Here is a 72,089-nt window from a genome sequence, read left to right as displayed (position 1 = left end):
AATTCCCTAGTCGCAAGCTCGTCATATATCCAATGTGTGAGAAAAGAGGGTTTCATACCATAATAGAACGAGGAGCAAAATAGTACAAACAGAATCCTCTGTCTTTTCCCTCTCTGTCTGCATTTCTCTCTCGCTCCCTCTGTCCCTCTGTCTCCTCCCACCACTCTACCCCTCTCTCCTTCGCTCTTTCGCTATCGCTTTCACACTTCTCACTCCCCCTTCACTCTATCCTCTCTCCCTCTTCTCTATCCGTCTCTCCCTCGCCTAATTCTTTCCCTTTTCCCTCTTCCCATTCTCTCCATTCCCGCCCATCGCCCCCATCTCCCACCCTCTTTCCCTCTCCATCCACTCATTCCACCCTTTCTCTCCTGCTCGATTTCCCCGTGTTTCTCCTCTGACTTCACTCTCTCGCTGACCTCCTCTCCCTGCCTCTCAGCCCTGTCTGTCACCCTCACTTAACACTCTCTCGTTACTCTCTTTTCCTCTCACTCTGTTCAAACTTTTTGTTCGCACTCACCGCATTCTCTGACGATCTCTCCTCCTCCATTTTTCTCTCTCTCTCTCTCTCGTTCTCTCGTAGACTGTCTGAACGCCACCTATTCAGTGGTGATACTTCCGAAAGAGGAACCTCTCATCGATGAGAATGAAGATCCTCCCATTGCCTCGGGATCCGCCGAAATAACAGAGTCTGCACAAGCAGGTCAGAGTTCACAATATTGACGTCATTCTGAATATGTCACGTGCCCGATGCCCACGTATTCAAGTCCTAAAGCATCTGCATCGATCACTTCCTCTGGCAGCTCGTTCCAGCTTGTGTTAAAAAAAAAAGTCGTCACTCGGTTACCCTGTTGAAATCTTTCTGCTATCATCTTAGACCTGTGCGCTTTGGTTCTCGATTCTCCAAGCTTAGAAAAAATTACTCTGCACATTCATCTGTTCTGTTCTCCACGTGGTTTTATACACCACTGTAAGTTCACCCCTGCGCTGTAAGGTATATTGTCCCGACCTGCCCAGCCTCTCTCTGCAACTCAGTCGCTCGGACCCCGGGAAACCGCACTCCAAGTGCAGCCTCACCGACGGCTTGTGCAATTGTATTGTGACCTCTTGCCTCCCCTTCTCAGTAGCCAATCACGAGAGCCGACGCGTTAGACACGTTTTTCGCCACCCTGTCTACGTGTGACTTAACTTTCAGGAAATTGTGTACCGTACCCCTAGACCCCTATGTTGTATAACATTTCACGACGTTGCACCCGTTCTCTGTGAAAATCCGACGCTTTTTTTTTCTCTTCTTGAACTACAACAGCTTGCCCTTGTCCGAATTAAATAGCATTTGCCACTGCTCAGCCCACTTCCCCAGCTGACCGATATCCCCCTGAAATGTCTACACTTTTAACAACGCCACCAACGTTAGAGTCGTCTGCAAGCTCACCAGCAGCATCTTGTATAATTTGCTACAAATGGTCGATATAGTTGACGAAGGTCCCACCCTCGGAACTGCTGGTGAACGCCGCTAGTGACGGGCATCCAGCCTGAGAAGTCTTCTGAAACCCTAAAGCTTTGCCCCACAGCAAAGGCAATTGTATATCCAGATACCCAGCCCTCGCTGCGTCGCACGCCATCTTCTAGAGCGGTTTAAAATCTCAGATCTAGTTAATAAATGGAATTACATAGAATGGTACAGCACATTACAGGCACTTCGGCCCACAATGTTGTCCCGACCCTCAACCCTGCCTCCCATATAACCCCCCACCTTAAATTCCTCCATATGCCTGTCTAGAAGTCTCTTAAACTTCTCTACTGTATCTGCCTCCACCACTGACTCAAGCAGTTCATTCTGCGCACAAACCACTCTCTGAGTGAAGAACCTTCTTCTAATATCCCCCTTGAACTTCCCTCCCCTTGACTTAAAGCCATGTTATCTTGTACTGAGCAGTTGTGCCCTGGGGAAGAGGCGCTGGCTGTCCACCCTATCTATTCGTCTCAATATCTTGTATACCTCTATCATGTCTCCTCTCATCCTCCTCCTCTCCAAAGAGTAAAGCCCTAGCTCCCTTAATCTCTGATCATAATCCATACTCTGTAAACCAAGCTGTTTACCGGTAAATCTCCTCTGTACCCTTTCCAGTGCTTCCACATCCTTCCTATAGTGAGACGACCAGAAATGGACACACAGTACTCCAAGTGTGGCCTAACCAGTGTTTTGTAGAGCTGCATCATTAGTTCGCGTCTCTTAAAGTCTATCCGTCGACCTATGAAAGCTAACACCCCATACGCTTTCTTAACCAGCCTATCTACCTGCGAGGCAACTTTCAGGGATCTGTGGACATGTACCCCCGGTTCTCTCAGCTCCTCCACTCTACTAAGTATCCTGCCATTTACTTTGTACTCTGTCTTGGAGTTAGTCCTTCTAAAGTGTACCACCTCACACTCCTCCGGGTTGAACTCCATCTGGCACTTCTCAACCCACTACTGCATCCTATTAATGTCTCTCTGCCATCTTCTACAATCTTCCACGATATCCACAACACCACCAACCATTGAGACGTCTGCAAACTTGCCAATCATCCAATCTCCCTATCGTCCTCCTCCCTCCTGTTCTATCTGCTCCATTATTTCTCCGTCGCTCTCTATCTCCCTGTCTTCCATCGTTCAGAGCGATCTGCAATCTGGGACCTTGTGAACCGACTTATTAAATTCAACGTTCATTACCAATCCGCACAAATCAGTCTGACAAATCTCCCTGTGATCCACACCATTCTGCAGAGCAGCCTATAAAGTGGAAGCATTAACCTGCCTTACTGAGTTCCCGGCAGATCACGTCTGTCACCCTGCTAACATGAACCTCCCTGCTTCCTCAATCAAAATACAGAAACTACTCTACCCGCGACCGCAAGAAACTGCAGAGCGTTGTGGACACAGCTTAGCACATCTCTGAAACCAGCCTTCCCTCCATGGGTCCTGTCTACACCTCATGCTGACCCGATAAAGTTGTTAACAAAGTGATTGGCTTAGAGCGTGGATGAGTACATGGAGATATGACGTGGTGATCATTACAGAGGCTTGTATGGCTCAGGGACAGGAACGGTTCCTTTAAGTGCCGGGTTTTAGATGTTTCAGGAAGGACAGGGAGGCAAAAGAGGTGGGTGTGGCAGAGTTGATCGAAGATAGCTTCACAGCTGCAGAGAAGGTGGACGCCATGGACGGATTGTCTACGGAATCTCAGTGGTTGGAGGTTAGGAACAGGAAGGGGTCAATAACTTTACTTGGTGTTATTTTTTAATAGTCCGCTCAAGAGTAACAGAAATATCAAGGATCAGATACGGAAACAGATCCTGGAAAAGTGTAATAATAACAGAGTTGTCGTGATGGGAGATTATAATTTCCCAAATATAGATAAGCATCTTCCTAGAGCAAGGGGTTTTGATGTGGTCGAGTTTGTTAGGTGTGTTCAGGAAGGTTTATTGACACAATATTTAGATAAGTCTGAAAGAGGAGAGTCGGTACTTGATTTGGCATTGGGAAATTAGCCAGTTCAGGCGTTAGATCTCTCAGACGAAGCGCATTTTGGAAAAAAATGAGCATATTTCTATCTCCTTTACATTAGCATTGGAGAGAGAGAGGAACGGATGGAAAAGCTTTTAATTGGAGTCAGGAGAATTATGAGGCAAGCAGACAGGAAATTGGAAGCTTAGTTGGAAACAGATGTTCTCAGGGAAAAGTACCCGAGAAATGTGGGAAATATTGAGGGGATATTTGTGTAGTGTTCCGTATAGGTACGTTCCAATGAGACAGTGAAGTTACGGTAGGGTGCAGGAACCGTGGTGTTGAAAAGTTGTAATAAATCTAGTGAAGAAGAAAAAAAAACTTACAGAAGTTTCGGAGAGCTAGGTAATGTTAGAGATCTAGAAGATTGTAAGGCTAATAGGAAGGATCTGCAAAAATAACTCTCTTCTCCTAAACTCTATCCCATGATGCATAAAGGCCAATACACCGTACGCCTTCTTAACCACAGAGTCAACCTGCGCAGCTGCTTTGGGCGTCGTTAGGCCTCGATCCCCAAGATCTCACTGATCCTCCAAACTGCCAGGAGTCTTGCCATAAATACTATATTCTACCATCATATTTGACCTACCAAAATGAACAACTTCTCACTTATCTGGGTTGAACTCCATCTGCCACTTCTCAGCCCAGTTATGCATCACACCAATGCCCCGCTGTAACCTCTGACAGCCCTCAACACTATCCACAACACCTCCAAACTTTGTGTCATTAGAAAAATTACCAAGCCATTCCTCCACTTCCTCATCCAGGTCATTTATATAAAAAAATAAATCACGAAGAGTAAGGGACCTAGGAGAGATCTCTGAGGCTCTCCACTGGTGGCCAACTGCCATTCAGAATATGACACGTCTACAACCACTCTTTGCCTTCTGTGGGAAAGCCAGTTCTGGATCCACAAAGGAATGTCACTTTGCATCACTTGCCTCCTTACTTTCTCAATAAGCCTTACATAGGTTACCTTATCAAATGCCTTGCTGAAATTCATATACAGTACATCTACTGCTCTTCCTTCCTCAATGTGATTAGTCACATCCTCAAAAAATTCAATCAGGCTCGTAAGGCAGGACCTGACCTTGTCAAAGCCATGCTGTCTACTACCAGCCACATTATACTTCTCCAAATTCAATCAGGCTCGTAAGGCAGGACCTGACCTTGTCAAAGCCATGCTGACAGCTACTAGCCACATTATACCTCTCCAAATTCAATCAGGCTCGTAAGGCAGGACCTGACCTTGTCAAAGCCATGCTGACTACTACCAGCCACATTATACTTCTCCAAATTCAATCAGGCTCGTAAGGCAGGACCTGACCTTGTCAAAGCCATGCTGACAGCTACTAGCCACATTATACCTCTCCAAATTCAATCAGGCTCGTAAGGCAGGACCTGACCTTGTCAAAGCCATGCTGACTACTACCAGCCACATTATACTTCTCCAAATTCAATCAGGTTCCTAGGGCAGCACCTGTCCTTGTCAAAGCCATGCTTACTACTACTAGCCACGTTATACCTCTCCAAATGTTCATAAGTCCAGTCTCTCAGGATCTCTCCATCAACTTGCCAACCACTGAGGTAAGACTCACTGGTCTATAATTTCTTGGCCTATCTCTACTCCCTTTCTTAAATAAAAGAGCAACATCCGCAAACCTCCAGTCCTCGGCATCATCGCCTGTGGGTCAGAAACCTCCTCCCTATCCTCCCACAGTAGAATGGGGTACATCTCATCCGATTCCGGCGACGTATCCAAGTTGATGCTTTCCAAAACTCCAGCACATCATTTTTTCTTAATATGTTCAAGCTTTTCAGTCCGCTGCAAGTCATCACTACAATCACTAAGATCATTTTTTCCATAGTGAGTACTGAAGTAAAGTATTGATTAAGTACCTCTGCTATTTCCTTCGGTTCCATGCACCCTTTCGCACAATCACATTTGATAGTCCTACTCTTTCAGGTCTTATCCTCACGCACTTCACATACTTGTAGAATGTTTCCCTTAGTCCTGCCCGGAAAGGCCTTGTTATGGCCCATTCTGGCGCCACTAATTTCCATCTTAAACTCCTTCCCATTAGCCTTATAAGTTTCCAGTTCTCCAACATTTTCCTCGCTCTCTGAAGCTTTTGTAAGCTTTTCCTTTCTTCTTGACTAGATTAATTACAGGCTTTGTACACCACGGTTCCTGTCCCCTACCCTACCCTACAGGAACTTCAGCTCGACGCAGTAGGCGCGGATGTGGCCGTCCGGGAGGCTGGGTATCTCCCGGACTTCCCACATCTAACACGCAGTATAGAATACTGGCCTTACAGACATACGTCCTGTTCTATTCCTACAGGTAGCTTACCTCGTCTCGATCCGTTATCGCTGGAGCCCGAATGACCAAATCCCTGCCACTCTGTCTCAGATCACTCCTTTCACAACCGCTCCTTTGGTGACCGCTCCGTTAGGCAGTGTCTCCCTTTTGTGGCTGAACATTCCCTGCTATCCGACTCACGATTGGTGTTCCGGTTACAGCCACTGACAGGCCACATACAATGGACTAAAATTCTCGAAGCCCCCTTTATAAATAACCATTGCAGACCTACGAGAATTCCCATTTCATAAAGCTCTGTTGACGCCGCCGACAGGCAAAGTACATTCTCTGCCAGTCTCTCCTCCTTCTATTTCTCTCTCTCTCTCTCTCTCTCTCTCTCTCTCTCTCTCTCTCTCATTCTCTCTCAGACGGTCTGAACTCCACCTACTCAGAGCTGAACCTTCCGACAGACGAATATCTCGTGGAAGAGTATGAAGATCCTCCCATTGCCTCGGGACACGCCGCTATGTCAGTGACTGCACAGGCAGGTCAGTGTTCACAGTAATGACGTCACGCTGAAGGGGTCACGTGCTTTACGCATACGTGTTCAAGTTCTAATGCATCTGCTTCGAGCACTACCTCTGGCAGCTCTTTCCACAGACGGACCACCGTCTGGGTAAAAACAAAGTTGTCACTCTTGCCCTCACTTACTGCTGTCACCGTATCCCAGAGTGCTTTGGTCCACGATTGTCCAAGCCTAAAGAAAAATTACGCTGTGCGTTCACCTTGTCTGAGCCCATGTGGTTTTACACAACTCCCTCAGGTCACCTCTGCACTCCAAAGTATAAAGTCTCCATAACTCAGTCACTCGAGTCCCTGCAATGTCGTGGTAAATCTCCTCTGTACTGTCTCCAGCTCAGTGGCAGCTTATCCGGAGGAGGACGAGGGAAACGGAACACTCTACTCCAAGCGTGGCTTCACTGACGGCTGTACATTTCCAACGTGACCTCCCTACTCCTGTACTCATTGCCCTGACTGACGAAGGACGGCTCGACTGACGCTTTCTTCACCGCCCTGCCTACCCGTGACTCCACGTTCCAGGGACCGTGTACCTGTACCCCTGGGTCCCTCTGTTCTCCAACATTCCCCTGGGTCCCTGTTTACCAGTGACTCCTCTTTCAGGGAACCGTGTCCCCGTACCCCTGGGTCCCTCTGTTCTACAACACTCCCCAGGGTTCCTGACTATCTGTGACTCCACTTTCAGCAACCTTGTATCTCTAGCCCCGTTCCATAATGTTTCCCATGGTCCCTCCCGTTGACCGTGCAAGTTAGAACACAGAACATAGAAAACCTACAGCACAATACAGGCCCTTCGGCCCACAAAGTTGTGCCGAAAATGTCCCTACCTTCCTACCTTAGAAATTACTAGGCTTACATATAGCCCTCTAAGCTCCATTTACTTATCAAAAAGCCCCTTAAAAAAACCCTATCGTATACGCCTCCACCAACCGTTGCCGGCAGCCATTTCCACGCACTCACCACTCTCTGAGTAAAAAAAAAACTTACCCGTGACGTCTCCTATGTACCTACTGGCCAGCACGATAAACCTGTCTCCTCTTGTGGCAACCATTTCAGACCTGGGGAAAAGGCCTCTGACTATTCACACGATCAATGCCTCTAATCATCTTGTACACATCTCCAAGGAGAAAATGCTGAGTTCACTCAACCTATTCTCTTAAGGCCTGCTTCCCAATCCAGGCATATCCTTGTATCCTTGTATATCCCCTCTGCACCATTTCTATGGCTTCCACGTCTTTCCTGTAGTGAGTCGACCAGAACAGAGAACAGTACTCCAAGTGGGGTCTGACTAGGGTCCTATATAGCTGCAACATTACTTCTCGGCTCCTAAATTGAATTCCACGATCGATGAAGGCCAACACACAGTGTCCCTTAACCACAGGTTCAACCTGCGCAGCTGCTTTGAGCGTCTATGGACTCGGACCCCAAGATCCCTCTGATCCTTCGCACTGTCAAGAGTCTAACAATTAGTACTATATTCTACCATCATATTTGACCTACCAAAATGAACTACTTGAAACATATCTGGGTTGATCTCTAACATTACCTAGCTCTCTGAACCTTTTGTAAGCTTTTCTTTTTCTTGACTAGATTTATTACAGCCTTTGTACGCCACGGTTCCTGTACCCTACCATAACTTGCCTAACATAATTTACCTCATTGGAACATACCTCTACTGAATTCCACACAAATATCCCCTGAACATTTGTCACATTTCTTCCGTACTTTTCCCTGAGAACATCTGTTTCCAATTTAAGCTTCCAATTTTCTGCCTGATAGTCTTATCATTCCATTACTCCATTTAAAAGCTTTTCCAACTTCTCCGTTCCTATCTATCTCCAAAGATATTGTAAAGGAGATAGTGTTATGGTAACTATCTCCAAAATTTTCTCCCACTGAGACATCTGACACCTGACCAGCTTCATTTCCCAATACCAGATCAAGTACAGACTATCCTCTTGTGGGCTTATGTACAGACTGTGTCAAGAAATCTTCTTTGACACAAGTTCTACGCTGTTGTTTACCTTCCTGAAATACGATAGCTCAAACTAAATTGCATGTGCTGCTGTTCGGCCCACTTACTCAGCGAATCGAGATCCCTCTGTCAGAGATAACTGTCTTCACTGCTTAAAACGCCAGAAGCGTTAATACCATATGCTAGCCTACATACCGTGTATTGTATAATCCGCTATAAATAGTCGATATAGTTGAGAAAGATCACTGGTCCCACCACAGACCACCCGTGAACAACGCTAGGGACAGACTTCCAGTCTGAGAGATGGACTGCAACCCTAAACCTTGTCATCCTTTCCCAAGCCAATCGGATACCTAATCACCCATTCCTCCCTGCGTCGCGCACCATCTCCCAGAGCGGTAGACCATTTGGGGCCTTGTTAAAATCTAGAACATTACATCCAGCACATCAACTTAATCAGTCCTTCACAATCAAACTGGTCAGACAGATCTCCTTGGGTTCCACATAATCTCCAGACCAGTCTACCATCTGAGACCTTGTTAATAGCCTTGTTCAATCCTCTGTATGGTACATCTACTACCAATTCCTGGTCTGTCCTCCCCAGTCAAATCCGCCCGACAAATCGACAGGGGTCTCACGCCACCTGTCATCTCCTTTCCCCTTTCTATTCTACTTTCCCTATCTTACCCTCACACGCCCAGTTTCACTGCTCCATTCTTTCTCGGTCTCTCTCTACATTTCTGTCTACCATCTTCCAGAGTGATCTACCATCTGGATTATTGACACTGGACTTGTCAAACGTCCATTATAGCTATCAACCCGGACAGTCAAATTCGCCTGGGTCCCCACACCTTTACACAGAGTCGTCGACCAAGTGAAAAGAAAAAGATTTCTTTCTTCCCTGTTCACCATATCTATTACCCTATTCTCATGAAACGTCCTGGTTCCTCACTAAAAATATTAACACTGCTCCGCCCATGACTGCAAGAAGCTGCAGAGCGTTGTGGAAAGAGCTGAGCCCAGCTCCGAAACCAGCCTCTCCTCCATGAACTCTTTCTACACATACTGCTGCTCCGATAAAGCATCCAGCGTCATCAAAGTTCCCCGGACATTCTGTCTTCTGCACCCTCCCATCGGAGGGAAAATGCGGAAGCATGTATCAGGAGGCTCAAGGACAGCTTCTACACTACAGTAATCAGACTATTGAACGGACCCCTATTACGATAAGATCTACTCTTGACCTCAAATCCTCTTCGTCGCTCTTGAACCTTATAGTCTGCCTGCACTGCAATCTTTCTGTAATTTGGATGCTTTCTTCTGCATTCACGATTGAGAACCTTGTTCTAGTCCAATGAAGTGACCTGTATCTGTGGATGTTGGTGGGATCTCTCCTGTCTGTGATGTATATAAACGATCTGCATGAGAATGTGGATGGGTGGTTTAGTATGTTTGTAGCTGATACTTTGATAGAGGCCCTGAAAATAATTCCGCAGGACACGCATCAGTTTCTGATATGGGATGGAGGAATGGCAGATGGTGTTTAACCCGGACAAACGGAAAATGTTGCACCTTTGCTGGTCGGATGTTCAGAGATAGCCCAGTACTAAAGCCAAAACCCTGAAGTGTGTTGTTTAGCAGAGCGATCTTGCAGTCGAAAACCATTGTTCATGGCCATGCTTTCTGATATGATGGTTAAGAAGGCTTACATCATGATTGACATTATTAGTTGGGGCACTGGGTTTAAAATTTCGGTAGTTATAATGCAACGTTATAATAATGTCTAGTTATGCTGTGTCAGGCGTATTGAATCTCATTCCCAAATGTGAAACATCTAACACCAGAGGGAATGCATCCTGACCAACACTACCGGCCGAAGAGCCTGTTCCTCTGCTGTACTGACTGGTCTCCGATGCAGGATCTTCGAAACACACAAAGCCTTGTTAAATGTCCAGGTTCTCACAAGTTTTGGCCACAGACAGCAGAGTTCCCAGTGCGGAATCGTGGGTGACACCACCAGTCACGGACGTCCGCCGCCCTCTGTGTTCTGTGGACAAGCCAGAACCGAAACCGAATTGCCAATTCACTGTGAATCCCATTCATCGCAATCTTGTAAATGGCTCTCGTATGAGAGAGACTTTGTCAAAGGCCCGTCTACAGTCAATCCTTTAACTCTTACAGAATGTTCGGGTCATATTTGACCCGTTTTGACATTTGAAAACAGTAAGAACACTCCAAATGCCATTTGTTTGGCCGAATTTTGATGACGTTTCCTAAAGTGGCAAAAAATGCGCAACAATTAAACTATTTAATTATTTTGTATATTGAAGCATGCTCCTTGCCAGCAGCCACAAAACAAAGAAACGCAATGGAGTCCACTAAAATCCCCACATCATGTTCATCCCCACAAGACCGTCATTTATCTCATGCGTGGAAATGGAACAAAGCGGGCGAACAATAATACAGATAGGAAAAATAATAAACCCGTGACACTCTCCCTTTCCACTCTTTCGCACCCCCTCTCTCCCCCTTTACCTCTTCCCCTCTCTCTCCCACTTTTTCCTACCCTCACTCCCCCTCTCTTCCCCACTCTTCCGCCGTCTCTCTCACACACATCAACCTCCCCATTAAAACTGAACATAGCTTCCACTTCTCACGCCGCCTTTTTCTCTTTCCTTTCTCTTCCCGTTTCCTCTCCCCCATTCTCTCACATTTTCCCGCCCATCGCTCCCCTCCCATCATCCCTTTTCTTCTCCCTCTGTTTATCTGAATGGTCTCTCCACAGGTCCGCGTAAACAGGAGCCGACCGAGAACATCGGAAATAGACCGCACCGTAAGATCCGCCTATTCTACCTAGTTATGTCCGTCCTCGTCGCGATAGTGATCGGGCTCTCGATCCACGGTGAGTCGAACGGACTCCGGTTGGAGTCAAACCGTAAATTAACAGAGTGGAATAAAACCTGAATGTAAGGCCTTACAGCGACACGTACACGCCACTCAACGTGTACCTCACCACGTATCTCACCATGACACTGACACCTTCCGCTCCGTGACACCGACACGTACCTCACCATGACACTGTCACGCCCCTGACGGTGAAACTGACACTACACCCTCCTTGACAGGGACACAACTCCCACAGTGGCACCGTTACGTCCACAGCGTGACATCGACTTCTACCCAACCGTGACGCCGAAAAATACTAAACTCTGAATCCAGACGGTCACTTCCCCGTGGATCCCATGTATCAAAATCCTCTGGCAGAGCCTCTCCTCAGGGACCCATCAAACACCCCCAGCTCCAACTTAATCGATCACATTCGGGAGACGTGACAAAATCTCTGGAATCAGAGAGACGCTTGTCAGCAAATTAAGGGATTTGTCTTTCAGCGATGAGGCTCAATGTAACTGAGATTGAGAGAGGGAGGGGTGATCGTGGTGGAAGGAGAGACCGCGGCTGGTGGGTGGAAGGGAGTCCCAGTGGGGGAGACGGCTAATTTCACGCGCACACTGACAGAGAACATGAGAAATCGATCGAACCATAGGATCTGCCTTCTCCGCTTCCTTACGTCCGCTATTATCGGGATTGTAGCCGGGATCACGAGCCATGGTGAGCCGAACGGGCTCCAAATGGAGGCAGATTGAAAATAAATTGTTATTGCAAAACATCACAGGGACACCGGCACGCCCTTCACCGTGACACTAAGACAGAACTCATTGTGATACCAACACGCCCCGTGACCGACATGACCCGTCCAGCTCTGCATCGTGACAAAGACTCACACGTCACACGTAGACGACGATAACATAGATGACAATACCACACACATCACAGTGAGACCGACACGCTCTTCAGCGTGACATTGAAGTACCGTACACCGTGACACCCCTACGCTCCTCAACGTGATCCGCTCTACACCGCATCGTGACAAAGACTCACACGTCACTGTGACACCCCTTACCGAGACAGTATCGCCCCTCAACATAACGCAGATATACTGCTCACTGAGGCAATTACCCACACCTCACCCTGACACAGGCAAACCCTCACCGTGATACCAACACCGAAATTCACAGTGAAACCTACATAGTACACACCGTGACATTGACGCAAACCAAAGCTGACACTGACACACCTACCGTAGCCATGACATGCCTCTCACCGTGACACAGACACACTCCTCTCTGTGAGACTACCACACCCCACACCACGACACAGATACTCTTCCCACCGTGACACCAGCACGCCCCTCACTCTGAAATTTCCCTCGCCGTGACATCGAGATACACTTCATTGTGACCCGGCACAACTTTCACCGGGTCACAGAAACACCTAACACAGTGACACCGACATGTCCCTCACAGCAACTCGGACATGACCGACAGGATACTGACGTGGACCCCCATTGTAACATCAACAAAACCTTCGCCGGGACAATGATATATTCCTCAGCGTGACACAGACACGCCCCTCAAGGTGGCGCCGACGTCTCTCACTGTGCCACCATCACACCCTTCTCTGTGACACCCTTCACCGTGACACTGACACAACACTCTCTGTGACCCGTTCGGTAGCGTGACGCTGACTCACTGTAAACGCTAATCATTCTTCACCATCTCTCTCAGTAACACAGCTTCGTCAGTCTCAGATCACTATCGACCGAAACTACCACGAGTTTAACTCAACCCTTCAATCCAAGATAGCTGAGATTTCTGCGCTCAACTCTAATCTGACCGATCTTAAACGAAGGCACAGCGATCTCCGTCAGCAGTTAACTGAGATGGAAACGAAGTACAGATCTGTCAACGAAACCAAGGCTCAAATCTGTGAATTGTTGACCAGCAGAAGAGGTGAGGCATCATCCCCCTCTTTCACCCGCTCCTCATCATTGGGCAGGCATGGAGAGAGGAAGCGTCACTCTGTGCCTGATATCGGGAGTGTGTGAAGAGATGGTATGGAGGGTGATTCATTCTGTGTTTGACCCGGTGAGTGTGTAATGGGGCCGCGTGGAGGCAGCTTCCCTCTGTGTCTGACACTTTGCTCTGTGGTGTGTTGTGAGGCCTTAGAGGGACAATCATTCTCATTTTGAGACAGTGGGAGAGCTAAGAACGCGAGCAGATTGAGAGGGGGAAGGACATTTCTTTGGCAGTTTGAACGGGATGTTCAAGCGCGTGAAGGTCGTCCTCGGTGGGAGCAGGAGAGTTTAAAAAAGATTAACGGAGCGGGCGACGGAGTAGTGGGAGACAGAGTAGGAAGGGTTTGGCTTGAGAGGCTTCGGCGAGCAGAAACTGGGAACGAGCTTACTCCCAGTGAGGTAAGGCCGGGTCAGCTCCTTTAATTAATCTAATTACTTTAGAATTAGGTAATAGAGGCAGCAGTTAGGGCAGTCGAGTGCTCCGTTTGCGGGATATTGGAAGTCAGGGCGAGCAAAGTTGTCCCTGATGATTACACCTGCAAAAGGTGCATCAGCTGCAGCGCCTGACTACACCGTGTTAGGAAACTGGAGCTGGAGCTGGATGAACTTCGGATCATTCGGGAGGCAGAGGCAGAAATAGGCAGGAGTTTCAGGGAGATAGACGCTCCTAGGAGTCTGAAGACAGGTAGTTGGGTGACTGTCGGGAGAGGGAAGGGGAATAGACAGGAAGAGCAGAGCACCCCTGTGGCCGTTCCCATCGACAATTAGTATACCGTTTTGGATACTGTTGGTGGGTATGTCCTACCAGGGACAAGTTGCAGTGGTCAAGTCTCTGACTGGACCCTCAGCTCCGAAGCGAAGGAGCGAAAGGAGGAGAACAGTAGTGATAGTTACGGTGGCAGATAAGAGGTTCTGTGGGAGAGATCGAGAATCTCGAGAGCAAACATGAGGAAATCTGCAGATGCTGGAAATTCAAACAACAACACACACAAAATGCTGGTGGAACGCAGCAGGCCAGGCAGCATCTACATTGAGAAGCGCTGTCGACGTTTCGGGCCGAGACCCTTCGTCACGACTAACCGAAAGGAAAGATAGTAAGAGATTTGAAAGTAGTGGAGGGAGGGGGAAATGCGAAATGATAGGAGAAGACCAGAGTGGGTGGGATGTAGCTAAGAGCTGGAAAGGTGATTGGCAAAAGTGATACAGAGCTGGAGAAGGGAAAGGATCATGGGACGGGAGGCCTCAGGAGAAAGAAATTGAGGGGGGGGGGGGTGGTGAGCACCAGAGGGAGAACAGGCAAACAACTAAATATGTCAGGGATGTGGTAAGAAGGGGACGATGGGCATTAACGGAAGTTAGAGAAGTCAATGTTCATGCCATCAGGTTGGAGGCTACCCAGCCGGTATATAACGTGTTGTTCCTGCAACCTGAGTTTGGATTCATTTTGACAATATAGGAGGCCATGGATAGACATATCAGAATGGGAATGGGACGTGGAATTAAAATGTGTGGTCACCTGGCGATCCTGCTTTCTCTGGCGGACCAAGCGTAGGTGTTCAGCGAAACGGTCTCCCAGTCTGCGTCGGGTCTCACCAATATATAAAAGGCCACACCGGGAGCACCGGACGCAGTATACCACACCAGCCAACTCACAGGTGAAGTGTCGCCTCACCTGGAAGGACTGGCTGGGGCCCTGAATGGTGGTGAGGGAGGAAGTGTAAGGGCAGGTGTAGCACTTGTTCCGCTTAAAAGGATAAGTGCCAGGAGGGAGATCGGTGGGAAGGGATGTGGGGGGGGGGGGGGGGGGGGACGAGTGGACAAGGGAGTCGCGTAGGGAGCGATCCCTGAGAAAAGCAGAAAGGGGGGTAGGGGAGGGAAAATGTGTTTGGTAGTGGGATCCCGTTGGAGGTGGGTAAAGGAAACCCCTAAGGCATTCTTCAAAGTCTTAACGGCATTGAACAAAGGGATAATGGGAGTGAAGGCAGGACCGATTAGAGATAAATTTGCGAAGATGTGCATGGAGACTATGGAATTGAGGGAAGTCCTCATGAGTATTTCCCTTCGGTATTCAGAAATGAGGGGGAACTTGATGACGGTGAGAACAATATGAGTGAGGTTTAAGATCTACAGCATTGTTGATATTAAGTGAGAGGAGGTGTTAGATTTATTAAAATACATTAGGACGGATAAGTCCCGAGTGCCTAAAATAATATTCCCCAGGCTGCTCCACCGAAGGGATTGCTGACTCTCTGGCTAGGATCTTTATACCCTCGTTGTCCCTGGGAATGGCGCCAGTGAACTGGAGAGAGGCGAATATTTTCCCCTTCTTCAAATAAGTTAGTAGGGATAGTCCGGGTAATTATTGACCAGTGAGCCTTACGTCTGTGGTGGGAAAGCTGTTGAAAATATTCTAACAGATAGAATTTGTTACTATTTAGAGAATCATGACCTGTTCAGGGACAGTCAGCATGGCTTTGTGAAGGTCAGACTGTGTCTAATAAGCCTGATAGAGTTCCTTGAGGAGGACAAGGCATATAGATGAGGTTTGTGCAGTAGACGTGATATACATGGATTTTAGTAAGGCATTTGACAAGGTACCACACGGTATGCTTATTCAGAAAGTCAGAAGGCATGGAATCCAGGGATACCTGACCAGGTGAATTCAGAATGGACTTGCCTGCAGAAGCAGAGGGTTGTGGTGAAGGGAGGAGATTGGATTGGAGGGTTCTGACCAGTGGTGTCCCACAAGGATCGGTTCTAGGACACCTAATTTTCGTGGTCTTTACTAATAACCTAGATGTTGGGTAGAATTGTGGATTAGCAAGTTTGCAGACGACACAAAGGTCGGTGATGTTGTAGATAGTGTAGAAGATTGTCGAAGATTGTAGAGAGACATTGATAGGATGCAGAAGTGGGCTGAGAAGTGGCAGATGGAGTTCAACCCGGAGACGTAAGAGGTGGTACACTTTGGAAAGGCAAACTCCAAGGCAGAGTTCAAAGTAAATGACAGGACACTTAGTACTGTGGAGGAGCAGAGAGATATGGGGGTACTTGTCCATAGATCCGAAAATGTTGCCCCACAGGTATATAGGGTAGTTAAGAAAGCTTATGGTGTGTTAGATTTCATAAGTCGAGGGATAGAGTTTCAGAGTCACGAGGTAATGATGCAGCTCTATAAAACTCTTGTTAGGCCACACTTGGAGTACTGTGTCCAGTTCTGTTCGCCTCACTATTGGAATGATGTGGAAGCATTGGAAAGGGTACACAGGAGATTTAGAGAGTATGGATTATGATCCGAGAATAAGGGTGCTAGGGCTTTACTCTTTGGAGAGGAGAAGTATGAGAGGAGACATGATAGAGGTATGGAAGACATTAAGAGGAATAGATAGAGTGGGCAGCCGGCGTCTCATCCCAAGGGCACCACTGCTCAATACACGAGGACATGGCTTTAAGGTAAGTGGTATGAAGTTCAAGGGGGATATTAGAGGTAGGTATTCCTAACTCAAGAGGTGGCTGGTGCGTGTAATTCACTGTCTGAATCAGTGGTGGAGTCAGAAACACAAGTGAAATTTAAGCGACTACTAGGTTTATGTTGGAATTTAAGGTGGGGTGATATATGGGAGACAGGGTTCAAGGGTCGGTATAACATAGTGTGCTGAAAGACCTGTACTATCGTGCACTATTCTAAATTCTGTGTCTATGTCTGTTTCTCGTCTGTACTGAGGAAGTTTCTTTCCGTGGAGTGTGTGATGGGGACGTGGAGAGAGAGATTCACACTGTGTCTGACCAAGACTGTTTATTATCGGAAGCTGTGCCTGCAGCTTGAATCTGTGTCTCACCCCGTGTGCGTATGATGGGACTCTGTCTTTGACACATTGTGCGCGTGATGAGAATGAATGGCGGGAAGTGGGGTGGGTGAATGCGTTTGGAGGGAGGTGTCTGACACAGGGAACAGTGACTGGATGGTGTTTCGCTCTCTTTCTGATAGCAGGGTCGTGTGATAGGTCGTTGCGGATTCTCTGTGTGTCTGAACCCGGGAGACTGTGACTTGCCGGTGTGGAGGGAGATTCACTCTGTGTCCGACCCCGGGAGTGTGTGATGGGACGGTGTGGAGGGAGATTCACTCTGTCTGACCCCGGGAGTGTGTGATGGGACGGTGTGGAGGGAGATTCACACTGTGTCTGTCCCCGGGAGTGTGTGATGGGACGGTGTGGAGGGAGTTTCACTCTGTGTCTGACCCCGGGAGTGTGTGATGGGACAGTGTGGGGGGAGATTCACTTTGTGCCTGACCCCGGAAGAGTGTGATGGGACGGTCAGTAAGGAGATTCACTCTGTGTCTGACCCCGGGAGTGTGTGATGGGACGGTGTGGACGGCAATTGTCTCTGTGTCTGACCCCGGGAGTGTGTGATGGGACGGTGTGGACGGAGATTCAATCTGTGTCTGACCCCGGGAGTGTGTGATGGGACGGTGTGGAGGGAGATTCACACTGTGTCTGGCCCCGAGTGTGTGTGATGGGACGGTGTGGAGGGAGTTTCACTCTGTGTCTGTCCCCGGGAGTGTGGGATGGGACGGTGTGGAGGGAGATTCACTCTGTGTCTGACCCGGGGTGTGTGATGGAGCGGTGTGGAGGGAGATTCACTCTGTGTCTGAACCCGGGAGTGTGTGATGGGGCGGTGTGGAGGTGGATTCACTCTGTGTCTGACCCGGGGTGTGTGTGATGGGACAGCGTGGAGGGAGATTCATTCTGTGTTTGAACGCGGTAGTGTGTGAAGGGACGGTGTGGAGGTCTCCCTATTCTATGCCTAACTCCCGGCCGTACGGATGGAGATTCGCTGTTACTTTTTCGGAATTTCCAGAGCAAACTTGTTCCCAGAAGCTGGGGTTAATTTGGGAACCGACGCGGGCTGTTGTTAGATAGTGTGTAGTTGAATTAACACAGAGGCTTAGGGAGGAGTTTGAGCATTGCAAATACTTTGGGGACCGTCACGGGACTCTGTGGAGAGAGTAAGGCTCTGAGTTTACCTTGGGAACGTACACTGACCTGTGGGGAGAGAGTGGGACGTGTGAGTACGTTGGCGTATAGAGGGGAGGTTGGAAGAAGTGGAGAGCGGTACTGATGGGGGAATCGATAGATACAGGTAGAGACAGGATGATCTGTAGTCGTGACAGAGGCTCCAGGATGGTTTGTTGCCTCCCGGGTGCCAGGGTCAGGGATGTCTGTTCGCGGGCACAGTATTTTCAAGTGGAAGGATGAGCAGCCAGATGTCATGGTACACATCGGTACCAATGTCGTAGGAAGAAAGAGTGAGGACGTCCTGAGGAATGAGACTTGAGAGATTGTAGGAAGTTAAAGTGCAGGACCTTAAGGGCAGTAATCTCAGGATTGCTACCTGTGCGACGTGCTTGTAAGGGTAAGCGTAGGATTCTCTAGAGGATGACACGTGGTCGAGGAACTGGTGTAGGGGCAGGGTTTTCGATTTTTGGATCATAGCGACCTCTTCTGGTGCAGGTTAGGTCTGTACAGGGGAGAGGTGTTACACCTGAACTACAGGGGATTCAATATATTTGCAGGGCCGTTTGCTCGCTATTGGGGAGGGTTTAAACTAGATTTGCAGGGGGATGGGAACCACAGTGCTACAGCGGATAGTGGAAATAAATGATGTTAAAAGTTCATGCTGTTTGAAATAAAAGGGTTGTGTGTGGTGGTAATAAGCTTCTGACGAGCGTCTATTTGAATGCGAGGAGTGTTGTGGAGAAGCCTGGGGAGCTGAGGGCGTGGTTTGACACGTGGAATTATGGCATTGTAGCAATTAGTGAACCTTGGCTACAGGAGGGGCAGGACTGGCAGCTTAATGTTCCAGGGTTCTGATGCTTCAGACGCGATAGAGACAAAGTGAAGACGGATGGAGGAGTGGGATGGCATTGCTAGTCAGGGAAAATGTTACAGCAGTGCTCAGGCAGGACAGATTAGAGGGCTTGTCTACGGAGGCAAAGTGCGTAGAGCTGAGAATCAGGAAATGTATGACCACATTCATGGGGTTGTATGACCACCCAATAGTCAGCGAGAATTGGAGGAGCAAATCTGCAGAGAGGTAGCAGACAACTGCAGGAAACATAAAGCTGTGATAGTAGGGGATTAATTTTTCCACATATTGATTGTGATTCCCATACTGTTAAACGTAAAGACGGGTTAGTGTTTGTAAAATATGTTCAGGAGAGGTTTCAAAATCAATATGTAAAGATACCAGCTAGAGAGGAAACAATATTAGGTATCCCATTAGGAAACGAGTTAGGACAAGTGACGAAAGTGTGTGTAGGGGAACACTTTGGGTCCAGTGATCATAACGACATTAGTTTCAACTTGCTCATGGATAAAGATAGATCTGGTCCTCGATTTGAGGCACTAAACTGGAAAAAGGCCAAATGTGAAGAAATTAGAAAGGCTCTAAAAAGCTTGGATTGGGACAGGTTGTTCTCTGGCAAGGGTTTAATTGGTAAATGATAGGCCTTCAAACGAGAAGTTTTGAGAGCGCAAAGTTTGAATGTTCCTGTCAGGATTAAAGGCAAAGTGAATAAGAATAAGGAACGATAGTTTTTGAGGGATAAAAAAGAGGAGAGAGATATATATGACAGGTATGGGGAACGGAGCAAATAAGGTGTATGAGCAGTATAAAAAGTGCAGGAAACTACATAATAAAATACATAATAAATACATAATAAAGAAAAGAAGCCAGTGACGAGTAGTGTGCCTCAGGATCTGTACTGGATCCAATGCTGTTTGCCATATACATTAATGATCTGGATGATGGGGTGGTAAATTGGATTAGTAAGTATTCAGATGATACTAAGATAGATGGCGGTGTGGATAATGATGTAGGTTTTCAAAGCTTGCAGAGAGATTTAGGTCAGTTAGAAGAGTGGGTTGAGTGATGGCTGATGGAGTTTAATGCTGATAAGTGTGAGGTGCTAAATTTTGGTAGCAATAATCGAAATAGGACATACATGGTAAATGGTAGGGCATTGAGGAATGCAGTAGAACAGAGTGATCTAGGAATAATGGTTCATACTTCTCTGAAGCTGGAATCTCATTTGGACAGGGTGGTGAAGAAAACTTTTGAATGTTGCCCTTTATAAATCAGAGCATTGAGGTTAGGAGTTGGGATGTAATGTTAAAATTGTACAATATATTTGTAAGGCCGAATTTGGAGTATTGTTTACAGTTGTGTTCACTGAATTATAGGATGGATGTCAACAAAATAGTAAGAGTGCAGGGAAGATTTGCCAGAATGTTACCTGGGTTTCAGCACCAAAGTTACAGAGAAAGGTTGAACAAGTTAGGTCTTTATTCCTTGGAGCGTAGAAGGTTGAAGGGGGACTTGATAGAGGTATTTAAAATAATGAGGGGGATAGCTAACATTGACGTGGATAGGCTTTTTATGAGTGTAGGTGCGATTCAAACAAGAGGACATGAGTTGAGAGTTAGGGGGCAAAAGTTTAAGGGCAACACGAGGGGAAATTTCATTACTCAGAGAGTGGTAGCTGTGTGGAACGAGCTTCCAGTAGAAGTGGTAGAGGCAGGTTCGGTATTGTTATTTAAAGTAAAATTGGATGAGTATATGGACAGGAAAGGAATGGGTTGTGTGCGGCGCATCGGGACTAGGTGAGAGTAAGCGTTCGACAGGGACTTGAAGGGCTGGGATGGCCTGTTTCCGTAATGTAATTGTTATCTGGTTATATGCTACACCTCCCCTTCTTGCTTCTCCGATTGTATCACACCTGAAACAACGAAATCCAGGAATATTTAGTTTCCAATCACACTCCTCCTGCAACCATGTTTCACTAATAGCTACAACATCATATTTCCAGGTATCAATCCACGCTCTAAGCCCAGCCACCATTCTTACAATACTCCTAGCATTAAAGTAATTGCATTTAAGTAGTTCTCCACCTCTGAATCTCTTTTTATCCCTAACGGTGCAAACAACATTAATATCTTTATTATTCTTTCTTCTCCACTGCATCTTCCGTCTGAGCGCACCCCTTTTCTATCACCTGTCTATCCTCCCTCACACACCGTCTACAAGCTTTCTCTATTTAACAAACCTCCTCTCGCCTAGTCTCTTCAAATTGATTCCCACTACTAACCAGTCTATTTTAAAGTCTCTCTAGTAGCAAATCTCCCCGCCTGGATATTGTTCCCCCGAGGATTAAAGTGCATCCCGTCCCTTTTGTACAGGTCACACCTGCCCCAAAAGAGGTCCCAATGATGTAGAAACTTGAATCCCTGCCCCTTGCTCCAATCCCTCAGCAACGCATTTATCCTCTACATCATTCTATTCCTAGTCTCACTGTCGCGTGGCACAGGCAGTAATCCCAAGATTAATACCTTTGTGGTCCTTCTTCTCAACTTCTTTCCTGACACCCTATATTCTTCTTTCAGGACCTCTTCCCTGTTCCTATCTATGTGATTGGTACCTATATGTACCACGGCCTCTGGCTTCTCATACTCCCACTTCAGGATATCTTGGACGCGATCAGAAACATCCCGGACCCTAGCACCAGGGAGGCAATCTACCATCCGTGTCTCCTGACTGCGTCCACAGAGTTGCCAATCTGAACCTCTAACTATCGAGTCCTCTACTACTACTGCCTTTCTCTTCCTTTCCCTACCCTTCTGAGCTACAGGGCCGGACACTGTGCCGGAGGACCGGCCACTGTTGCTTCCTCCACGTAGGCTGCCCCCCCCACCCCCAACCGTACTCAAATAGGAGTACTTATTGTCAAGGGATACAGCCACTGAGGTACTCTCTTGTACCTAAACTCTTCCTCTTCCCTCTTCTAACCGTGACTCACTTGTCTGCCTCCCGTGGCCCCGGTGTGACCACCTGCTGTAACTCCTCTCTATCAACTCTTCACTCTCCCTCACTAGACGGAGGTCATCGAGCTGCAGCTCCATTTCCCTGGCACGGTCGCTTAGGAGTTGCAGCTCGGCGCACCTGGCTTCCTTCTCCAAATCTTCTCCGAATGAAGGAAGTCTAATCCAGGATTAGTGTTGACCAGGAATGCCAGATTTGGGGACTCTGGGAGACTCCCAGCCTCCTCAAGGATTGCAGCTACAGCTGGTGCATTGAGATGAGGCTCCTTAAGGACCGTATTAGATATCAGGAGCTGCAAATTGATGACCATCTAATTAGGGTAAGTGAGGAGGTGATTGATAATAACTATATGAGATAGTGGGCAGCACCGCTGTGACAGGTCCCTTCCCCAACCCCCAGAAATCGATATATCGTTTTAGATACCTTTGGAGAGGTTAAACTGAATAAAGAAGACCACGGCGAACGGTCCTCTGTCACTCTGCCTATTGCTGTGATCAAGACAGCAGGGAGAAGTAGAAGCAAAAGAATTACGAAAGAAAGTTGGCAATTCACATAAAAAGGATGCTAAGAGTTTCTTCTTTTAACATATGAAGAGTAAAAGAGCGAGACGGGTAGATATAGGACTGATTGAAAATCCTGCTGGAGAAATTGTAACAAACAGAAGGTAGAGGAAATAAATGGGTATTTTGCATCAGTCTTCACAGTGGAAGACATTAGCAACATACCTGATAGCCAGCGGTAGCAGAGACTGGAATTACGTACAGACAAGATTACTGGAGAGAAAGTGCTTGGGAAGCTAAATGGACTAAGGATAGATAAGTCTCTTGGACTGGATAAGGTTCACCCACGGGTTCTAACGGAGGTGGCTTTGGAGATTGTGCAGGCATTGGAAATGATCTTCTGGGGATTAATAGACTCTGGTATGGTTCCTGGGGACTGGAAGGTCGCAAACGTACTGCCGCTATTTATGAAAGCAGGGAGGCAGCAAAAAGTAAACTACAGACCTATTAGTCTGACATCGGTAGTTGGAAAGTTATTGGAGTCGATGCTCAAGGATGAGGTTATGAAATCCCTCCAGGTACATGACAAGATAGGCCCAAGCCAGCATGGTTTCATGAAGGAAAGATCCTGCTTCACTATCCATTACAATTTGTTGAGGTAATCTGAAATAAGATTGACAAGGGAGAGGCTGTGAATGTTGAGTATTTGGATTTTCAAAAGGCCTATGAATAAGGTGCCGCATAAGAGGTTGCTTAATAAGATGAGGGTCCATGGAATTACAGGAAAGATATCGGAATGGGTGGAGCATTGGCTGACAGGCAGAAAGCAAATGGTGGGAATAAAGGGATCCTATTCTGCTTGGCTGCCTTTCACTAGTGGCGGTCCGCAGGGGTCGGTGATGGGGGCGGTACTTTTTACACTGTTTTTCTATGTTTTAGATTACGGATTAAATGGTTTTGTGGCTAGGTTTGCGGATGACACCAAGATAGGTGGAGGAGCAGGGAGTGTTGAAGATACGGAAAGGTTGCAGAGAGACTTGGTCAGTTTAGGAGAGAGGGCAAAGAAATGGCAGATGAGATGCAATATTGAGAAATGTACGGTTGTAGATTTTGGATGAAGAAAAGATCGGACTGATTATTATTTAGATGGGGAGAAAATTCAAAAATCCGAAGTGCAAAGGGACTTGAGGGTCCTCGTGCAGGATACCCTAAAGGTTAACCAGCAGGTTGGATCGGAAGTAAGGAAAGCGAATGCTATGTTGGCATTCATTTCAAGAGCAACAATGTATAGGATTAAGCAGGTGTTCATGAGGCTCTATAGGGCACTGGTGAGTACTCATCTGGAACACAGTGTGCAGTTTCGGGCCCCTAAGAAGGGATGTACTGATGTTGGAGAAGATTTACGAGGATGATTCCTGGAATGCAGGAGCTAACATATGAAGAACGTTTATCGGCCCTTGAACTGCAATCCTTAGAGTATAGAGGAATGAGAGGGTATCTCATTGAAAAGGTTGGACGGAGTAGATGTGGAAAACCTGTTCCTCTTGGTGGGGTGTGTCCAGGACAACTGGCCACAGTCTTAGAATTAGACGGTACCATTTAATACAGAGATGAAGAGAATTTTTTTACAGCGAGAGGATAGTGGATTTATTAATCACAAGGCAAAGAGGGAGAGGAGACGGTCGTCTGTTGTTGATCTCGGAACTGTGCGACGAGACGTACGGCAAGAACGACACCCACTGTCTGGCGGACAGTGCGTCAAGGGACAGTGTGGCGGAGAGACACCTAGTGTCTGAACCCGGGAGTGCGATATAGCGGCGCCACAGGGGGAGCGTTCTGTAGCACGAACGGGGAAGCACTGATCCCGAATATGATTGACGTAACAGGGTGGAGGGGGATTCACTCTGGGTCTGACACCGGGAGTGTGTGATGCAAGGGTGTGGAGGGGGATTCACTCTGTTTCTGACACCCTGGAGTGTGTGATGGGACGGTGTGGAGGAAGATTCACTCGGTGTCTGACCCCGGGAGTGTTTGATGGGACGGTGTGGAGGGAGATTCACTCTGTTTCTGACAGCGGGAGTGTGTGATGGGAGGGTGAGGAGGGAGATTCACTCTGTAACTGACCCCGGGAGAGTGTGATGGGACGGTGTGGATGGAGATTCACTCTGTGTCTGACACCGTGAGTGTGGGATGGTACGGTGTGGAGGGAGATTCACTCTGTGTCTGACACCGGGAGTGTGTGATGGGAGGGTGTGGAGGGAGATTCACTGTATCTTGTTCCTGATTTCCAGAGCAAGCGTGTTCCCAGGACTGGATCAGAAATGCAGACCTGTGTTATTTCATATCCACGTTTACAATACCTTACGGTGAAGCGAAAGAACTTTGTTCTCACTTGCATTCAAAGCTTCTTGAAATAAATTCAACTGAGGAAGAGGTATGTGTGAGATCGACAGAATATATATCCACAACAGAATTCAAGTTCCCTACGCACCGTCCCATCACACACTCCCGGAGTCAGAAACAGAGTGAATCTCCCTCCACATTGTCCCATCACACACTCCCGGGGTCAGACACAGAGTGAATCTCCCTCCATACCGTCCCTTCACAAACTCCCGGGTCAGACACAGAGTGAAGCTCCATCAACACCATCCCATCACAAACTCGCGGAGTCAGACCCAGAATGTAGCTCCCTCCACACCGTCCCATCTCACACTCCCTATGTCAGATCCAGAGTAAAGCTCACTGCACACTATCACATCACACACACCAGCTGTCAGACACAGAATGAAGCTCCCTCCACACCTTCCCATTACACAATCCCGGGATCTGACTCAGAGTGAATTACCCGCCGAACCATCCCATCACACACTCCCGATGTCTGAGACAGAGTGAAGCTCCCTCCACACCGTCCCATCACACACTCCCGGGGTCAGACAGAGATAGAAGCGCCCTCTACACTGCCTGTTCACACAATCCCGAGTTCTGGCACAGATTGAAACTCCCTCCACGACGTCTCAGTGCACTCTCCCGGTGTCAGACAGTGAATGTCGCTCCTTAGATTGTGCTCGATTTCAATCATTAACGATAGCAATTTAATTTCACAGAAATTTGTTAGCAAAGCTGTCGAAGACCAAGACAGTGCATTCTGGGTTGGAAAATGCAAAGTCGGGTGAGATTTCTTGGCATATAAGTCTTTCAAGAGAGAACGGGCCATGCGTTCTATTCGGGGAGAAGGGAGCGGACGGTGGGATTATTTTAGGTAAAGGTACAGGGCTGTTGGGTGAGCGTGAGGGGGTGGGGATACAAGTATCTTGGGACAGACGCAGCCCTAAGGTAGAAATTGGATCGGTGGGAGCACATAGTGAATCAAACCTGCCTGTGGGGAAATTAGTACAGTGGGATTTGTTTGGAGACTGACAGGGTTCCATGGAGAAACAGCCGGTGTGTGGGAGTAACCTGGGGACGACCGCGGGGCCGTGGGGAGAGGCCGGGGCTTTGGAAATAATTTGTGGAGATACATGGGCCTGTGGGAAGAAAGAGGGATCGTGCGGCTATTTCAGAGACTGTCACAACTCCGTGAAGAGAGAGTTGAGCAGGGTATTAATCTGGGGCTGACAAGGCTGCAGAGTGTGCGTCAGTGAAAGTGTTTTGCAAACTGGTACAGCTAGGTGGGGAGAGAGAGGGGCTGTGTGAGTATTTTGAGAACCGACACCGACCGGTGAGGAGAGATTGAGTCAGTGGGAGTATTTTGGGGACGGACACCGGTCGGTGAGGAGACATTGAGTCTGTGGGAGTATTTTGAGAACCGACACTGGTCGGTGAGGAGGGATTGAGTCAGTGGGAGTATTTTGGGGGCAGACACCGGTCGGTCAAGAGAGACTGAGTCAGGGGGTGTATTTTGAGGACTGACACCGGTCGGTGTGGAGAGATTGAGACAATGGGAGTATTTTGGGGACTGACACCGGACTGTCTGCTGGAGTTGTGCTGTCCCTTTTGAAATTGTTTATCCTTCGTTGACAGGGAAGCGGCCTCTAACGTCGTGTACAAGGTGAACGCTGGAAAGTTCGAATGCAGTGAATGTAAATCCGGTTTGCATGGCAGTTGCAAAAATGATCAGCACCGTTTCATTTGTGAGAAGCCCGCTCCTTTGTGCCCGGATATTCCTGAAAAGATCCGGGATCTCTGTCAAAAACCCGTGGAGCCGACTTAAATCAAGTGGCATTATTCTCTTACCTCTATTCCAGCTCTCTCCCAGACTCTGACAAACCTATCCGCTCTGACACTCGCCCCTACACTAATCTCCTCTCTCTACCTATGGCACTCTTACTCTGCATCTCGCTCTCTCTTTACCCTCGTTCCTTCAAACTCTTTCTCTCTCAGAACTCATCCACTGCCGTCTCCCCCTATTTCATCCCCATTTTCCTATCCCTTACTTTCAGGCCTCCCGCTACCTGTATTAAAGGACTGTACCTCATGTTTACCACCTTATCATTATCTGTGACTTATCCACCATGAGCGTTGTATCTTTGCAGGATCAGTGCGTCGCAAGAATGCAAAATTTATGTAAGTTTTAAGACGTTAATAAATACTGCAAAAATGTGGTCGTGTTGCTCTTGTGTCTTTTCCCGATGGTAGCAATGAGCAGGGAGCTTCTCCCCGGGGTGAGGGGCCTCAGTGATGGATGCCGCCTTTTCGAGGGTTCGCATCCTCGATGTTGGGGAGGGTTGTACCCGTGATGGAGCTGGTTGAGTCAACACCACTCTGCCGCCTTTGGCTACCTTGTGTATTGCAGCCTCCGTACCAGGCGGCGATGCAATAATTCCCAGCGATCATTTGTTGGTCTTCAATGAAAGACCAAACCTTCTCAAACGGCTAACGTTGTAATTCCTTCTGTAACGAGAGACCTATGGTGGTGATGGGAAATGTAGAGTATGTTCTGGAATACACTGAAACTCAGACTCGAAATAAACAAGACGACAGCAAATGCATCTGAAGTTTATATCGCAAAGAATAGTTCTCGAAGTGGATCTCCTACGGTTGAGCACTGAGTGCTCAGCACGGGGACGTCAACGACAGACTTTCCATGAAGCAATGTTGACAGGCAATAATTGTCAGTCTGAGTCTTAAAAGGGAAGTGACATCTCATCACACTCCGGGGAATGGACGTGCCGACACTTGGTTGACTGGCGCTGTTCAGTCGGGAGCATGACACCTTCTCCGTGTTTGCATGAATGTGTTGGTCCCAGGACAGATCCACTGAGATGCTGACACCCGGCAACACAGGAACCTAAAATCAGACCATGAGATATCGGAGCAGAATTAGGCCATCGAGTCTGCTGCGCCATTTCATCATGTCTGATCCAGGTCCCCCACACCCCCAATCTCCTGCCTTTTCACCTTATTCCTTCATGCCCTGAATAATCAAGAATCTGTCAACCTCTGACTTCAATACCCCCAATGTCGGATTCCACAGCCGCCTGTGTAACCTGTTATACATATTTACCAAACTCTGGCTGAATACATTTCTCCCAGTCTCCGTTCTAAACGGACGAATCTCCATTGCGATGTGGGTCCACCGGTCTCGCCACGGGGAACCTTCTCTCCACACCTACTTTGCCGAAGCCTTTGAACATTCGATCGATTTCAACAACAACCCTCTCCTCACCGCCCCCTTCATTCTTCTGAGTTCCAGCCATCAAACGCTCCTGATCTGATCAGCGTTTCAATCCCGGAATCATTCCCGTGATCTTCCTCTCAACTCTTCCCAATGCAAGCTCATCTGGCCCGAATAGATAAGGGACCCAGAACCGCTCACAGTATTTCCAAGTGAGGCCTCACCAGTGCTTTATAAAGTCTCAACGAAACATCCTTGTTTTCATATTCTAATCCTCTCGACAAGAATGCGAACATTGTATTTGGCTTCCTCGCCAGGGACTCCACCTGGAAATGATCCTTTAGGGAATCCTGCACGATGTCTACCAAGTCCCTTTGCAACTCATGTGTTTGAATTCTCTCACCATTTATTAAACAGTCTATCCCTTTATATCTTCTACCAAAGTGCATGGCCATACACATCCCGACACTGTGATCCACCCGCCGCTTCTTTCCCCATTCGCCCAATCTCTCTGAACCCTTCTGTAGCCTCTCTGCTTCCTCGACCCCGCCTGTAGATCGGTGACATCACTGCCGATCTGAACTGACTGAGGTTTCCCGATGAGGATGTCCATCATCCAGTTACAGAGGGAGGTTCACTGGCCCAGGATCTGAAGGGACGATTATGCTGGGCGCCGAGCTGTTGTCAGTCAACAGCAGCCTGACGGTGGTGTTGAATAGTCCAGGTGGTCCATGGTCCAGGGGAGAGCAAATTAGATTGTATCCGCGGTAAACCTATAGTGGAGTTCGTCACATTATAGTGGCCATGTCCTTGCTGGAGAAGGGGTTGACTTTGGGTATGACCAGCCTCTCTAAACACTCAATCACTGTATCTGTGAGAGTCACTGGGCGATTGTTGTTAAGGAAGCTCTCCCTACTCTTCTCGGGCACTGGTGTGATTGTCCCCGTTTGAAGCAGGCGGGAAATTCCGACTGAAGCTGAGGGAGATTGAGGATTGTCTCGGACTCTCCGCCATACTCTACAGTCCTCCGTCACCTTATCCCTTAAATTCACCCCTCCTTGTCTCCGCCAGCCCCTGTATCACCTATCACCCTGTATTTCTCTGTCACCCACTCCCTCCAAGATCCTCATTCCCCGAAACGCGCCTCTTCTCCTACTGCACCACGGCTCCGTCAGGCCGGTTCAAACGCCTCTCTGTCTGTTTTCACAGAGAAATACGGGTGTAATAGTGGAGTGTTAACGTCTGGTGCTATCACGCTCTCCTTCCACTGGGTATCGATCTCTCGGTTTTGAGCCTCTCTACCTCTCATCACCCCCGACCAGTGACTGAAAACTGACAGGGGAGGTGTTGGATCACAACCAACAGTGCTGGAAATGGATTTCCTACGGTTGAGCACTGAGTGCTCAGCACTCGCGCTTGAATTACACACTTTCCAGGAAGGAATGCGACAGACAATAATTGGCAGTCCGAGTTTTAACTTGAAAGCGACAGCTACGCACCCACCAAATGAGGCCACATCAGAACCTTAAAATTAAATCCTTGCCTGGGAAATGAATGCGAACTTTTTATTAGCCTTCCTCACCACCGAGTCCTTGAATAATCCAGCCTCTTGGTGGCAAAGGTTTTCAGTGCCCTACAAGGTACGCATTCGGAACCCGATGCCCTACGAGGGTTCACCCACCTGAGGGAAGATTCTAACATCGGCCTTCGAGACAGAGGTCACTGAAGAGAAGTGGGGAGCAGAGCCGAACATGGTGCCCCTCTCGAACGCCTTTTTCAACAGCAAGGCGACTTCTCAACTCGAATACTTAACGACAAACTTCTTCGTCTCCGTCATCCCCTCCCTCTCCGACATCCGCACAGTTTTATGTTACCCCATCCATCCACTAAAACCTTCCGCGACTCCGTGACTCCCCCTTACTGTGCACCACTACCCATTTCAGTTGTTCCTACTTCTCCTACTATTCCTCTTCTCCGTCTCGGTCAATCTCTCCCTCTCTCCCACTCTCGGTTGGTCCAAGGACAGATCCACTGAGATGCTGACACCCAGCAACACAGGAACCTAAAATCAGACCATGAGATATAGGAGCAGAATTAGGCCATCGAGTCTGCTGAGCCATTTCATCATGTCTGATCCAGCTCCCCCTCAGCCCCAATCTCCTGCCTTTTCACCGTATTCCTTCATGCCCTGAATAATCAAGAATATGTCAACCTCTGACTTCAATACCCCCAATGACGGATTCCACAGCCGCCTGTGTAACCTGTTATACATATTTACCAAACTCTGGCTGAATACATTCCTCCCAGTCTCCGTTCTAAAAGGACGGATCTCCATTGCGATGTGGGTCCACCGGTCTCGGCACGGGGAACCTTCTCTCCACACCTTCTTTGTCGAAGCCTTTGAACATTCGATCGATTTCAACAACAACACTCTCCACGCCGCCCCCTCATTCTTCTGAGTTCCAGCCATCAAACGCTCCTGATCTGATCAGCGTTCCAATCCCGGAATCATTCCCGTGATCTTCCTCTCAACCCTTCTCAATGCAAGCTCATCTGGCCGGTATAGATAAGGGACACAGAACCGCTCACAGTATTTCCAAGTGAGGCCTCACCAGTGTTTTATAAAGTCTCAACGCTACATCCTTGTCTTCATTTTCTAATCCTCTCGACAAGAATGCGAACATTGTATTTGGCTTCCTCGCCAGGGACTCCACCTGGAAATGATCCTTTAGGGAATCCTGCACGATGTCTACCAAGTCCCTTTGCAACTCATGTGTTTGAATTCTTTCACCATTTATTAAACAGTCTATCCCTTTATATCTTCTACCAAAGTGCATGGCCATACACATCCCGACACTGTGATCCACCCGCCGCTTCTTTCCCCATTCGCCCAATCTCTCTGAACCCTTCTGTAGCCTCTCTGCTTCCTCGACCCCGCCTGTAGATCGGTGACGTCACTGCCGATCTGAACTGACTGAGGTTTCCCGATGAGGATGTCCATCATCCAGTTACAGAGGGAGGTTCACTGGCCCAGGATCTGAAGGGACGATTATGCTGGGCGCCGAGCTGTTGTCAGTCAACAGCAGCCTGACGGTGGTGTTGAATTGGCCAGGTGGTCCATGGTCCAGGGGAGAGCAAATTAGATTGTATCCGCGGTAGACCTATAGTGGAGTTCGTCACATTATAGTGGCCATGTCCGTGCTGGAGAAGGGGTTGACTTTGGGTATGACCAGCCTCTCTAAACACTCAATCACTGTATCTGTGAGAGTCACTGGGCGATTGTTGATAAGGCAGCTCTCCCTACTCTTCCCGGGCACTGGTGTGATTGTCCCCGTTTGAAGCAGGGGGGAAATTCCGACTGAAGCTGAGGGACATTGAGGATTGTCTCGGACTCTCCGCCCTACTCTACAGTCCTCCGTCACCTTATCCCTTATATTCACCCCTCCCTGTCTCCGCCAGCCCCTGTATCACCTATCACCCTGTATTTCTCTGTCACCCACTCCCTCCGAGATCCTCATTCCCCGAAACGCGCCTCTTCCCCTACTGCACCACGGCTCCGTCAGGCCGGTTCAAACGCCTCTCTGTCTGTTTTCACAGAGAAATACGGGTGTAATGGCGGAGTGTTAACGTCTGGTGCTATCACGCTCTCCTTCCACTGGGTATCGATCTCTTGGTTTTGAGCCTCTCTACCTCTCATCACGCCAGACCAGTGACTGAAAACTCAACATCCCTTCACTGCCCTCCCCTCTCCTCCGCTACCAACCCCATCCTCCTGCTCTACAGTTGGCGACACACACATATTATCTCTGAGGCAGAGACAGAGTTCAAGACCACAGGAAGGCCGAAGCGCTGTTGATTGCTGAGAGAGGAAAGCGGGCAGAGAGGAAGCTTCTCTCTTTTTCTGACCCCGGGAGTGTGTGATTGGACAACGCTTAGGGAGCTTCACACTGTGCCTGACCCCGGGAGTGTGTGATGGGACAACGCTTAGGGAGCTTCACTCCGTGCCTGACCCCGGGAGTGTGTGATGGGATAGTGTGGAGCGAGATTCACTCTGTGTCTGACCCAGGGAGTGTGTGATTGGACGGTGCGGAGGGAGATTCACTCTGTGTCTGACCCAGGGTGTGTGTTATGGGACGGTGCGGAGAGAGATTCACTCTGTGTGTGACCCCGGGAGTGTGTGATGGGACAGTGTGGAGCGAGATTCACTCTGTGCCTGACCACGGGAGTGTGTGATGGGACAACGCTTAGGGAGCTTCACTCTGTGCCTGACCCCGGGAGTGTGTGATGGGACGGTGCGGAGGGAGATTCACTCTGTGTCTGACCCAGGGAGTGTGTGATGGGACGGTGCGGAGAGAGATTCACTCTGTGTGTGACCCCGGGAGTGTGTGATGGGACAGTGTGGAGCGAGATTCACTCTGTGTCTGACCCCGGGAGTATGTGATGGGACAGTGTAGAGCGACATACACTCTGTGTCTGACCCAGGGAGTGTGTGATGGGACGGTGCGGAGAGAGATTCACTCTGTCTGTGACCCCGGGAGTGTGTGATGGGACAGTGTGGAGCGAGATTCACTCTGTGTCTGACCCAGGGAGTGTGTGATGGGATGGTGCGGAGGGAGATTCACTCTGTGTCTGACCCCGGGAGTGTGTGATGGGACGGTGTGGTGGGAGATTCACTCTGTGTCTGACCCAGGGCGTGTGTGATGGGACGGTGCGGAGAGAGATTCACTCTGTGTGTGACCCCGGGAGTGTGTGATGGGACAGTGTGGAGCGAGATTCACTCTGTGTCTGACCCCGGGAGTGTGTGGTGGGAAGATATGTAGGGAGATTCACTCTGTGTCTGACCCAGGGCGTGTGTGCTGGGACGGTGCGGAGAGAGATTCACTCTGTGTGTGACCCCGGGAGTGTGTGATGGGACGGTGCGGAGGGAGATTCACTCTGTGTCTGACCCCGGGAGTGTGTGATGGGACGGTGTGGTGGGAGATTCACTCTGTGTCTGACCCAGGGCGTGTGTGATGGGACGGTGCGGAGAGAGATTCACTCTGTCTGTGACCCCGGGAGTGTGTGATGGGACAGTGTGGAGCGAGATTCACTCTGTGTCTGACCCCGGGAGTGTGTGATGGGACGGTGTGGTGGGAGATTCACTCTGTGTCTGACCCAGGGCGTGTGTGATGGGACGGTGCGGAGAGAGATTCACTCTGTGTGTGACCCCGGGAGTGTGTGATGGGACGGTGCGGAGGGAGATTCACTCTGTGTCTGACCCAGGGAGTGTGTGATGGGACGGTGCGGAGGGAGATTCACTCTGTGTCTGACCCCGGGAGTGTGTGATGGGACGGTGCGGAGGGAGATTCACTCTGTGTCTGACCCAGGGAGTGTGTGATGGGACGTTGCGGAGAGAGATTCACTCTGTGTGTGACCCCGGGAGTGTGTGATGGGACAGTGTGGAGCGAGATTCACTCTGTGTCTGACCCCGGGAGTGTGTGGTGGGAAGATATGTATGGAGATTCACTCTGTGTCTGACCCCGGGAGTGTGTGAATGGACGGTATGGAGAGAGATTCACTCTGTCTGTGACCCCGGGAGTGTGTGATGGGACAGTGTGGAGCGAGGTTCACTCTGTGCCTGACCCCGGGAGTGTGTGATGCGACAACGCTTAGGGAGCTTCACTCTGTGCCTGACCCCGGGAGTGTGTGATGGGACAGTGTGGAGCGGGATACACTCTGTGCCTGACCCCGGGAGTGTGTGACGGGACGGTGTGGAGGGAGATTCACTCTGTGTCTGACCCCGGGAGTGTGTGATCGGGCAGTGTGGAGCGAGATTCACTCTGTGCCTGACCCCGGGAGTGTGTGACGGGACGGTGTGGAGGGAGATTCACTCTGTGTCTGACCCCGGGAGTGTGTGATGGGACAACGCTTAGGGAGCTTCACTCTGTCCCTGACCCCGGGAGTGTGTGATGCGACAGTGTGGAGCGAGATTCCCTCTGTGTCTGACCTAGGGAGTGTGTGATGGGACGGTGCGGAGGGAGATTCACTCTGTGTCTGACCCCGGGAGTGTGTGATGGGACTGTGTGGAGGGAGATTCACTCTGTGTCTGACCCAGGGAGTGTGTGATGGGACTGTGCGGAGAGAGATTCACTCTGTGTGTGACCCCGGGAGTGTGTGTGCTGGGACGGTGTGGACGGAGATTCACCCGGTGTCTGACCCCGGCAGTGTGTAATGGAACAGTGTGGAGGGAGATTCACTCTGTTTCCGAACCTGGGGGTGCGTGATGGGAGGGTGTGGAGGGAGATTCTCTCTGTGTCTGAGCCCGGGAGTGTTCGATTGGACGGTGTGGAGGGAGATTCACTCTTTGCCTGACCCCGGGAGTCTGTAATGGGACGGTGGATAGGGAAATTCACTCTGCGTTTGACCCCCGGGATGTGTGTATGGGCATTGATGAGTTTCTCCGTGTCACTCTATCTGTCTCACTCTCTCTCCCTGCGCCAGTGCGGACACTCCCCACCTGCTCCCTCTCTACACGTCCATCATTTCCAAAGATATGTTCTCTTTTCCCCGCGCATCTGACTTACAATGGAGAGTGTGACCGATCCCGATTGCGATGATAAAAATGATGATAAGGACGTACCTGTCCAGCGGGGGCGCCTCTCCAGGAAACCGAACAGTGGGCCGCTTTGTTATCGGATATCCGTCAGGTGCGAGTTCAGTGCGGGCGAAAGAGATTGGGAAGAGAATAAGTATGAGAGTGAGGGTGGTGGAGAAAGGGAGAGGGGAGAGTGAAAGAGAGGGCTGAGTGAGAAAGATAGGGATAGGGAGAGAGTGTGTAGAGTGCGGAAGCGAGCTGGACAGAGGAACGATATTGAAGCAGGCTTGGGATACTCATGGAGGATAGAGAGGTGGGAGGCAGAGAACGAATCGTATAATGTTTAAACCGAGAGAAACGGTCTCAGATTGAGAGGGTAGGCAGGGACTTGAGAAAGTGAGAGTGGGGGAGTGAGGAGAGGGGTGAAAGGAAGGAGGTTGCGGATAGGAATGGTGTGGGAGAGAGAGAGGGAGTGGGATAAGGGCTCATGGGCATGGTTAGAGAGGGGGATAGAGGCGTAAAAGTGAGTCGGGGGAGAGTGAGGAATATGGGGAGAGAGATGAAGAAGGGTGGTCGTAGAGGGAGAAAGGAGACGATAGAGACGGTGATGATGGCAAGAAGGGTAATATGGAGGGGGAAGAGAAAGTTAGAGACAGTTGTAGAGGGAGGGTCTGTGACAGATGCAGATGTACCTGTGGGGGAGAGACAGGAAGTGAAACGGATAGGGAATCCGTGGCTGGCGGCCACGGAAAGAGACTGAGAGACAGGGAGGAAGGAGCGTGAGGACGGAGAAGGGAGGAACCGTGAGATGGAAAAGATCGAATAGGGAGAGGGAGGCAGAGTGGGGAAAAAACTTCTGATTTGAATGGAGAGGAGAGTGAGACAGCGAGGGTGGAAGAAGAGGTAGGGCAGACGACGTTGTTGTAGCGAGTAGGAGAGTGAGGTTCCGGGGAATCGACTCTATCCCTCACCTTGCCGTGCGCCGCCATCCGCCAGGATATTTCCGTCCGGATTTTCCGAGCCTTCACAGAGAGGCAGAGACCCACAGTCAGAGACGGCAGGAGTGGAGGACAGGGTGACGAGGCAGAACTCTCCCAGTTGTTAGCCAACCCGCAACCCTCCTCACTTCCAACATCCCCCTCTCACCAATCTACCCCGTCTGTCTCTAAATTCTCTTTGAGAATCTTCTCCTCCTTCTGAGCGAGGGACCCATGAGGTAGGGAGGAACGATTTTCTTGCCTTTATTGTTCAGCCCCACCTGCACCCTCTACTCCACTCCTGATGTTGATCCGAGGCTCCAACCTGTCCGCACGATAACTCGACAACGATCCCTCCCCACTCCCCCTCCCCCGGTTCTTATCTCCTTCTGTCCCGTTGCTGATTGCCTCCTCCTCCCGAAACATTCATTCCCTCTCGCGCATCTCCTCTCTCCACTTCACTCCCATGAACCTACCGCCCTCACATATCGCTTGCATGTCCCTCCCTCCCCCTCTCTCTATTCCCTCATCCTCTGCACCACCATTCGTCCCTGTATTGCAAAACTCGCCACTTGCTCTCCTCGCCTCTCCACAAAGAACAGCACAGGACAATCGGAAACTCATCCTAACGCGAGATACAAGAGAAAGGAGGGGCGCCGGGTGGAGGGAGTGGGTGGGTGCGGCCCCTCTGTCTGAGGTGAAGGGAGGGTGGGAGGGATGGATGCAAAGGGCGGGAGATATGAGTAGGGAGAGAAGGGGAGTGATGAGGGAGGGTGGGGGCAGAGGTAGAGGGAGGGGTGGGGTAAAGGGAGAGGGAGAGAGGAGTGTGGGGAGTGGGAAGTGGGACAGGAAGAGAAAGGCGAAGGGCTGAGATATGTATAGTGGGAGGAAGCGGAAAGGGGACGTTAGGGAAAGGGAAATGAGTGAAAGAGGTGACGTAAGGTAGCGGTGGATTCGGGAGGGAGGTTGAGGTACAGCAGGAGGGAGAAAGAGAAGAGGGAGAGAGGATCGTGGGGAGTAGAAAAGCGGATACAGAGGGCGGGATGGAGGGCAGGAGCGATATTGGGAGGGTGGAGAGAGAGGCGAGAAGTGTGGGGAAGGGAAGAAGCAGGGGAGTAGGATGTGGGAGAAATGGAGGGAAGTGGTAGGGCGAGAAGGTGAAGGCGACAGAGGGAGGGAATCAGATGAGGGAGGGGACCAAGGGGACGGAGGCAAGGGGTGTGGCAAGGAGGGGACAAAGCAGATTTTGGAGGTGGAGGAGAGAGAAGGGGAGGTGAATATAAATGTGGGTGAGCGAGTGGGAGGGAGGAATGAGGTCACGGGATCATTCACTTTCCGCCACCTCCGTGAATCTTTCCCGCATCCCCCGGGTCAGCGCGACACTGCAGGCATCCTCTCCCGTTCTAAGGTGCACCAGAGGGATTACCCGATAGAGGACGGGCATGGAAGTACCTTTCATCCTCCTTCTCCTCTTCCCCACTCGTCCCCCTCTAATCGTCTTCTCCTCTCTGACCCCTTCACCACCTCTCTGGCGCTCTCTTCCTCGCCTTGTGAGAGACGTGTGGGGCGGCGGATCCTGCAGAGGGACATCGGGTGGTGAAGGGGGTGCGAAAGGTGGGGGTGAGAAGGAGGGGGAGAGCATAAGGTGGAGGAAACTCGCCCTTGGAATCTCGGCTCCTGGGGAATTCCGGAAAAGCTGCCTGGCCTTCGCAATTCCATTCCTCCACCCACCCTGGAGGGAGGTGGCTGCCCATTAGTGTGACGCGATGCCCGGGTGGACATGACGGCGTGGAGCTCCCGCATCACAGCGCTCCGCAGGGGAGGCTCCTACGGAGTGGGCGGGTCCCAGCTCGATATCGAGACCTGTGGAGAGCGGAGTAGAGAGGAAGAGATGGAGGGGACCGGAGGAAGGTAATAAGAGAGAGATGGGAGGGTGCTGGGATGAAAGTAAATTGGAGGATGACGGAGGAGAAAGAGGAAAAGGGAAGGAAGAGGTGAAGGGAAGGCGGACAGGAGTGGGGAAGGGAAAGTAGTTATGGGAGAGGGTGTTGAGTTGAGGGAACTGGAGAGGTTGGGAGGTGGTGGGGAGGAAGGGAAGGCAAGGAGGGAGAAATTGCAGATACGGGCATGTTGGGAGAGGAGAGAGAGGGAGATTGGCAGACGGAGGAGGGTGGGAGTGGGCAAAAGGGAATAAGGAAAGATGCGGTGCAAAAGAAGGGAGGGAGGGATAGAGCGCGAAGGAGGAGAGGTGGAGGTCGGGCAATTGGAAGAAGGGAGAGGGATATCGAGAGACGGATGGAAATCCCGGGCTAAACGTTAGCTAATTTACAAACACCCCCTCCCCCCCACCCTCGGAAATGCGGGGAGCTGTGGTCGGGATGCAAGGGTGGTTGGGCCTCATTTTCCGCCACATCCGTGAATCATTCCCGCATCCCCCGGATCAGCGCGACTCTGTAGGCATCCTCTCCGGTTCTACGGTGCGCCAGAGGGTTTACCCGATAGAGGACGGGCATGGAAGTACCTCTCCTCCTCCTTCTCCTCTTCCCCACTCGACCCCTCTAATCTCCGTCTCCGGACTGACCCCTTCACAACCTCTCTGGCGCTCTCTTCCTTGCTCTCTCCCTCCATCGTCTACATTCCTTCTCCCTCACCCCTCCCTTTGCTGCACTCCGCTTTCCTCTCCGTAACAATCTCTCTCCCCTTCCTACCCTCCTCTCCGCACCTCTCAATTCATCTCTCTCTCTTCCTCACGTTAAACGCGCCCACATTTCTCCCTCTCTCTCCCAATCCCCTCCCCCTCTATTTCTCTACACATCTTCCTCATCCCCTCCCGTTTTCTCATCTTCATCATTATCCCTTCACTCCTACCTCACTCCCATCACTCCCCTCAACCCACACAGCCCACTACCACCCCTTCTCTCGCCGCCCACACTCTATATCCGCCTCTCTCCCTCCCCCTCTTTCTTCCCACTCTCACTACTCTTCCCACCGCCACTCTTATCTCTGTGGGCCACCCTCTCACACACTCTCAATCCCTCTCCACGGCAGCTCCCCCACCCCTGCTCTCGGTTCCTCTTTATCAGCTGCTAATCTCGTGTTTGTTGGCGTCAGTCTGACTCCCTTCTCAACACAGGCTTCCTCTGACAACGGTTGCTTCCCCTTTCTGAGCTTAGAGACACAGAGAATCCTCGACAGAATGGACGACAGCGAGACTTACATGAATAAGAAACCCACTAAAAATGCCGCACGGACTGCATCCCAAGGTGAGTGGGGCAGAAAGACGGAGGGAGGGAATTTCAATCTGAGACTGACTCCGAAAGCGTGTGATGAACAGTATGGATGGAAACCCTTCTGCGTTCGACCACGGAGGTTTGTGATAGCACAGTGTGGAGGGAGATTCACTCTGTGTCTGACCCCGGGAGTGTGTGATGGGACGGTGTGGAGGGAGATTCATTCTGTGTCTGACCCCGTGAGTGTGTGATGGGACGGTGTGGAGGGAGATTCACTCTGTGTCTGACCCTGGGAGTGTGTGAATGGACGGTATGGAGGGAGATTCACTCTGTGTCTGACCCCGGGAGTGTGTGATGGGTCGGTGTGGAGGGAGATTCACTCTGTGACTGACCCCGGGAGTGTGTGATGGGACGATGTGGAGGGAGATTCATTCTGTGTCTGACCGCGGGAGTGTGTGATGGGACGGTGTGGTGTGCGATTCACTCTGTGTCTGACCCCGAGAGTGTGTGGTGGGAAGATATGTAGGGAGATTCACTCTGTGTCTGACCCCGGGAGTGTGTGAATGGACGGTATGGAGTTTGATTCACTCTGTGTCTGACCTCTTGAGTGTGTGCTGGGACGGTGTGGAGGGAGCTTCGCTCTGTGTCTGACACCGGGAGTCTGTGATGGGACGGTGTGGAGGGAGATTCTCACTGTGTGTGACCCCGGGAGTGAGTGATCGGACGGTGTGGAGGGAGATTCACTCTGTGTCTGACCCCGGGAGTATGTGATAGGACTGTGTGGAGGCAGATTCACTCTGTGTGTGACCCCGCGAGTGTGTGATAGGACGGTGTGGAGGGAGATTCACTCTGTGTCTGACCCCGGGAGTGTGTGATGGGACGGTGTGGAGTGATATTCACTCTGTGTCTGGCTCCGGGAGTGTGTGATGGGACGGTGTGGAGGGAGATTCACACTGTTTTTGACCCCGGGAGAGTGTGATGGGCCGGTGTGGAGCGAGGGTCACTCCGTGTCCGATCCCGGGAGTTCGTGCTGGGTCGATGATGAGAGAGCCTCAGCAAATTTCTGAACGTGCTGTATCGTACGTGGGGCCGAAAGTCAAGACCCTCTCTGTGACCCAGTCCTTAGAGATGGAGGTCAGTTTCATTATTTTTGCCTTGACTGTGATCATGTAATGTATCCATTCATGTCGTGAAACCTCAGGGCAAACTGACAACTGACCCTAATGATTCGCCGTTTGAGTATGTCGGAGGGAGCGCGCAGTAGAGTCGACTAGGAGGAGCAATGTGAGGGGGTGTGGGGCCAGTGACAGTGGTGCGCTTTGAGAAGGGTGGCGTGGAGCGACCGGCATAGGAAGGCGGTATAGAGGCAGCAGTGTTAGAGTGAGGTGTAGAGCGAGTGGTGTGGGAGAACGGAACGGTGTGTGAGGGGCAGTGCTGAGGAAGTGTTGTGGTCCAGGCAGTGGGGTGGAAGGGTGACTGACGGGGGAGCGTTCAGCGGGCGAAAGGAGGCGGGGCTGTGAAATGGCTGATGAATAATGAGCGCCGTGGGAAGGGTGGTGTTTAGAGAGGGCAAAGAGAGATGTCGTGATGAGGGAGACCTCTAAAATGTATTTTAATCTCCTCAAGCCTCTCCGCTCTCCTCTCCCACCTCTCACTCTGCACAAGCCTTATCTCGTCCCATCTTCTCTCTCCCTTTCTCTGTCACGCTCATTCATCTGTTTCCTTTCTCTTCTCCCGTCGATCCCTCTTTTACCATCTCATCCACTCTTACTTCTCTTGTCCTCACTCTTTGCTCTCTCACTATTCTCCCCATGCTGCTCTCTCTCTAACGCCCCTCCCCTCGCCCTCACTCCTTCAACCACTCTCTCCTCCGTACCCCCTCTCCCCCTACCATGTCTCTCACGGTATCGTTCCCTCTATTCCCTCTCTCCAAACCTCTCTCTCTTACCCTCCTTCTTTCCCTCCTCTCTTGCCTCCGTCGCGCGCTCATTCTGCCCGCTCTCTAACCATAGCCAAGTCTCTCTCTACTGCTTCTTCCCCATTAACTCTTCCGTCTCTCATTGCTCACTTTCTCAATCCTCTCCCCTCTGTCACCCTCCCCCGGTCTCTCACACTCGCTCTCCCTTCTACACTCTTTCCCTCACTCTCTCACTCCATTTGTCTCTTCCAACCTCCCTCTCCCACATTTCTTCACCCTTTCCTTTCTATTCTCTCACCAATCGTGCTCTCCGCGCTGGCAACCTCACTCCCTTCACATCATTTTATCCCCTCTTTCTCCCCTATCTCTCCTTGTTCTCTGCCCCATTCTATTCCATTTTCCCGCCCATCGCCCCTCTTCGATCACCCCTCTCTTAACCACTCCATCCATCCATTTCAGCCTCTCTGTCTGTGTACTCCGTCTCGCTTCCCCCGCTTGCCTTTTTCCCGTCATCCCACTCGCTGTCCCCAACCTTCTTTTCCCTCTCTGTCTGTACTCTCTTCCTTTCCCTCTGCACCTCACTGTCCCCGATTCTCTACCGCGCTCACTCTTCCTTGTCTATCTCTCTCTCGCAGACCATCTGACCTCCACCTACACCGAGCTGAATACTCGGAAAGTCGAACCCCTCATCAATATACAAACAGGTCAGTGATGCAACAACGACGTCATTCTGGAGGGCTCACAGGTCATACTCCCAAATGCCCAAGTGTGTGAGGTATTCGTGTCCATCAATTCCTTGGTAGCTTGTTCCACAGACTGACTACCACCTGGGTAACAAACGGTTGAATCTATTTCCTCCTCTCTCCTTATACCTGTGCGCTCTGGCCGTCGATTGTCCAGGTCTAGCGGAAATAATTGCACCCATTCACTCTGTTTATGCTCCTCGTGGCTTTATATACCGCTCAAAGGTCCCCCCCTGCGCTACAAGGAATAAAGTTGCAATCAACCCAACCTCTTTCCCTAACTCAGTCCCTGGGGTCCCGGAAACGTCGTCGTCAATCTCCCCGTGCACTCATTTCCAGTTCGATAGCATCTGTCCGTGAACAGGACGACCAACACTGAGCACGGTACCACACGTGTATCGACGTCATGTACAACTGCAACATGGTCACCTGACTCCTGTACTCAGTGACATTCTGATGAAGGTCTGCGTTCAGACGCATTCTTCACCGTCCTGTCTACCTGTGATTTCACTTTCTGGGAACCGTGTTCCTGGACCGCGAGTCCTTCTGTTCTCCAACACTCCTCCGGAACGCTGTGAAAGTCCGACCCTGGGCTGTCTGACAGAAATACCATAGTTCGCACTTAACAGATTTAAACTGCATTTGCTTCTGCTAGTGACGGGTTCCCAGTCCGAGAAAGGAACAGCAACATTAAACCTTTGCTCCTCGCACAGAGCCAATTGTACATCTCTTGTATGTCTTCATCTCTCGCCCTATTTCCTCTCTCCATCCATTCCTCTCTCTGATGTTCTGTCTCCAAGTCTTTCTCTACTCACTTCCTCATCTCCAACATAATTCATCCCTGTCTATCACTCCCCCTCCCATTCTCTACCTGTCCCTTGCCCTTCTATTTGACTCTCTCTCACATTGTCTTCCATTCTCTCCCAGATGGTCTGGACCCCACCTACTCTCAACTGAACCATCGCCAAAATGAACTTCTCATCACTAAGGATGACTATCCTCCTGTTGCGTCGGGACCAGGAGAAATGCCAGTGACTGCTCAGGCAGGTCAGAGTTCACATTGATGACGCCATTCTGAGGGGGGTCACGTGCTATACGCACAAGTGTAGAAGCACTAATACATCTGAATCGACCATTTCTCTGGTAGTTCCTTCCAAAGACATAGCACCGCCTGATTAAATAAAAATCACTTTAGTCCGCAGTTAAATCTCTTTCTACTATCACCTCAGAACTGGGCGTCCTGATCCTCGATTCTGCAAGTGGATAGAAAATGACTCTGCGCATTCACCTTCTCTTGCCCCACATGGTTTTTAAACCTCTGTCTGTCACCCATGAAAGCCAAGGTATAAAATCCTAACCGCCCTCCCCCACATTAAATTCCTCAATATGCCTGTTTAGTAGACTCTTCAACTTCACTAGTGTATCTGCCTCCACCACTGAATCAGGCAGTGCATTCCACGCACCAACCAATATCTAGGTGAAAGACATTTCTCTAATATCCCCCTTGAACTTCCCTCCCCTTACCATAAAGCCACGTTCTCTTGTACTCAGCAGTGGTGCCCTGGGGAAGAGACGCCGGCTGTCCACTCTGTCTATTCCTCTTAATATCTTGTACATTTCTATCATGACTCCTCTCATCCTCCTTCTCACCAGAGAGTAAAGCCCTAGCTCCCTTAATCTCTGATCATAATCCATACTCTCTAAACCAGGCAGCATCCTGGTAAATCTCCCCTGTACCCTTTCCAATGCTTCCACTTCCTTCCTATAGTGAAGAGACCAGAACTCGACACAGTGCCCCAAGTGTGGCCTAACTCGAGTTTTATAGAGCTGCATCATTGCATCGTGTCCCTTAAACTCTTATCCCTTGATTTATGAAAGCTAACACCACATCAGCTTTCATAACTACACTATCTACCTGTGAGACAACTTTCAGGGGACTGTGTATATGTACCCCCAAATCCCTCTGCTCCTCCACACTACCAAGTGTCCTATCATTTACTTTGATCTCTGCCTTGGAGTTTGTCCTTCCAAAGTGTACCACCTCACACTTCTCCGGGTTGAACTCCATCTGCCACTTCTCAGCCCTGTTCTGCATTGCATCAATGTCTGTCTGCAATCTTGAAAAATCCTCTGCACTATCTACAACACCACCGACCTCTGCATCGTCTGCAAACTTTCCAACCCACACTTCTACCCCCACATCCAGGTTGCTAATAAAAATCACGGGAAGTAGAGGTCCCAGAACAGATCCTTGTGTGACACCACTGCTCACAACCCTCCAATCTGAATGTAATTCCTCCACTGCGGCTCTCTGCCTTCTGCAGGCAAGCCAATTCTGAATCCACCTGGCCAGCCGTCCCTGGATCCCATGCACTCCGACTTTCTAAATAAGACTACCGTGTTGAACCTTGTCAAATACCTTACTAAAATCCATGTAGATCACATCTATTGCACTAACCTCATCTATATGCCTGGTCACCCCCTCACAGAACTCTATCAGGCTTGTTAGACACGTTCTGCCTTTCACAAAGCCATGCGGACTGTCCTTGATCAGACCATGATTCCCTAAATGCCTACAGATTCTATCTCTAAGAATCTTTTCCAACAGCTTTCCCACCACAGACGTAAGGCTCACTGGTCTATAATTACCCGGACTATCCCTATTACATTTTTCAACAAGGGGACAACACCCGCCTACCTCTAATCCTCTGGTACCATTCCCGTGGATGACAAGGACATAAAGATCCTAGCCAGAGTTCAGCAATCTCTACCGTCGCGGAGCAGTCTGGGGAATATTCCGTCAGGCCCCGGGGACTTATCCGTCCTAATGTATTTTAACGACTCCAACACCTCCTCTCCTTTAATATCAACATGCACCAGAACATCAACCTGACTCATCTTGTCCTCACCGTCATCAAGTTCCCTCCCCGTGGTGAATACCGAAGGGTCCATTGAGGACCTCGCTCACTTCCACAGCCTCCATCCCACTTTTATCTCAAATCGGTTCTCCCTTCATTCCTGTCATCCTTTTGATAATTGAAGAATGCCTACCCTACTCGCCAAGGTCCTCTCCTGCCTACTTCATGCTCTTCTCAGTCCCTTAATAAGCTCCTTTCATGCTACCCCATATTCCTCAATAGACCCATTTGATCCTTCCTTCCTAAACCTCATGTCTGCTGCCTTCTTCCACCTCACTAGATTTTCCATCTCAATTGTCACCCATGGTTCCTTCACACTATCATTTTTTTTAAATCTTCCTCACCGGTGCAGATTTATCCCAAACTTCCTGCAAGACATCCTTAAACATCGACCACACGTCCGTAGTAGATGTCCCTGCAAAAACATCATTTCAATTCACACCCGCGTTCTAGCCTTATAGCCTCATAATTTGCCGTTCCCCAATTAAATTTTTTGCTGTCCTCTCTGATTCTGTCCTTTTCCATGATAACGCTAAAGGCCAGGGAGCGATGATCACTGTCCCCCAGATGCTCACCCACTGACGGATCTGTGACCTGACCCTGTTCGTTATCTAATACTAGATCTAGTATGGCATTCACCCTAGTTGGTCTGTCAACATACTGTGACAGGAATCCATCATGGACACACTTAACAAACTCTGCCTCATCGACACCCTTGGAACTAGTCAAGTGCCAATCAATATTAGGGAAGTTAAAGACACTCATGATAACAACGCTGTTAATTTTGCACCTTTCCAAAATCTGCCTCCCAATCTGTTCCTCGGTATCTCTGTTGCTACCAGGGAGTCTATACAAATACCCACAGTAGTGTAACTGCTCCCTTCCTGTTCCTGACCTCCACCCATACAGACTCAAAAGAGGATCCTGCTACATTACCTACCCTTTCTGTAGGTGTAACAGTATCCCTGACCAGTAATGCCACCCTTCTCCTCTACCCCCTTTCTATCCCTTTTAAAGCACTGAAATCCAGAAATAATGAGAATCCATTCCTGCCCTGGTGCCAGCCAAGTCTGCTTAATAGCTGCTACATCATAATGCCATGTATGCATCCAAGCTGTCAGTTCATCACCTTTGTTCCTGATGCTTCTTGCATTGAAGTACACGCACTTTAGCCCTTCTATCCTACTACCTTTACAGCCTTTATTCTGCTTCTCTTTCCTCAAGGCCTATCTATATGTTAGATCTGGCTTTACTCCATGCACTTCTTTCACTGCACTATCGCTCCGGGTCCCATCCCGCTTGCAAATTAGTTTAAACCCTCCCGAAGCATGCTAACCAACTGCAAGCTTATCAAATGCCTATTGTGTAATCTGTTACAAATGTTCGATATAGTTGACAAAGATCCTTGGTCCCACTAGCGACATTCTGGTATTCATGGCTAGTGACCGGCCTCCAGTCTGAGAAACGAACTTCAACCCTCAAACTTTGCTCCCACCGCCGAGTCAATTTTATATTGTATGATCAGCCATGATCACAGTGAATAGCGGTGCTGGCTAGAAGGGCCGAATGGCCTACTCCTGCACCTACTGTCTATTGTCAATTGTCTATTGTCTATATCCAGTCAGCCATCCCTCCCTTTGCCGTACACCAACTTTCAGAGCGGTAGACCATCTGGGACTTTGTTAAATCTGTGTATGTTACATCAACCAACCGGATCAGTCCTCCGCAGTTAAATTAGTCAGACAGATCTCTTTCACATCATCTTCCAGAGCAGTCTACTATCTGACCATTTATCCATAGCCCTTTTCAACTCTACGTACGATACACCTACCACCCGTGCTTGTTCTGTCCTCCCTGTCAAATTATCCTACAGCTCTCTCTAGGTCTCACGCAATCTAGTATCTCCCTTCCCCCACTATCTTCCACACTCCATATCTTCCCCTCGCCCTCCCTGTCTATCCGCTCCATTGCTTCTCCGTCCCTACCGCTGTCCCTTCCTTCCATTTTCCAGTGGGGCATACAACCTGGGAAATTGACAGTCAGCATACATTATCTCTGCCAATGCGCACAAATCAGTCAGACAAATTTCGCTGTGCCTCCCACCATTTTACAGAGTAGCCCACCAACTAGAAACGTTAAATGCGTTATAGAGTTCCCTATTCGTCAAGTGTACTTCCCTGTTCTCATGAAACGCCCTGGTTCCTCGCTCACAATACAGAAACTGCTTCACCCATGACCGCAAGTAACTGCTGAGCGTTGTTCCTCACTCACAGTATAGAAACTGCTTCACCCGTGACCGCAAGTAACTGCTGAGCGTTGTTCCTCACTCGAAATGTTGAAACCGCTTCACCCGTGACCGCAGGAAACTGCTAACCGCTGTGGAAAGAGCTGAGCCTATCTCGGAAACCAGCTTCCCTTCCATGAGCTCCGTCCAGAATTCCTGACTCCTCGATAAAGCAGCCAGAAGCATCACAGAATCACCTCCAGCAACGCTGGAGGGACGGCGGATCTTTGTCAACTATATCGACCGTTTGTAACAAATTACACAATACGCGGTTGGTGAACTTGCAGATTGCTAGCATGGTTCGGGAGGGTTTAAAGTAATTTGCAAGCGGGATGGGACCCGGAGCGGTAGAGCTGTGAAAGAAGTGCATGGAGTAAAGTCAGATCTTCCATCGGAGGGGAGATGCGAAGGCATGTCTCACTAGGTTGAAGGACAGCTTCCACCCCAGTGTTATCAGACTATTGAACCGCCCTCTACCATGATGTGTACACTTGACCTCGCAATCTGCTTTCCCTTTGCCGCTGCACCTTATTCTCTGCCTGCACTGCACATTCTCGATTCTGTAACATTCTGCATTCTGTGATTGATTTACGTTGCTCCGCTGCCATGAAGTGATCGGTATCTCTGGATGTTACTGGCACCTCTCCTGTCTGTGATGTATGTGAATGACCCGGATGACAATTTAGATGAGTGGTTTGGTTAGAGGGTCTTGAGCAGCCTCCGGAGATGTTGAACGAGAGGTCTGACAGAGGTTTCTACGGTCACAAGAGACACAGACTGCCCACAGAGAGTACCTTTTAACAAAGATGAAATGTCTAATACCAGAGTGAATGCATTCGGGTCAACATTGTAGGCCTGTTTTTGTATTCCGCTGGGTGGTCTCTGCTCTATACCTCGAAATCATAAAACATTTCACCAACTCTACGAGGCAGGACATGATAAACACACAAAGCCTAGTTGAATATCCAGATTTCCATCCACATCTTTGCCACAAACAGCAGCAGTCGTAGGACGGATCCTTGCATTACACCAGGAGTCACGGTCTTCCAACTAGCGTCCACCGCTCTCTGAGGTCTGCACACAACCTAACTCTGAGCCCAAATTCCCAGTTCACTGCGAATTCCAGTCAACACAATCTTGTCAATGTACTTCCCATGAAAGGGACGTGGCCAAATGCCCGTCTAAAGTCATGTGTTTAACATGTTTAACCGTGATCCCTTTCTACATCGATAGGGAAGGGTCGTGCCGCTAACTGTCTCCTGTCCCTCCACATTTGACTGTCCAGAGCTCAGAACCTCACTCTTACCCGCAGTAAACTCCGTGTGCCATTTCTCCACCCATCTACAGCTGATCCCCATCCCAACGAATCCATCAGCGATGTTCTACACTTTCCACAACACCACCAATCTGTGTGCCGGCAGCGATTTGAGCAAATCGGTCTCGGGTAGAACGGACCAGCTCCTTGCAGTCAGTGGCGGGACTACACCCGGGTCTGTGGTACTGTAAACCGCCACGTTACCGTACCGCCCGTCCTCTTCCAAGCAGCCACGACACAAAGAAACAGAATGGAGCGCAAAAATCACCACAACATTTTAGTCCCCAGAAGACCGTCGTATATCCAGTGTGTGGAAATTGTAGAAAGCTTGCAAATAATACAACTATGAAAAACAACCCTCTCTCGCATGAAATCTCTCTCGCTCACTCTGTCCCTCTCCTTCTCCGTCCCATTCCCCCTTCACTCTACCCCTGTCTCCCTCAATTGCACTGCCGCTCTCACACTGGTCTCTCCCCATTCACTCAAAACCTCTCTCCCTCTGTTCCCTCCGCCACATTCCCTCCCATTCTCGCCTTGTTCTGTCGCCCCAAATTTATTCAATATTCCCGCTCACCACATCACTCTGTCACCATCCACCCCCCCCCCCCCCACATCGATCCGTTCTGCCCTCTCTCTTCTACTTGGAATCCTCGTCTTTACCGCTCACTTCCCCCTCTTCCTCACCTTCTCTCCTTACCTATCAGCCTTCTCGCTCCGTGTCTCCTCTCTCTGCTCTGTCTCCCTGTCCTCACTCACATCATTCTCTACCGCCTTCAGTTTCTCACCCTCCCTCACATTCTCTCTCTTTCTCTCCCAGACAATCTAACATCCACCTACTCAGTGCTGAAGCTTGGGAGACACGAACTTCTCATCGATGAGGATGAAAACACTCCAGTCGCCGGCGGACCCGCCAGACTATCAGTGCCTGTAGAGGCAGGTCAGAGTTCACAGTATTAACGTCAGTATGAAGGGGTCACGTGCTATACGCACAGATGTTCAAGTTCTAATGCATCAACATCGATCACTTCCTCTGGCATCTCGTCCCATAGACAGACCACCATCTCAATCAGAAAAGAAAAGGTTTCACTCGTGTCCCCAGTTACACCACCTTCTACAGTCACCTGATCCCTGTGGGCCCTGGTTCTCGATTTTCTAAACCAAGAGGAAAACGACTTTGTGCATTCACCTTGTCTATGCCCCATGTGCTTTTACACAACTCCGTAAGGTCACCTATGCGCTCCGAGCTATAAACTGACAACCGGTCTAACTTATCCCCACAATTCAGTTACTCGAGTTCCTAAAATGTCCTTTTAAATCTCCTCTACACTCTCTCCAGCTCAGTGGCTTCTTATCTAGAGCAAGACGACTGGAACCGCACAATCTACTCCAAGTGTAGCTTCACTAACGACTTGTACAATTCCAATGTGACCTCCCTACTCCTGTACTCATTGCCCTGACTGATGAAGGGCGGCGTGTCAGACGACTTCCCCACCGCCCTGTCTACCTGTGACCTCACTTCCTGGCAACCGTGCACCTCGAGCCCTGGGTCCCTCTGTTCCACATCACTCCCCAGGGTCCCCGTCTACCTGTGAACTCACTTCCTGGCAACCGTGCACCACGAACCCTGGGTCCCTCTGTTCCACATCACTCCCCACCGCCCTGTCTACCTGTGACCTCACTTCCTGGCAACCGTGCACCTCGAGCCCTGGGTCCCTCTGTTCCACATCACTCCCCACCGCCCTGTCTACCTGTGACCTCACTTCCTGGCAACCGTGCACCACGAACCCTGGGTCCCTCTGTTCCACATCACTCCCCACCGCCCTGTCTACCTGTGACCTCACTTCCTGGCAACCGTGCACCTCGAGCCCTGGGTCCCTCTGTTCCACATCACTCCCCACCGCCCTGTCTACCTGTGACCTCACTTCCTGGCAACCGTGCACCACGAACCCTGGGTCCCTCTGTTCCACATCACTCCCCAGGGTCCCCGTCTACCTGTGACCTCATTTCCTGGCAACCGTGCACCTCGAGCCCTGGGTCCCTCTGTTCCACATCACTCCCCACCGCCCTGTCTATCTGTGACCTCACTTCCTGGCAACCGTGCACCTCGAGCCCTGGGTCCCTCTGTTCCACATCATTCCCCAGGGTCCCCGTCTATCTGTGACTTCCCTTTCTGGCAACCGTGCACCTCGAGCCTTGGGTCCCTCTGTTCCACATCACTCCCCAGGGTCCCTGTCTACCTGTGACTTAAATTTCTGGGAAGCGTGCACCTCGAGCCCTCAGACCCTCTGTTCCACATCACGCCCCAGGGTCCCTGTCTACCTGTGACCTCACTTCCTGGCAACCGTGCACCTCGAGCCCTGGGTCCCTCTGTTCCACATCACGCCCCAGGGTCCCTGTCTACCAGTGACTCCACTTTCAGCAACCGTGCACCTCGAGCCCTGGGTCCCTTTGTTGCACATCACTCCCCAGGGTCCCTGTCTATCTGTGACTTCACTTTCTGGCAACCGTGCACCTCGATCCCTGGGTCCCTCTGTTCCACATCACGCCCCAGCGTCCCTGCCTACCTGTGACTTCAGTTTCTGGCAACCGTGCACCTCGAGCCCTGGGTCCCTCTGTTCCACATCACTCCCCACCGCCCTGTCTACCTGTGACTTCAATTTCTGGGAAGCGTGCACCTCGAGCCCTGGGACCCTCTGTTCCACATCACGCCCCAGGGTCACTGTCTACCTGTGACTCCACTTTCAGCAACCGTGTACCTGTAGCCCTGCGTCACGCTGTTCCTTAACAATTCTCAAGTTTCCTCACCTGCACCGTGAAAGTCCAACTCTGTTGTTTGCCCTGCTAATATACGACAGCGCAAACTAAATTGCATGTTCTCCTGTTCAGTCGAATTCCCAGCCGAATCGAGATCGCACGGTAAGAGATAACTGTCTTCACTGTTTAAAACGCCTTCAACGTCGTCTGCAAGCTCACCTACCGTGTATTGTATAATCTGCTATAAATGGTCGATATAGTTGAGAAAGATCGCGGGTCCCACCACCGACCGCCCGTGAACAGCGCCAGTGACGGGCTTCCAGTCTAAGAAATTAACTGTAACTCTAGACCTTGTTGCCGAGCCATTCTTATATCTAATCAGCCATCCCTGCGTGTGTCGCACATCATCTCCCAGAGTAGTATGCCATCTGGGACGTTATTAATATCTGTGTACATTGCATCCAGCATCTCGACCTGATCAATCCTCCACAATCAAATTAGCCATACACATCTCCTTGGGTTCCACAACATCTCCAGACCAGTCTACCATCTGAGCCCTTGTTAATAGCTTTGGTCAAACCTCTGTATGATACACCTACTACCAGTTCCTCGTATGTCCTCCCCCATCAAATCCGCACGACAATTCTCCCTGTATCTCACGTCACCTGTCATCTCCTTCCCCATTCTCTCCTCTACGCTCACAACCTTTCCCTCTCCGGCCCATTTGCACCGCTCCATTCCTTCTTCGTCTCTCCCTACATTCCTCTCTCCCATCTTCCAGACAGATCTACCATCTGGGATCTTGATACAGGACTTGTCAAGCGTCCATTATGTCTATCAATCCGGTCATATCAGTCTTTAAACCCCTACCCCCCCCCCCCCCCCATTCAGCAGAGTAGTCTACCAGGGGGAAGAAATGTCTTATCGTCTTCCATTTTCACCATTTCTACTACCCTGTTCTCATGAAAAGTCTTGGTTCACTAAAAAATATAAACACTGCTCCGCCCATGACCGCAGGAAACTGCAGAGCGAGGTGGAAAGAGCTGAGCCCAGCTCCGAAACCAGCCTACCCTCCATGAACTCGTTCCACACACACTGCTGATTCTGTAAAGCAGCCAGTATCATCAAAAAACCTCCTCCACCCACCCCGAACCTTCTCACTTCTGTACACACCCATCGGAGCTGCTCGGAACGTGTGCCTACTTTAGAAATTATATCGTGTTGCACATTGCCCTATATTTTTCTAAGCAACATGTACCTTTCCAGGAGTCTCTTAAAAGACACTATCGTCTTCGCATTCACCACTGCCGGCGGCAGCCCATTCCACGCACTTACCACTCACTGAGTAAAAAAAAAACTCACCCCTGACATCTGTTCTGTACTTACCTTTAACCACATACAAATTGTGTTTTCTTCTGTCAGTGTTTCAGGCTCTTGGAGAAAGCCTCTGACTACTCGCACGATCAATGTTTCTTATCATCTTATACACCTCTATCAGGTCACATCTCATCCTCCGTCGCTCCAAGGAAAAAAGGCCCAGTTCACACAATGTACTCTCCTAAGGCACGCTCCCCAAACCAGGCCAGATCTTTGTAATCTCCTCTGCACTTTTATCTATAATTTCCACATACATCCTGGAGTGAGGGGACCAGAACTGAGCAGAGTACACCAAGTGGGGTCTGAGCAGAGTGTTATATAGCTGTAACATTACCTGTGGGCTCTTCAACGCAGTCCTACGGTTGATGACGACCAGTGCACCGTATGCCTTTTTAACCACAAGTTCAACCTGTACAACAGCTTTGAGTGTCCAATGGACTTTGATCCCAGGATCCCGCTGATCTTCCACACCGCCAAGAGACTTACGATTGTCTATATTCTAACATCATATTTGAAACTCGAAAAATAATGCACCTCACACTTATCTGAGTTGAACTCCATCAGCTACTTCTCAGCCCAGTTTGGCATCCTATCGATGCCCCGCTGTAAACTATGACAGCCGTCCCGACTACCCTCAACACCCCAACCTTTGTGTCATCAGCAAATTTACTAACCTATCAATCCACTTCCTTATCCAGGTCATTTATAAAATCCAGGAAGGAACTGGGACCCGGGATAGATCCCTTGAGACACACCACTGGTCACCGATCTCCATACAGAATATGACCCGTCCAAAACGACACTTTGCTTTCTGTGGGAAAGTCAATTCTGGATCCACAAAGCAAGGTCCTCTTGGATCCCTTGACACTTTATTTCCTCAACAAGTCTTGCATAGGGTATCATATCCAAGGTCTTGCTGCAATCCATATACACTACATCTACTGTTCTCCCTTCGTCAATGTGTTCAGACACATCCTCAAAAAATTCAATCAGGCTCGTAAAGCACGACATGCCTTTGACTAAGCCATGCTGACTATTCCTAATCCCATTATGTCTCTCCAAGTGTTCATAAATCCGGCCTCTCAGGATCTTTTCCAGCAACTTACCAACCACTGAACTAAGATTATCTGGTCTATAATTGCCTCGGCTATCTCTACCCTCCTTTAATTGGAGAACAACATCTGCAACCATACGATCCTTCGGAACCTCTCCCGTCCCCATTGATGATGCTTCTCCCTATAGATGCAGCCTGGCCTGCTGGTGTTTTGCTTGAATTTCCAGTATCTGCAGATTTTATCGTGTTTGTGTTTTTAAACTCTTTCCTAACCTGCTTGTTCCAATGGTGCAATGCAATGCAATGGTGAAGGAGATAGAACTGTTTTATCTATCTCCAAAATGCTCTTCCACTAAGAGACATGACGCCTAACCAGGTTCGTTTTCCAATATCAGATCAAGTACAGCCTCTCCTCCTGTAGGCTTATCTACAATTTGTGTCAAGAAACTTTTCTGAAGGCACCTTACAATCTCTATCCTATCTAAACCCCTTGATCCAGTGAGATGCCAATAAACATTCGGGAAATTCTAATCTCCCACCACGACAACACTGTTATTATGACACCTTTCCTGAATAGTTCACCCCATCTGCTCCTCAATATCGTGTAACTATTCTGTGCTCTATAAAAAAGTCCAAGTAGATTTTTTAACTCCTTCCTGCTTCTATCATCAGACTCAGTAGACAATCCCGCGATGACTTCCTCCTTTTCTGTTGCGGTGACACGATCTCTGATCAGCAGAGCCAGAGCCCCAAAACATTTGATTCCCGCACTGTCCTTTCTGAGGCATCTAAAGCCTGGCGCATGTTTGTCTTATTTTGATTAGTCCCAGCAAAGTGTAGCACCTCATACTTATCAGCATTAAAGTCCATCTGCATTCTTTCAGCCCACTCTTCTAACTGGCCTAAATCTCTCTGAAAGCTTTAAAAACCAACTTCATTATCTACAAAGCCACCAATCTTAGTATCATCTGCAGACTTACTAATCCAATTTACCACCCCATCATCCAGATCATTAATGTATATGACAAACAACATTGGACCCAGTACAGATCCCTGAGGCACACCACTAGTCACCGGCCTCCAACCCGACAAATAGTTATTCACCACTACTCTTTTGGCATCTCCTATACAGCTACTGTTTACTCCATTTCACTACTTCAATATTAATACCTAACGATTGAACCTTCCGAACCAACCTTCCGTGTGGAAATTTGTAAAAGGCCTTACTGAAGTCCATTTCGACGACATCCACTGCTTTACCCTCGTCAACTTTCGTAGTAACCTCTTCAATAAATTCCATAAGATTTGTCAAACACGCACAAATCCATGCTGACTGTTCCGTATCAGACCCTGTCTATATAGATAATTATATATACCACCTCTAAGAATACTTTCCATTAATTTACCCACCACTGACCTCAAACGTACAGGCTGATAATTGATAGGTGTACTATTAGAACTATTTTTAAATAATGCAACCACATGAGAAGTACGCCAATCCTCCATCACCATCCCCGTTTCGAATGATATTTGAAATATTTCTGTCAGAACCCCTGCTATTTCTACACGGACTTCCCTCAAGGTCATAGGGAATATCCTGTCAGCACCCGGAGTCTTATCCACCTTTATGTTCCTTAAAAGCGCCAGTACTTCCTGCTCTTTGATCATCATAGTTTCAATAACTACCCTACTTGTTTCTCTTATATTACACAATTCAATATCCTTCTCCTTCGTGAATACCGAAGAGAAGAAATTGTTCCAAATCTCCCCCATATCTTTCGGCTCCACACATAGCTGTCCACTCTGATTCTCTAAGGGACCAACGTTATCCCTCGCTATCCTTTTGCTGTCAATATAACTGTAGAACCACTTTCGATTTATTTTCACCTAACTTGCCAAAGCAAACTCATGTCTTCTTTTAGCTTTTCTAATTTCCTTCTTCAGATTCTTTTTACATTCTTTATATTCCTCGAGCACCTGATTTACTCCGTGCTGCCAATATTTATTGTAGTTCTCTCTCTGTTTCCGAACCATGTCTCCAATATCCCTCGAAAACCATGGCTCTCTCAAACTAGTAACCTTTCCTTTCAACCTAACAGGAATATAAATATTCTACCATCAACATTTCAACTTTTAATGACCTCCATTTCTCTATTACATCCTTCCCATAAATCAGAGAAAAGGACAGATTGCCCTGCGGGGAATCTGTCTTGTTTTGTCTTTGCCTTCGTCGGAAAAGTCAGGCCGTTCTGCCGTTACCGACGGATGATCCTGCCCCACCTTGGTGTGGAGTGAAAGTTGAGTCTCGGCTTGTCGAAGGATAAGTCCCGGCTCCATGTCTATGTACTGTCCAGTGTCATGTTAGTGTCTTGTTAAAGAGGAGTCCCGGCTTGTCGAAGGACAAGTCCCGCTCTATGTCTATGTACTGTCCAGTCTCATGTTAGTGTCTTGTTAAAGAGGAGTCCCGACTTGTCGAAGGATAAGTCCCGGCTCTGTGCTGAGGTACCTTTCCTAGTCTGCGTAAAAGCTCCAGCCTCCGAGTTATTCAAGCCCCAAGCTCCCCAAGCCCAAAGCCTCGATTTCCAAGAACCCCCGCCTCAACCCTCGAGCACCAAGAATCCCAATCTCAAGCCTCAAGCTCCCAGAACCCAGGCCTCGTCATGTCTTCGCCTGGATTTGGGTCCGAGCCCGAGTCAAGACTCGGTCCTTGTCCAGTCACGGGCTCGGAGTCCACGTGACTGTGGGCTCCTTGCCCACAGTCCTTCGTCCTGGTCCTGCTTCCCTATCCTGGTCTGCGACCTGTCCCGTCCGTTAGTTTGGTCCCGTCCTGTCCCTAGTACTTCAGTGTCTGTGTCCTGCATTTGAGTCTATACCCAACGCCCCAGCCCCACACCCTTATGACACCGGGACCCACAAAATTCTACAGAGTCGTCTACAAAGTGAAAAACAAAATATTGACTTCCCTGTTCACCATGTCTACTACCCTGTTCTCATGAAACGTCCTGGTTCCTCACAAAAAATATAAACACTGCTCCGCCCATGATCGCTGGAAACTGCAGAGCGTTGTGGAAAGAGCTGAGCCCAGCTCCGAAACTAGCCTGCCCTCCATGAACTCTGACTGCACTTCCTGCTGCCTTGGGAAAGCAGCCAGCATCGTCAAAAAAATGGCTCCACCCACCCCGAACATTCTCTCCTCTGCACCCTCCCATCGGAGGGAAAATGCGAAAGCATGTATCAGGAGGCTCAAGGACAGCTTCTACACTACAGTAATCAGACTATTGAACGGACCCCTAATACGATAAGATGTACTCTTGACCTCAAATCCTCCTCTTCGTGGCTTTTGAACTTTATAGTCCGCCTGCACTGCAATTTCTCTGTAATTTCGATACTTTATTCTGCATTCTGTGATTGAGTAACCTTCTTCTGCTCCAATTAAGTGACCTGTATCTATGGATGTGGGTGGGATCTCTCCTGTCTGTGATGTATATAAACGATCTGGATGGGAATGTAGATGAGTGGTTTGGTATGTTTGTAGATGATACGTTTATGGGTGTTGTGGATCGCTTAGAGGACCTGCAAATAATTCCGGAGGACATGGATCAGTTTCTGATATGTGATGGAGGAATATTAAATGCTGTTTAACCCGGACACACTTAAAATGTTGCACCTTGGTAGGTCAAATATTCAGAGATAACACACTATTAAAGGCAAAACCTTCAAGTGTGTTGTTTAGCAGCGGGATCCTGTAGTCCTATGCATTGGTTCATGGATCCTATCCATTCTGATAGGATGGCGAAGAAGGCTTATATTACTCTTGCCATTATCAGTTGGGGCACAGAGTTTAAAATTTCAGCTGTTAAAATGCAACTTCATAAAAACAAAAATCACTGGTTAGATTGAATCAGGCGTGTTGTATACAGTTCTGGTCACCCCATTATCGGAAGGATGTCAGGGCGTTGGGAGCCTCCGGAGAGGTTTAACAGGACTCTGCCGGGATTCGGTGGCATGCGTTACAACGAGAGGTCGGACACCTGGGTCGCTTCCTCTGGAGCGGAGGAGGCTCAGGGGAGATCTGTCTGATCTCTGGAATCCGTCAGATACCTGTCCGCCTTTGCCAAGTCAAGGAGTTTGGATTCTCGGTGATGACGGCTGAAAGTAGATGAGATTGAGAGAGGGACGGTGTGATCGTGGTGGAGGGATAGGGCGCGGATGGTGGGTGGCAGGGAGACCCAGTGGGGAAGATGGCTGATTTCACACACACGCTGAATGGGCTCTCTACAGGTGCGCAGAAACAGGAGCCGAAACAGAACATCGGAAATGGAACCTGCCGTAAGATCTGCCTACTCTGCCCAGTTACGATCGGCTTCGTTGCGATAGTGGCCGGGCTCTCGATCTATGGTGAGTGGAACGGGCTCCGGGTGTAGTCATACCGTAAACAAGCAGAGTGGAATGAAATGTTAGCGCAAAAAGCTCACACTGACAACGACACACCCCTCACCGTGACGTCAAAAAGCCCCTCACAGTGACACCGACACGTTCCTCACCGTGACAGCGGCAAGACCCTCGCCGTGACACAGACGTTACCCTCAACATAACATAGAGAACACCCTTACCATTATTATGACAGTACCCTCACACCGTGCACGACAGTACACTTGCCGTGACACCGACACATCTCCCACCGCGACACTGACACAGCCTTCACCGTGAGATCTACACACCCTGCTCTGTGACATCGACACTCCCCTCTCCATGCCACCAACATTCCCGACACTCCCAACACCGTGACACCGTCCAGCCCACACCATTACACCAACACTCCCCTAAAACCGTGACACTTACCCCACATCGTAACGCTGACACTGTCACGTCCCTCACCGTGACACCGACAGACCCCACCGGGGCATCGTCATGGACAGTCCCCCTCACTGTGACATGGACACTCCCTCTCACTGTGACACCGACTCTCCCCTCACTGTGACACCGTCCAGCCCACATCATTACACCAACACTCCCCTAACCGTGACATTTATCCCACATTGTAACGCTGACACTGTCACGTCCCTCACCGTGACACCGACAGAACCCACCGGGACATCGTCATGGACAGTCCCGCTCACTGTGACATGGACACCCCCTCTCACTGTGACACCGACACTCCCTTTACTGTGACACCGACACTCCCTTTACTGTGACACCGCTACTTCCCTGAACGTGACACCGAGACTACAAACAGTGACACCGAGACTGCGAACAGTGACACCAAAGCGACACTCCCCTCACTGTGACACCGAAGTACCTCTCGCCATGACACTTACATGCAACTCACCGTGACACCATCAAGCCCACACCATTACACCGACACTCCCTCTCACCGTGACACTTACACAACCCACACCGCAACACTGATACTCCCCTCACAGTGACACCACCACACCCCTCACCGTGTCACCGACGCTCTCCTCACTGTGGCACCGGCACAAACCTCTCCGTGACAGTGATGCAACCTTTTGCGTGAAATCAGCACTCCCCACATCGTGACATCGACAGGCTCCTCACTGTGACACAAACAGACATATCACTGTGACACTCACACACCCCTCACTGTGACACTCACACATCACTCACTGTGACACAAACAGACATATCACTGTGATACTCGCACACCCCTCACTGTGACACAGAAACATACCTCAGTGTGAAACCGACACTCCACACACCGTGACATCGACACTCCTCAGACCTCGTCACAGACAGACTTCTCACTGTGACACAGACACTCCCCTCATCTGACACAGACTCACCTCACACCGTTTCACTGACACCCTTTACTATCACTCTCAGTATTACAGACTCGTCAGTCACTGATCACCTCCGAGCGAAACTCCCGGAGACTTTGGGAACAACATCAGGAGATGAACAGGACACAGCGCCAATGTCAACAGCAAGTCCATGAGTTGAACTCCACCCTTGAATCCAGGACATCTGAGAACTCCCTCCTGGATCTCTCTCAGAGAACCTGTCTGAATAATCTTTCCGCTATGAACAACAATCTCACTATCCTCGAAAACAACATTTCCGTCCTCAACTCGGATCTCTCGGAGCTGAATCGAACGCACAGCGATCTCCGTCATCAGTTCAATCAGCTCGAAATGAATTACAGAAACATCACCGAAAACAAAGCTCAGATTTGCCAATACCTCACCAGGAGAACAGGTGAGACGACATCCCCCGTTTCAACTGCTCAATATAACAGGGGGTGAGGAGGGAAGATGTGGAGAGTTTCACTACATCACTTAGCCCGGGAGTATGTGATGGGACAGTGTGGAGGGAGATTGACTCTGTGTCTGACACCGGGAGTGTGTGATTGGACGGTCTGGAGGGAGATTCACTCTGTGTCTGACCCCGGATGTGTGTGATGGTACGGTGTGGAGGGAGTTTCACTCTGTGTCTGACCCCGGGAGTGTGTGATGGGACGGTGTGGAGGGAGTTTCACTCTGTATTTGACCCTGGAAAATGTGATGGGACGGTGTGGAAGGAGAGACATCTAGTGTCTGAGCCCGGGGGTGTGTTATGGGGAAGCACTATGTTTAGTAGAAGAAGGAAAAACCATGAAGGAGGTGATAGGGAACTGGAGGAGGAGGAAGAGTGAAACTGGGATGCGGGAAGGGAAGGGGAGGGAATTACTGGAAGGTGGAGAATTTAGGGGAGATTCGTTCTGTGTCTGACCCTGGAAAGTGTGAGGGGACGTTGTGCAAACAGCGACACCCACTGTCTGATGGCGGGATTGTCAGATTCGGCTGGTCGGGTACTGTATTGCATCACTTTGCGTCTGACCCTGACAGTGTGAAGAGATGATGCATCACGAGCTTCTCTCTGCGTTTGACCTCTCTGTGATTGCTCGGAAGAAGCGGGTTTTGCTCTCTGTTTGACCACTTGAATGAGTGACGTGACTGTGTGGAGTGAGCTTCGCTCCACGTCTGATCCCAAAAGAATGTGACAGGACGATGTGGAGGGAGTTTCTCATCGACCCCGGGTGTGTGTGATGGAACGATGTCGATGAAGATTCACTCTGTGTCTGACCCCTCGAGTTTGTGATTGGACGGTGGGGAGGGAGATTAACTCAGCGTCTGTCCCCGGGAGTATGTGATGGGACAGTGTGGAGGGAGATTAACTCTGTGTCTGACCCCGGGATTGTGTGATGGGACTGTGTGGAGAGATTTTCACTCTGTGTTTGACACTGGAAAATGTGATGGGACCGTGTGATATGATCGGCATCTAGTGTCTGAACCCGGGAGTGTGTTATAGGACGGTGTAGAGGGAGCTTAAGCACAAAATACTCTGCAGATGTGAAACAGGTAAGAAAGAAGATCAAGATCAGAGTTATGGGAAGCAGCGAGGGGATAGGCAGGAAAGGTAAATAAGCCTCCCCTATGGATGTTGCGGTGTTAGGAGATCAAGTCACATGAAGCAAGGTTAGCTGAGCTGGGACTTTTTTCTTTGGAGCGTAGAAGAATGAGAGGAGACTTGATAGAGGTCTGCAAGATTATGAGAGGCATAAATAGGGTGGATAGTCAGTACCTGTTTCCCAGGGCGCCAATAGGCTAAAACATTCGGGGTATTTAAGAGCCTTTTGGACAAGCACATGGATGAAAGAAAAATGGAGGGTTATGGGGTAGTGTGGGTTTAATCTTTTAGTTTAGTCTTTTTTAAAATATTATATTGGTCGGCACAACATGGAAGGCTGAAGAGCCTGCATTGTGCTGTTGTGTTCTACGGTTCTAAGGAATGTAATGGAAAAGCACTATGGACAGTAGAAGGAAGCAGAACCATGAGGGATTTGATAGGGAGCTGGAGGAGGAGGAAACATAGAAACACAGAAAATAGGTGCAGGATTACGCCATTCGGCCCCTCGAGCCAGCACCGCCATTCAGTATCATCATGGCTGATCATCCAACTCAGAACCCTGTACCTGCTTTCTCTCCATACCCCCTGATCCCTTTAGCCAAAAGGGCCATACTTAACTTCCTCTTAAATATAGCCAATGAACCGGTCTGAACTGTTTCTTGTGGCAGAGAATTCCACAGATTCACCACTCTCTGTGTGAAGAAGCTTTTCCTCATCTCGGTCCTGACAGGCTTTGCCCTTTGACCCCTCGTACTGGACTTCCCCAACATCGGATACAATCTTCCGGCATCTATCCTGTCCAATCCCTTTCGAATTTTATATGGTTCAATAAGACCCCCCCCCCCCCCCGCTAATCTTCTGAATTCCAGTGATTAAAACTGTAATGTGGGAAGGGAGGGGAAGGGAATTACTGGAATTTGGAAAATTCAAGGGAGTTTCGTTCTGTGTCTGAACCTGGAAAGTGAGAAGCGACGGTAGGCAAACAGCGACACCTAATGTCTGATACCGGGACTGCGTGATGCGGCCGGTCGGATACTGTAATACTTCAATTTGCGTCTGATCCTGACTGTTTGATGAGATGATGCATCAGTTGCTTCTCTCTGCGTTTGACCTCTCTGTGATAGCTTGTAAAAGCGGGTTTTGCTCTCCGTTTGACTACTAGAATGAGTGACGTGACTGTGTGGAGTGAGATTCTCTCCACGTCTGATCCCAAAAGAATGTGATAGGAAGTTGTGGAGAGAGTTTCACATTGACACCGGATGTGTGTGATGGGACGGTGTGGAGGGAGATTCACTGGGTGTCTGAACCAGGGAGTGCGTGATGGGACGGTGTGGAGGGACATTCACTCTCTGTCTGACCCCTGGTGTGTGTGATGGGACGGTGTGGAGGGAGATTTACTCTGTGTCTGACCTCTTGAGTTTGTGATCGGACGGTGCAGAGGAAGATTCATTCTGTGTCTGACCCCGGGAGTGTGTGATGGGGCGGTGTGGAGGGACATTCACTCTGTGTCTGACCACGGGAGTGTGTGATGGGACGGAGTTGAGGGAGATACACTGTGTGTCTGACCCCGGGAGTGTGTGATGGGACGGTGTGGATGGAGATTCACTCTGTGTTTGATACTGGAAAATGTGATGGGACCGTGTGGAATGAGCAATATCTAGTGTCTGAGCCCGGGAGTGTGTTAGAGGACGGTGTGGAGGGAGCTTAAACACAAAGTACTCTGCAGATGCTGCATTCAATGCAACACGCACAACACGGTTGATGAACTTAGCAGGTCGGGCAGCTTCCGTGGAAAGGAACAGTCAACGTTTTATGACCGTGACCCTTCGTCAGGACTGAGTGGTGGGGCAGGGGCTCTATAGAGAACCTGGGGGAAGGGTGGGAAGGATAAAGATGGTAGGTGCTAGATGAGAAAAAAGTAAGAGGGAAGATGAAGACGAGGGTTATGGGAAACAGCAAAGGGATAGGCAGGAGAGGTAAAGAAGCCTCCCCTGTAGATGTTGCCTGATGTGGAGATCAAGTCGTATGAGGCAAGGGTAGCAGAGCTGGGACTTTTCTCTTTGGAGCGTAGAAGAATGAGAGGGGACTTGATAGAGGTCTACAAGATTATGAGAGGCATAGATATGGTGGCTAGTCAGTACCTGTTTCCCAGGGCACCAATAGCAAACAACAGAGGGCACATGTAAAAAGTAAGGGAGGGACGTTTAGTGGAGACCACAGGGGTATGATTTTTTACTCAGAGGGTTTGTGAGCGCCTGGAATAACTTGCCAGCGATGGTGGTGGAGGCTAAAACATTTGGGGCATTTAAAAGCCTCTTGGACAGGCACATGTTTGATAGAGAAATGGAGGATTACTGGGTAGTGTGGGTTTAGTACATTGTTTTAAGGATTATATGGGACGGCACAACATGGAGGGTTGAAGGGCCTGCATTGTGCAGTTGTGGTCTATGGTTCTAACGAATGTATGGGGAAAGCTCTATGTGTAGTAGAAGGAGGCGGAACCATGATGGAGGTGATAGGGAGCTGGAGGAGGAGGAAGAGTGAAACTGGGATGCGGGAAGGGAAGGGGAGGGAATTACTGGAAGGTGGAGAATTCAGGGGAGCTTCGTTCTGTGTCTGAACTTGGAAAGTGTGAAGGGATGTTGTGCAAACAGCGACACCTACTGTCTGATGCCGGGATTGTCAGATTCGGCTGGTCGGGTACTGTATTACATCACTTTGCGTCTGACCCTGACTGCGTGAAGAGATGATGCATCAGGAGCTTCTCTCTGCGTTTGACCTCCCTGTGATTGCTCGGAAGAAGCGGGTTTTGCTCTCTGTTTGACTACTAGAATGAGTGACGTGACTGTGCGGAGTGAGCTTCGCTCCACGTCTGATCCCAAAAGAATGTGATAGATCGATGTGGAGGGAGCTTCACATCGACACCGGAGTGTGTGATGAAACGGTGTGGCGGGAGATTCAGTATGTGTCTAAACCGGTAAGTGTGTGATGGGACGGCGTGCTGGGAGATTCACTCTGTGTCTGACCGCGGGAGTATCTGAAGCGACGGTGTGGAGGGAGATTCACCCTGTGCCTGAGACAGGGTATGTGTGATGGGATGGTGTGGTGGGAGATTCACTCTGTGCCTGAACCCGGGAGTGTGTGATGGACGGTGTGGAGGGAGATTCACTCCGTGTCCGACCGCGGGAGTGTGTGATAGGACGTTGTGGAGGGAGCTTCACTGTGTGTCTGACCTCAGGAGTGTGTGATGGAACAGTGTGGAGGGAGCTTCACTCTGTGACTGAACACGGGATTGTGTGATGGGATGGTGCTGAGGGAGATTCACTCTGTGTCTGACCCCGGGAGTGTGTGATGGGACGGTGTGGAGGGAGATTCACTCTGTGTCTGACCCCGGGATTGTGTGATGGGACGGTGTGAAGGGAGATTCCCTCTGTGTCCGACCCCGGGAGTGTGTGATGGGACGGTGTGGAGGCAGATTCATTCTGTGTCTGACCTCAGGAGTGTGTGATGGAACAGTGTGGAGGGAGCTTCACTCTGTGACTGAACACGGGAGTGTGTGATGGGATGGTGTTGATGGAGGTGAACTTTTTCTGATCCCAGTTGATGCAGCGGGATTTATGGAGGGAGATTCATGATTTCTTTATCCTTAGTTGCAGAGCAAACGTGTCCCCAGATCTGGATGAAATATGAAGACCGGTGTTATTTCATATCCAAGACCGCAAATACTTATGATGGAGCGAGGCAACAATGTTCAGAACTTGATTCAGGGCTCCTCGAAATAAATTCAAACAAGGAAAAGGTATGTCTTACCGTGAGAAGAGATATCAATAATCAGGAGATCCCGGGATGAGACACACAGTGATTCTCCCTCCACACAATCCTACCCCCCCCCCCCCCACACTCCTGGGAAGATCCTTCCACACTGGCCCGTCGCACACTACCGGGGTCAGACAGAGAGTGAATTCCCCTCCACTCTGTCATATCACATACTCCCGGGATCCAACACATTGTGAATCTCTCTCTACACCATCCCATCACACTCTCCCGGGGTAAGGCACAGAGTGAATCTCCCTCCGCACCGTCCCATCACACACTCCCGGGGTCAGACTCAGACTGAAGCTCACTCCACACTCCCGAGCTCAGTCAATGGGTGTTTCCCTCTCTGTACCGTCCCTTCACAAGAATATGCATTGAGAGAGTCCGGTTCTAAACATTAACTGATGTGATTTCATTTCACAGAATTTTTTTTCTAATGCTGTCTATCAATCTGTATCATACTGGATCGGAAAATGCGCGGACAGGTGAGGTTTGGACTGTAGCAGCTCTGTGGTGTGGGAGTGGGTCAGTGGGATTATTTTGGAGACTGAAACTAGGTCGTGGGGAGAGAGTTGGCAGTGGGATTAGTTTGAGTTCTGACACAGATCTGTGGGGACAGAGGGAGTCAGTGAGATCAGTTTGGAGGAAGAATCCGTGTTGTGGGGAGAGTGGAACAGTGGGATTAGTTTGATGACTGACAGAGGGTTGTCCACAGAGTGTGAGGAAGTGGATTTATTTAGCGCGGTATCATGGCATTAGTTCCGAGGCTGACAGGGGGCTGTGGGGAGAGCGCAGATTAGTGGGATTAGTTTGCCGACGGCTCCGGTTGTCTGCTGGAGCTGTTTTGTCTCTATTGAAATTGTCTAAACCTCTTTGATAGGAATGTGGCCTCTGAACTTCTGTACAAGATGTCCCATGGATCGACCAGCTGCAGTAACTGCGGCATGTACGGGAGTTATAACTGCAAATGGAAACACAGATTCATCTGCGAGAAATCGGCACATTTATCCCCGGATATTCCTGAAGAGATCCGAGGTTTCTGTCAACAGCCCATAGGGCCGACTTCAATCAACTGACGACACCTCACTTCTCCCCATTCAATCTACCCAACTCTCAAACCCTTTCTACATCTCCCCCTTTCCACTGATTTTCTCTTTTTACCCTTCTTCTCTCTAACTCACTCCCTTTCCACCCCTCCTGTCCCCGTCGGACCCCAGACTCTGCCTCTCCTCTCTCGGTTCTCTCCACACACTCTCACCTCAATTCTGTGCACTCTGTCTCACAACTCCCCAACCCAGGGGAAAAAGACTGTGCACATTCACCCTATCTGTGCCCCTCCGCGCTTCATACCCACGCTCCAAGGAATATAGAGACATCCTTCTTGTCTTCTCTCCATGACTCAGAGCCTCGAGCCCCGGCAACATCCTCATTTATCTCCCCCCGAACTCTTTCCACCTCAGTGGCATCTTTCCTACAGGAGGGCGACCGGAACTGAACACCGCCCTCCAAGCGCGGCCGCAGTGACGCCTTCTACAACTTCAACGTGAGCTCAGCACGCTGCAAAGATGTAAAATTAACATAAATTGGGAAATTAATAAATACTGCATAAAGGTGAATACCGAGGGAGTGCTTAAGTGTTCAGAGAGCTTTCGCAATCTGATGGCGGAGGGGAAGCAACTGCTTGTAAATTGTTGAGTTTTCAGACGCCTGTGCCCCCTCCCCGATGGTACCGATGAGCACAGGGCTTTTTCCGGCTGGAGTCCGGGGAATTTCACCGGCATTTCCTTGGTGATGTATGTGGTCTTCCCGAGATATTCCTTATTGAACATGTTCTCAGTGGAGGGGAGGGTTGCTAACAGGCAATAATTGGCAGTCTGAGCCTTCAAGGGAAAGTGACAGCGAAACACACTCCGGGGAATGGACGTGCTGAAACCTGGATGTTCAGTCGGGAACATGGCACCTTCTTCGTGTTTGAATGAATGAACTATGTCTAACCAGATGGATTCAACATTCTGCTCCCTAGCTCTTATCGTATATTGTCTCTCACTGTCTCTCTGATCTCATCCTTAATTAAGAGCGCTAATCCACCTCCTAGACCTTCCTGCTTATCTTTCGGTATTACCTGATGTCGTTGGATACTGAACTCCCAATCCTCTTCAGCCTGCAACCACGTCTCTATAATGGCCACTAAATCATTCCCATTTGTACTAATTTGTACAAGTTCACCGACCTTATTTGGAAAACTACGGACATTCAGATAAAGTGACTTTACACTCATTGTGCCTTTAAAATCTTGTCATGTTTCTCTCTTTACACTTGAATTTTCTTCGCTTCAATTTACTCCACACTTACTTTTTGCTTTTTATACCTTTCATGTTTCTATCACAATGGAATGAAGGGAATGACAGACGCATGAGAGAGGAGCTTGCCCAGGTGGATTGGAGGAGGTTACTGGGGGCGATCACGGCAGAGCAGCGTTGGGTGGAGTTTCTGGGAACAGTTCACAAGGCGCAGGATAGATATGCCCCAGAGATAGAGAAGTTCTAATATGGCATCCGCGGCTGACGAGAGAAATTAAGGACTACATTAAAGTCAAGGGAAGGGCATGTAAGTTAGCAACAGTGAGTGTGAAGTTGGATGATGAAGTCGATTTCAAAATCAGCCTTACCTGGCTGAGAAAATATCAGTCTCTGTTACTAAGTATCAGGTTGGGGTCCTTTGAGAGGAATCAGAAAATAAGTGAACCTCAGCATAGCGTCTGTGAGTGTGCATCTTGCCGGACAAGCCTGTTAGAGTTCTCAGAGGGAGTAACAAACCGAGTGGACACAGGAAAGACAGTGGATGTCACTGTGAGTGTCCGTGAGAGTGACCCTTGCTGGACAAGGCTGTTAGATTTCTCAGAGGGAGTAACAAACCGAGTGGACACAGGCGGGGCAGTGGATGTCACTGTGAGTGTCCGTGAGAGTGACTCTTGCCGGACAAGGCTGTTAGAGTTCCCAGAGGGAGTAACAAACCGAGTGAACACAGGAGAGGCAGTCTATGTCACTGTGAGTATCTGTGAGTGTGCATCTTGCCGGACAAGACTGTTAAAGTTCTCAGAGAGAGTAACAAACCGAGTGGACACAGAGAGGCTGTGGATATCACTGTGAGTGTCTGTGAGTGTGAATCTTGCCGGACAAGCTTGTTAGAGTTCTCAGAGGGAGTAACAAACCGAGTGGACACAGAGAGGCTGTGGATGTCACTGTGAGTGTCTGTGAGTGTGAATCTTGCCGGACAAGCCTGTTAGAGTTCTCAGAGGGAGTAACAAACCGAGTGGACACAGAGAGGCAGTGGATGTCACTGTGAGTGTCTGTGAGTGTGAATCTTGCCGGACAAGCCTGTTAGAGTTCTCAGAGGGAGTAACAAACCGAGTGGACACAGAGAGGCAGTGGATGTCACTGTGAGTGTCTGTGAGAGTGAATCTTGCCGGACAAGCCTGTTAGAGTTCTCAGAGGGAGTAACAAACCGAGTGGACACAGGAGTGGCAGTGGATGTCACTGTGAGTGCGAATCTTGCCGGACAAGCCTGTTAGAGTTCTCAGAGGGTGTAACACACCGAGTGGACACAGGGGAGACAGTGGATGTCACTGTGAGTGTCTGTCAGTGTGAATCTTGCCGGACAAGCCTGTTAGAGTTCTCAGAGGGAGTAACAAACCGAGTGGACACAGGAGAGGCTGTGGATGTCACTGTGAGTGTCTGTGAGTGTGAATCTTGCCGGACAAGCCTGTTAGAGTTCTCAGAGGAAGTAACAAACCGAGTGGACACAGAGAGGCTGTGGATGTCACTGTGAGTGTCTGTGAGTGTGAATCTTGCCGGACAAGCCTGTTAGAGTTCTCAGAGGGAGTAACAAACCGAGTGGACACAGAGAGGCAGTGGATGTCACTGTGAGTGTCTGTGAGAGTGAATCTTGCCGGACAAGCCTGTTAGAGTTCTCAGAGGGAGTAACAAACCGAGTGGACACAGGAGTGGCAGTGGATGTCACTGTGAGTGCGAATCTTGCCGGACAAGCCTGTTAGAGTTCTCAGAGGGTGTAACACACCGAGTGGACACAGGGGAGACAGTGGATGTCACTGTGAGTGTCTGTCAGTGTGAATCTTGCCGGACAAGCCTGTTAGAGTTCTCAGAGGGAGTAACAAACCGAGTGGACACAGGAGTGGCAGTGGATGTCACTGTGAGTGCGAATCTTGCCGGACAAGCCTGTTAGAGTTCTCAGAGGGAGTAACAAACCGAGTGGACACAGGAGTGGCAGTGGATGTCACTGTGAGTGCGAATCTTGCCGGACAAGCCTGTTAGAGTTCTCAGAGGGTGTAACACACCGAGTGGACACAGGGGAGACAGTGGATGTCACTGTGAGTGTCTGTCAGTGTGAATCTTGCCGGACAAGCCTGTTAGAGTTCTCAGAGGGAGTAACAAACCGAGTGGACACAGGAGTGGCAGTGGATGTCACTGTGAGTGTCTGTCAGTGTGAATCTTGCCGGACAAGCCTGTTAGAGTTCTCAGAGGGAGTAACAAACCGAGTGGACACAGGAGTGGCAGTGGATGTCACTGTGAGTGTCTGTCAGTGTGAATCTTGCCGGACAAGCCTGTTAGAGTTCTCAGAGGGAGTAACAAACCGAGTGGACAAAGGATAGACAGTGGATGTCATTGTGAGTGTCTGTGAGTGTGATTCTTGCCGGACAAGCCTGTTAGAGTTCTCAGAGGGAGTAACACACCGAGTGGACACAGGGGAGACAGTGGATGTCACTGTGAGTGTCTGTCAGTGTGAATCTTGCCGGACAAGCCTGTTGGAGTTCTCAGAGGGAGTAACAAACCGAGTGGACACAGGAGAGGCAGTGGATGTCACTGTGAGTGTCTGTGAGTGTGAATCTTGCCGGACAAGCCTGTTGGAGGTCTCAGAGGGAGTAACAAACCGAGTGGACACAGAGAGGCTGTGGATGTCACTGTGAGTGTCTGTGAGTGTGAATCTTGCCGGACAAGCCTGTTGGAGTTCTCAGAGGGAGTAACAAACCGAGTGGACACAGGAGAGGCAGTGGATGTCACTGTGAGTGTCTGTGAGTGTGAATCTTGCCGGACAAGCCTGTTAGAGGTCTCAGAGGGAGTAACAAACCGAGTGGACACAGAGAGGCTGTGGATGTCACTGTGAGTGTCTGTGAGTGTGAATCTTGCCGGACAAGCCTGTTGGAGTTCTCAGAGGGAGTAACAAACCGAGTGGACACAGAGAGGCTGTGGATGTCACTGTGAGTGTCTGTGAGTGTGAATCTTGCCGGTCTAGCCTGTTGGAGTTCTCAGAGGGAGTAACAAACCGAGTGGACACAGGAGAGGCAGTGGATGTCACTTCCTTGCATTTTCAGATTGCATTTGTCAAGGCACCACACATGATGCAGCTTATGTTAAATCCGATGGCGTTACAGGAGAGATTCTGGCATGGATCGCGGAATGGCTGACAGGCAGGAGGCAGTGAGTGGCAATAAAAGGTTTCTTTTCTGATTGGCTGCCGGTATCGAGTGCGGTTCCTCAGTGGTCAGAATTGGGATCGTCACTTTCACTTTGTTTGTCAATGATATGAAATATGGAATTGATGACTCTGTGGTAAAGTTTGGGGATGCCGGAAAAGTAGGTGGAGGGGTATGTCGAGCTGAGGAACTAATGCGATTACAGCTGGACACAGGCAAATTGGACGATTGGACAAAAATGGCAGGTGAAATGTAACGTTGGGAAACGTATGGTAATGCATTTTGGTTAAAGAACAACAGGTCGGACAGTTATCAGACGGGATTAAGTTTCAAATCTCCTGGGTGCAAACGGACTTAGGAGTCGTCGTGTAAGGCTCCCAGAATGTTTATTTACAGTTTGGGTGTGTGGTAAAGAAGGCAAACGCAATGTTACCATTTATGTGAAGTGGAATGGAACATTAAAACAATGCGATAATGATATACATGCCACTCACCACTCCCTGCCTAAAAAAAAAATTCACCTGACATCTCCTCTGTACCTGCTTTCAAACATCTTAAAACTGTGCCCCCTAGTGTTAGCCATTTCATCCCTGAGAAAAAGCCTCAGGCCATATACATGACCAATGCTCCTCATCATCTTGTCCGTGTATGAGTCCCGGCCCTACGTCCTGTTCCCAAGGAGGGGTCCCGGCTCTGTGTTCAGTGCTCCTGTGCTCAAGTTCAAGGCTCCAAGGAGGTTCCAGTCCGTATCTAGCTACGCCTCTCCCCGCTTCTGCTTTGCTCTCCCTCGACCTAGGCTCTGCCTTTCTGCTCTCCCTCGATCAAAACCAAGTCTGAGCTTTATGTTCCTCGTCCGGCCCTGGAGCCCCGTGTCCTGCCCCCACATCCAGTCCGGTTGCCTTGCCACGTCCAGTCCGAGCCTGGACCCTGAGTCCGAACCCGAGGCAAGACACAGTTTCCGGGTCCCTGTCAAGTCTTTGGCTCGGGTCCTTGTCCAAGTTCCCAGTTCCAAGTTACTCTTCCAGGTCCCACATTCCTACTCTAGACCAAACCCCTGCTCTAGTCTTGTCCAGATCCTTTGTCTTGTCCAGCGTCGTTTCTTCCCCACTTCCCTTGCTTTCTTGATACACCTGGTCCTGTCCCGAGTACTTCAGTGTCTGTGTCTTGCATTTGGGCCCGCTCTCAACGCCCACCTTATGACAGTCTGAGTGTATTCTAGATCCGACAGTGCAAGTACCTTCACCACCGTCCATATATCTCACTTTACAGAAGGAATTACAACGTCAGGAGTTTGAGGAGATGTGGCTTGTCATTGAAAACGCGCGAATTCTTCGGATGTACAGCGGAGAACATTCTGGTCTGTCGCATCGCCGCCTGATGTGGAGGCTGCAACGCATAGGGTCGCCAGAGGCGGCAGAGTGTTCTAGACTCAGCCAACTCCATCGCAGGCAAAATCCTCCCCACCAACGAGGACATATTGAAGAGGGACCGCTTCCATTACTGAGGACCCTCACCTCCCGGGAAATGCCCTGTCATCATTCGTACCATCGGGGAGGAGGTACAGGAGTCTGACGACCCGCACTCAACGATTTGCAACAAGTTACTTCCCTTCCACAATCAGATTAGTAAACGCTTTCTGAATCCATCAGCACCCTAGATATCCCTTGTTTGTTGTATTTATTAATTGTTGGAACTTACATTAAATTTACATCTTTACGCAGGACTGATCATGCAAATGATCAACTCTCAGGTGGTTTCAGTCACAGACAATAAATCAGATGGTGATTCCGGCGGCAAACACGCGATACAGATAGACAGGACAAGTGGTACACTGGTCTTCACTGAGTACAGGAGTCGGGAGGTCACATTGCAGTTGTACAAGACATCGGTGAGCCCACACCTGGAGTACTGTGTTCGGTTCTGGTCGCC

General features: G+C 49.6%; 1 protein-coding gene and 1 long non-coding RNA gene across 2 annotated transcripts; both read left to right on the top strand.

Moving 5' to 3' along the window:
- Positions 1-24,987: 24,987 nt before the first annotated feature.
- Positions 24,988-27,198, top strand: LOC140720063 (uncharacterized). The gene is made up of 3 exons (XR_012097087.1): positions 24,988-25,122; positions 25,793-25,857; positions 26,709-27,198. It is a non-coding gene; the product is annotated as an uncharacterized lncRNA (long non-coding RNA).
- Positions 27,199-37,633: 10,435 nt separating this feature from the next.
- LOC140720040 (uncharacterized) lies at positions 37,634-66,286 on the top strand. The gene is made up of 9 exons (XM_073034940.1): positions 37,634-37,764; positions 38,965-39,116; positions 42,672-42,791; positions 49,079-49,198; positions 57,728-57,844; positions 59,291-59,662; positions 64,504-64,652; positions 65,093-65,154; positions 65,550-66,286. Exons 1-9 carry the CDS (start codon positions 37,634-37,636, stop codon positions 65,743-65,745), a joined length of 1,419 nt encoding a protein of 472 aa, XP_072891041.1. The 3' UTR covers positions 65,746-66,286.
- Positions 66,287-72,089: the final 5,803 nt, after the last annotated feature.

Source organism: Hemitrygon akajei, unplaced genomic scaffold, assembly GCF_048418815.1.
Source record: "Hemitrygon akajei unplaced genomic scaffold, sHemAka1.3 Scf000035, whole genome shotgun sequence".
Taxonomy (NCBI): Eukaryota; Metazoa; Chordata; class Chondrichthyes; order Myliobatiformes; family Dasyatidae; genus Hemitrygon; species Hemitrygon akajei.
The sequence above is the reverse complement of the archived record's forward strand: the minus strand, read 5'-3'. Positions and strand labels throughout refer to the sequence as shown.

Bases quoted from the DNA above. Each gene is read 5' to 3' on its own strand.
- LOC140720040 (XM_073034940.1), top strand. From the start codon at position 37,634: ATGACGGCGTGGAGCTCCCGCATCACAGCGCTCCGCAGGGGAGGCTCC. The intron at 37,765-38,964 runs GTAATAAGAGAG...TGTTGGCGTCAG, and splicing joins ATGGAGGGGACCGGAGGAAG to TCTGACTCCCTTCTCAACAC. The intron at 49,199-57,727 runs GTCAGAGTTCAC...GGCTCTCTACAG, and splicing joins ATCAGTGCCTGTAGAGGCAG to GTGCGCAGAAACAGGAGCCG.